This window comes from Biomphalaria glabrata, chromosome 10 (genome assembly GCF_947242115.1).
Source record: "Biomphalaria glabrata chromosome 10, xgBioGlab47.1, whole genome shotgun sequence".
NCBI classification, from domain to species: Eukaryota; Metazoa; Mollusca; class Gastropoda; family Planorbidae; genus Biomphalaria; species Biomphalaria glabrata.
In genome coordinates, this window is record NC_074720.1 from 1,349,223 (window position 1) to 1,415,479 (window position 66,257).

Sequence of the window (66,257 nt, forward strand, 5' to 3'; positions counted from 1 at the left end):
CCAGTAGGCCGATCAGTTTTGCTAAAAGCATGTGGTCAGAGCTTGGGAAAAGTACAGAACCTCAAAGAGCTATTGGAAACAAGAAAAAGATGCCAAGAAAAAAGCAGGGAAGTTTATATGGACACTATAACTGGATTATGCAAGAAATAATCAGCCCATTTGAGTAACTTCATGGTGTCGCGGATACCACGTTCTGCTGTCACAGATAAATAAATAACATACTGTAGACATTAATAATAACAATTAATACACAGAGACTTCGTGTTGTGATAAGTAGACATTGAAGACTCTCATTTTATTACGTCACATCCTTTCAAGTACTCTTTCACAATACATCCACAACAAACAATGACGTAATATAAACATATTAGCACATCCTTCCTAAAAATGAACTGTTGTTGCCATTGCAACTTGAGAATCCACAGATATTAATCAATATCTTATCTATACACTCCTGTCTTATCTTATCTTATATATGTGGTGGGTTTGGCACAGAACAAACTAAATGACATGACGGGGGCAACTCGTAGGACGATTCCAAACTGTTTATTACACATTAAAGACCTGCCAAAGGCAAACATAAAGCATAATTACACATGGGCATAAACTAAACATAATTAATAAGCCTAAATGGTTGTACACACAAAATCAGGTCTAAATACTACATCAACAAATAGAAAATCTAATAATGTAAGCCAATCATCTCTTATCAGAACATAAGGAGGGATATGATACATCAGAAACATTATAAAAATTAATGACAAAGTAATCCTCTGACAAGATTGACATTTAACATTCTATATATGATCTAATTCATATAGTATACTACAGGTACGCATTTCAATAAATAAATTCATCTACATGCTGGCTTCTAAAAATAAGAATAAGAATGAACAAAAACCGCGGTAGTGAAATTCTATATAAACTACTAATTAAAATTACAATCTAATATAAATAAATAATTACCTGCAGCCATCCATAAACACATGGTGTAGAACCAGGCACAAACAGGGAGTGGAGACAACGTAGGTCCAGTAACGTACGAACACTACAGCGACAAGAGATGCCGGTCGAATGGACAGTGCCCACGTTGGTTATGCGCGGACACAAGGTGCCATCTAGGGGGAAGGGTCACGTTGATATCGGGGTGGCCTGTGTTTTCTGAAAAGGTATCCACTCCACTACATATAATACAGACGTTACTTCAAAAAAGAAGATGATTACCTCCTACGCGTCATGCATCTAACCCGATGACTTAAATTCTGCCAAGTCACTGGTTTTCCTGGCTAGCTCAGTCAACCCGTTCCATGCTCTAATAGCGCTAGGGAAGATGGAGAATTTATGCAAATTCGTTTTCTTAGACTAGAGGATTTATTACAGAATATCGTCATCGTAATGCTTCTGACACTAGCGGTAAATGTGTTAAAGAGTGAGCAAATGTTTTCCAAACTAAATTTGATTAAAAATTATTTGCGATCAACGATGACTGTCAAATTAATTGCCTGACTAATTTGGCAATTTTGTTAACTGAAAAAGATTGGTATGGCAATTTGGGTAAACAGTTTGTTTCTAGCACATGATATATTTATGTATTTATTTTGTGGGAAGCGTGGTCGAGAGGCCAAGTGCGCTTGAACTTGGCTTGGCTTGGCTACCTAGAAGGCTCGAGGTTCGACACCCGACTCGGGCAGAGTTGGTGTTTACTGAGCGCCTAAAGGCAGCACGGAAAACCAACCTAGGGACCACTGGTCCACAAATGAGATTGGACTATAAGCATGAAAGTATATAAAAGCTATAATATATGTATGTTGGGGAGAGTTTGATTATGCTATTTGGGCAAACAAATCAGGCTGTCGAGGTCCGCTAACACAGTATGGCTTGCAACGGGGTCTGCGAACTAAAAAAGTTTTGAGAACCCCTGGTCTACAGACTACAACAACGTTTCTCAAAATGTTGATCGAACTTCTGAGAGGCGCAAAGTTGGTAATCTCTCAAGATGTACCAATCTCTCTCTTTTTTTGTCTTTTCTCTCTCCCAGTCTTTATCTCAATCTCTCGATCTTTAAATCTCTTTCTTCTCTGTCTCTTTCTCTCAATCTCTCTTTCTCTCAATCTCTCTTCTCTGTCTGTTTCTCTCGATCTCTAAATCTCTCTCTCTCTTCTCTGTCTGTTTCTCTCGATCTCTAAATCTCTCTCTCTCTTCTCTGTCTCTTTCTCTCAATCTCTCTTTCTCTCAATCTCTCTTCTCTGTCTGTTTCTCTCGATCTCTAAATCTCTCTCTCTCTTCTCTGTCACTTTCTCTCAATCTCTAAATCTCTCTCTCTCTCTTCTCTGTCTGTTTCTCTCGATCTCTAAATCTCTCTCTCTCTTCTCTGTCTCTTTCTCACAATCTCTCTTTCGCTCAATGTCTCTTTCTCTCTCTCTCTTCTCTGTCTCTTTCTCACAATCTCTCTTTCGCTCAATCTCTCTTTCTCTCAATCTCTCTTACTCTCAATCTCTCTTTCTCTAAATCTCTTTCTCTCTTTCTCTCTTTCTCTCAATCTCTCTTACTCTCAATCTCTTTCTCTTAATCTCTCTTTCTCTCAATCTCTCTTCTCTCAATCTCTTTTTTCTCGCAATCTCTTTGTTCTCGCAATCTCTCAGTAATACGAACAATGTTACAATAAGGCTTCGGTAGTCAACAATGAGCCAAACACCAGAAGCCGGTAGCACCTAGACAGCTTGTAGCTACATAGTGCTACATCCTCGTATACAGCTATGAATAGAGTAGCCACAAGGCAAGTTGCAAAGGGAAACGCTCGACTCTCCAGACGTAAAATATCACAGCTTACACAGGTCCTGAAAAATAAATGCAGCAATATGAACTATTATGCTACTATATCTATAAGAGGCGCGGTGGCTGAGCGGTAAAGCGCTTAGCTTCCGAACCGGGGACCGGGATTCGAATCCTGGTGAAGACTGGGATTTTTAGTTTCGGGATCTTCGGGCGCCCACCCAGCTCTAATGGGTACCTGACATTAGTTAGGGAAAAGTAAAGGCGGTTGGTCGTTGTGCTGGCCTCATGACACCCTTGTTAACCGTAGGCCACAGAAACATCATCATCTGCCCTATCTTATCTTATCTTATATAATACAGACGTTACTTCGAAAAAGAAGATGATTACGTCCTACGCGTCATGCATTTAGTCATGCATATTAACCAATGACTCAAGGTCTGAATGGGGAACTTTACTATCTATAAGAACCCAAATCAACAACTGTGTTTCCTCTTGTTCACCCGATGCAACCAATTTATGAATTAAAAGTTGAAAGCAACTCAACAGTGTGTCAGAAACAGATAAGATCTTTAATAGTTCATTCACGAAAATTCTATTTAAAAATCTCTTCGGGACTTTATCAGATAATATGAAAGAGAACATTGCCATCTGCTCATCGGAACATCATTTACGTCAAGGATACATTCTAAAATAGAAATTAAATTGAAGTTAGTTTAGAAATAATTGGTTTATCTTATATAACTTTGAGCAGATCGCGTGCCTTCGATAGATAATAAATGTAAAAATGGCAATTTAAAAAGTAAGATTACTAAATCTAACATCTAGCTCTGAAGCAAATGATTAATCTGAAACGAAATTCAATAATATGAAAATAAACTGCGAAGATGAAAGATTTGTCCTTTAAAGCACATTATTGAAACGCAATTATAACACACAGACACAAAATGAATTCCATTTTAACCCTATCCAACCGACATTTTCGTTTTGTATTCTCTTCTACTTTTGGTTATTACTCATGATGTCATCTTGAAACAAAAATTGATTTTCTCCTAACTCGGATATTTTTTTTTGTTTTCAAAACTCGGTGTATATTAGTTTTCTCTACACTAAAAAGAAAATGATTCCAAAGTTTAGCTTTGGTTAAATGTCTCCTCTCTCAGATTTGTTTCTTTGATAATATTAGTTTATTCATTGGGGGGGGGGGGCAGACTGGGCGTCAATATCGACTCTGACATTACCATAAGATCGGGCCAACAAATTGTGACATGACGAATCCATACGTACCGGCCCTCATACTATGCGAAATTTGATCATCCATCGAAAAGCTGTCATGGATATACATCACCTACTATATTTCGGGCTGGTAGAATATATATAATGGGCGGCGCCACCGTAATCTTTTTTAATTATAATAATGACAATGTCTTCGATTCTGAAGAGTAAGGATGAGTGCATTGTTTCACATGACTACTTAGACGCAGTTAAGACCTGCATGTTTTACCACATCTAACGCAGACGAAGCCTTTGTTCGCCGGGGGGGGGTGGTCTATTAAAGTATTCTTGACTTCCGATCTATGGGTTATGGTGGTCAGCACAATGACCATCTGCCTTTACTTCTCCAGCGTATGTCCAGGTACACATTAGAGTTTGGTGGACACGGCGGTGTCCTAAAAAGCCGGGGAATTCTATATGACATGAGACGAAATGAGATGCCTTATGTTGGTAGTTAAGCGATTAATAGATGTTATGCATAAAGCATTGTGTTGTGTATTTATATTTCTTGTGTGTTGTGAACTGATCTGTTCTAGTGTGTCAAAATGTCATGGTGTCCAGATCAGCTTGTGTGTGTGTGTGTGTACTGTGTTATTGTGAACAGTTTTGTCATTCTTGTTCAATAAAACCTAGCATCCAGACATGTCTTCATGTAGTATTTTATTAGGTCACTACACATGGAAGCTCACATAAGCACGGTATATGGATACAATCTATTAACCTATATTATAAAATTATAATGCAGAATGTGTTAGGTAATGTGAACTCCAGTTGTAGACGTTTATGTGCCTCTTTATTAAGAAGATATTATACAATACTTTAGCGCAGGTGTCTATCAAAGGGCGTTCAGCATTTCCAAGAGACCATTTCCACGTCAGCCTACTGACCTATATGGGTGCTTGCCTACCGGTTATCCGCCAAAATGCCCCATATAGCCAGTCCTCCCTTGAATGTAGTGTAGCAAGATGCCTACCTATAATTCTTCTTGTCTGATTTGCCTACCTATAGAGTTAGCCATTCAAGACCAAGGTAATGCGTTGCGTTTATACTAAAACCAAGACTCCTCAAGATAACAGGTATAATAACTAGGAGAAAGAGGTTGCTTAGAAGCACACATCGCTCGACGACCTGCCAAGAGGCTCGAGTTTGAATCCCGACTTGACCTGAGTTGTGTAAATTGTGTATATAAACTTTTCACATGTAAATTATGAGTGAGTCTAGTGTGAATGTGTATTTTGGTTTTATATAGCGTGGCCCAGAACACATTGAGCATGTTGAAGCATAAAAGACTAACTTAACAAAAACAATTTTTAACAAATCTATTTACTCTGTTAAATATCCAGTTGTATAGCCCTAAATGACAAACGCTAAAGAAATATGGGGTGGAAATAATAAGATAATATAATAAATAATAAATATAATAAATAAGATAATAAATTTAAGTTTTAGCAGATTCATGATACTGACGCTCACTTTTAATATAATCATCTATTCCAATGACACGGTTGCAATATTATGTGAGATTGCTTACAAGTGCAACTCTTCAAAAGGTTTTAACATCACTGTGATCTCTATATTACATTCCTATAATATATAAGAGGGCAAGAGAACAAAGACAGTTTTGCCTTATTCATAACGAATTAATCTATTAATTAACATTTTAGCTTTAATTAATTTTAATTAATATTACTGACTCAGAAACTACCCTCTAAGCCCACGAATTAAGGCTCTTAGTCAATTATCTTAAAGTAAAGTAAAGTTAAGTTTCCCTTTCAGACCTTGTGGTCTATAGGGCAGATGATGTAAAGGTCATCTGTTTCTGTTGCCTACGGTTAACAAGGGTGTCATGTGGCCAACCGCCTTTACTTTTCCCTAACTCAGAGGCAACCGAAGATCCCGAAATTAAAAATCCCAGTCTTCACCAGGATTCGAACCCCGGTCCCCGGTTCGGAAGCCAAGCGCTCAGCCACCGCGCCTCCTAGTCAATTATCTTAGCTCATTCATAAATGTTGTTCTTGTTCTCTTGACCACTGGCGCTTATTGTTTATACTCCATTGAGATTCCCTGCACGCGTATAATCCTATCTATCAATGACGTTACTTATTTACATATTGATTGCATCTCAGGATCCCATTATAAAAAGCCTGATATAAAGACAAGAAACTCATTGAAATGCAATGACATTTGTTTAATACTGGGAATAGAAGAACGTTTTCTTTTCACCAAGGTAAGTTTTATATATATATATGATAAGGATTTATTTTTTTTATATATGATGTTTATTGGATGCATTATTTAAAATGGACTTTCTATATCGAATCTTTCGTGCAAATGCATGCTTTTTATTTTCTAGAGTTGTGGGGAAAAGGGGATGGGTGGGAGGTGGCCATGTGTTCGTAAGAGAGTCCTGTACTCCGTGGATTCAATGCTTCTAGTTGTGCCGTGTTTCTCTAACTCTCGTGTACTGAAGTTTTTAATTGGGCCTTGATTCTACATTATATTTTACCTTTATCTTTACCTATCACTTAGTCTGTTGGACCGCTGGGGCACCAAACAAGACTTGTCGACCGTCTTTCTCCATTTCTCCCTGTCATTAGCCTTGTTTAAAACCCCTATCAATGGTAGGCCTGTCCATTCTTTTATGTTGTCCTCCCATCGCTTTCTCTGTCTGCCTCTTCTTCTTTTTCCTGGTACTGTTCCCTGAAGGAAGGTATTTGCGAGCCCCGTGGATCTTGTAATATGGCCATATATTTTAAGCTTGCGTTTCTTTATAATAGTTAGCAGGTCATCATGGGGTCCGATCGCTGCAGTAACCCTGTCTCTGATCTTTTGGTTTGTGATGCGGTCTTTGAATGTGATGCCTAGGATCCTTCTGTAGCATCTCAATTCCATTGCTAGGATCTTCCTCTCTAGCTCTGTAGTCAGCGTCCAAGACTCGCAAACATATAAAAATGTGGCCATGACCAGGGAGCGCATCAGTCTGATTTATCAGTCTACACAGTGCTATATCAACGAACCCAGAGTTACTCGCCTTTGCCCCTTCTCTGTTACCTTGTAGCTATATCCAATCATGGGAAAGGCTTCGGAAGTCAACCCTGAGGAAAAATCAGGAGCTGACGACCCTAAGGCAGTTTGCAGCACCCAGTGCAACACCCTGGCAGAACCTGCGACGCCGCTGACCCCAAACTGTATCGGCACTGCCGTTTCTTTGGATACATCAGCTGCGTGAAGGGAGGGGGGAACTGATGTGTGGTCGACATCGTTCCGACCACAGCTAATGCCCAGGCATTCATCTAATTTCCATGAGATGATCCATAGTCGCTTCGCTTCGCGAATGAAGGAGGCCAAAGTGTATCAATGAAATTATTATTATTATTATAAACTGTTTATTACAGACTTGTTATTTTATTTCAGAGAAATGCTTACGTATCTTCTTTTGTTATTGCCGGCGATGGCCTTCGCCCAGACTGTCAACTTGAAGCCTTACAATCTGACAGCTACTTACATGTTCATTGCCATTGATAAAGATTTGAATGGCCAAGTTGACAGACATGAGATTGACCTAAATTTCCTGGTATAAATTCATAATCTGCATTTTTGTTAGTACAAACATTATTATTTTTTTAAAAAATCTTTTACATTTGTGTATTTGGTCCATACCTAATTAGGATTCATTGGAGTGATAATTAAATCAAGAACATTTTATTTTGTGGAAAATGATTTTTTTTTTAGAAATGTCCAGCACACTTAGACATGTTAACACAAGCCTGTTCGGGTTTGTTTTCTAAACATTTAGTTAGGAACTCTTCTTTACCAAGAAAAGACATATTTTTTTTGAACCCCTGTTCATCCAATTATTTCAAGCAAAGTGTTAATCTGTTCAATATTTAGGAACTCGTTTTATATAGGTCCTTTAAAGTTTATGGGTCAATGATAGATCTATTATCGATGTGCGTAGCTTCATAAATCTTAAAAAAGAATTAAAATGTATATTTTACTATACAGTAAAAGGTGATATTGATATGACGCGAATTTAATCTATCTATCTATCTATCTATCTATCTATCTATTTATCTATCTATCTACCTATCTATCTATCTATCTATCTATCTATCTATCTATCTATCTATCTATCTATCTATCTATCTATCCATCCATCCATCCATCCATCCACCCACCCACCATCCATCCATCCATTCTATCTATCTATCTATCTATCTATCTATCTATCTATCTATCTATCTATCTATCTATCTATCTATCTATCTATCTATCTATCTATCTATCCATCCATCCATCCATCCATCCATCCATCCATCTATCCATCTATCCATCCATCTATCTATCTATCTATCTATCTATCTATCTATCTATCTATCTACCTATCTATCCATCCATCCATCCATCCATCCATCTATCTATCTATCTATCTATCTATCTATCTATCTATCTATCTATCTATCTATCTATCTATCTATCCATCCATCCATCCATCCATCCATCCATCCATCCATCTATCTATCTATCTATCTATCTATCTATCTATCTATCTATCTATCTATCTACCTATCTATCCATCTATCCATCCATCCATCTATCTATCTATCTATCTATCTATCTATCTATCTATCTATCTATCTATCTATCTATCTATCTATCTATCTATCTATCCATCCATCCATCCATCCATCCATCTATCTATCTATCTATCTATCTATCTATCTATCTATCTATCTATCTATCTATCTATCTATCTATCTATCTATCTATCTACCTATCTATCCATCCATCCATCCATCCATCCATCTATCTATCTATCTATCTATCTATCTATCTATCTATCTATCTATCTATCTATCTATCTATCTATCTATCTATCTATCTATCTATCTATCTATCTATCTATCTATCTATCAATCCATCCATCCATCTATCCATCCATCCATCTATCTATCTATTTATCTATCTATCTATCTATCTATCTATCTATCTATCTATCTATCTATCTATCTATCCATCCATCCATCCATCCATCCATCCATTCCTCTAACTATGTATCAATCATCTATCTATCAGTCCGTCAGTATGTCTGTCTGTCTAATAGATCTAACTATTTTTACTTATTTATGCATATAAGCTAAATGTCGTTGTCATGGACTATATATTCCTTACACGGGCATTTCCTTATATATATATTTCGTGTAGGATTTCGATGGTGACCGCAATGGACGGGTCAGCCGTACTGAATACATGAACTACGTCATGCTTCATGAGCCCCAACTCAATCTGCTGCACGACTCCCTGTTTGACCTTTATGACGTAGACAATGACCACATACTGGACAAACATGATTATGATAATTTCTATGCCTTGATGGACGGTGACGGAAACGGTTTGGTCAGCCATTTTGAATATGTCAGGTAAGCGCTTAGTGTGTTCTCCACAAAAAATGAAAAATAAATGTAGACACTTAATCCAGTAGTAAACTTAAAGGACGAGTTAATTATCTTATATAATAATGACGTTACTTCAAAAAAAGAAGATGATTACGTCATGCATTTAGTCATGCATATTAACCAATGACCTAAATTCTGCCAAGTCACTGGTTTTCCTGGCTAGCTCAGGCAACCCATTCCATGCTCTAATAGCACTAGGGAAGAAGGAGCATTTGATCATATAGGGCTTATTACTCCCAAAGAAATTGACAAGAATGCAAATGCTGGCCTTAAAAAAAGATCAGTTGGCTAAAAAATCTGGCCTATGTGCTTGTTATGCATTTTGTTCATTCAAGGCGCTGCTGGAAGAAGATGTCAAAGGTCTACAAGGATTACAACTGTTCACATTTGGTCTTCATGTTGACATGTGACTTTTTCATGTTGACATTTAACTTTTTCATGTTGACATTCGACTTCATGTTGACATTCGACTTCATGTTGACATTTAACTTCATGTTGACATTTGACTTCATTTCGACACTTGACTTTTTTATGTTGACATTTTAATTTTCATGTTGAATTATTTCCTTGATGACATTTTACTCCGCAAAACATCTTTTATTTACACGATTAAAATATTTTTTACCTAAGCGAAGCCAAAAAAACAACATCTTTTGGGAAGGAGTAAGTTGTTAAAATTATCTTATTTTATTTTCTTTAATTTTCTTATCTAATAATATACAGACGTTACTTCAAAAAAGAAGATGATTACGTATTTCGCGTGTCAACTTTAAGATATACAACCCAGAGCAAAACGTCAGATAAGGGGAGGTAAAAGAGGAACACGGACTAAGAGCAGAACTGAAGAACGGGCTTCTTCCTATCGTAGCATGGAAATGTAAGCACCCATATGAAAAGAAAGAAGAGCAGGTCGCTGTAATGACCTACAATACTTCCGAGAGTAACCTTTATGGGCTTTACTGAAACCTGGCTCAATGATACTATTTATAAATTAACTAACTCCACAGGTGACGTCATGGTGCGTGACTTCTATGGGTCATGTTTTGTTTTGTTTTACATGTTTCGGATGTTCCTTCAGAGTTGAAGATAGTTTACTTCCTAGTCCAAACCTCCCGCAGGACGACGGGGGATGGGAGCGGGCAGGGTTTGAACCCTCGACCGTCGATAAATCCGAACGACAGTCCAGCGCTAACCGCACGACCAGGCAGCCATGTGACAGGTCAGCGTGTGTTCTCATGCATGTATGTCTATAAACAAGACGTCGTTTAGATAGTTCGGGGTGTCACGTGATCTGTCTAAATGAAAACGCAGCACACGATGTGTGATTCTGTGATATTGTTCAAGCTTGTTTGGACCTTATATAAACCAGAGAGAAAGTATGCAAGCCAGTCTGTACAGTGAACTGGAGTCGTTACAGTCGTTACGGTGCGAGACAATAGAAGAGAGATGTGTACAACACAGTGCAAGTGAACTGAAGCGCTACAGCTTTGAGTCGGTAGAGTTGAGCTGACTCGGAACAGTTGAATAGGGCGAATACGGCTCGATACAGTTGAGAAGAGTGAAGCGCACAGACGTACAGTGAAGTGCACAGATGTTCAGTGAAGTGCACAGACGTCCAGTGAAGTGCACAGACGTACAGTGAAGTACACAGACGTACAGTAAAGTACATAGACGTACAGTGAAGTGCACAGACGAAAATGCACAGACGTACAGTAAAGTACACAGATGTACAGTGAAGTACACAGACGTACAGTGAAGTGCACAGACGTACAGTGAAGTGCACAGGCTTACAGCGAAGTGTACAGACGTACAGCGAAGTGCACAGACGTACAGTAAAGTGCACAGACGTACAGCGAAGTGCACAGACGTACAGCGAAGTGCACAGATGTACAGTGAAGTGCAACACTCTTCTACGCTACTTTTTCACAGTGACAACTCGCTAGTTTTTTGAATAGTTAATCAACTTATCGGAAACTCAAATAGTTGTCCAGTTCTTTGCATGATTTTATTTGGGTTTCAACAAGTACACCAATGACCTGACAGAGACGGTTAACTTATTCCTGTCATTCTTTGAGGCGCGAACAATTCCACAATACACGTTGATTGACAAAAAAACATCAAACTTATTTTTTTTAAATAAATTAAAGACCAATTACCGTAAGTTTGTAAAGCTAAAAAAAAAATAACACTGAAAAAAAAACTAATTGAGGGAAACATACCATAGAGCAGGGGTTCTCAGCCTGTGGGTCGCGACCCCCTTGAGGGGTCGATTGACGATTTGTCAGGGGTCGCCTAAGACGATCGAAAATATGAATTGTATTTAGTGTATTCTTCTATTGCTGTGTATGTTATGGGGGGGGGGGAGGGGGTCGCGGCAGAGTGGGGGATAGTAAAAAGGGGTCGCCGAGCTTAAAAGGTTGAGAACCGCTACCATAGAGGTAGAAAGAAAGAAAAACAATTTGAGAATTTCTTTCAAACAACAAATCAGTGGCATGCTGGGATGGAGAAAAGAAAATAGGTTGCGCCTCAAAACGAGATCGGCCATCAGTGGAGGTCGAGGGGAAATTGGACATGCAAACAGTTATTCTAAAACTCGAATTTATCTTATTAATAAGCGACAAAGCAAAACCTTTGTATGGAGATCTCTTGATGGCTTTTTAACACGTCACCCAAGCTGTTGACGGTCCTTTATAAGGAGCTGCAAAAACATAACGCTCGCTTTACTATAAGGGAATAAACTAGTTCTTAGCAAAGTTGTACAAATCTTAAAAGCAACCGCCCCCACTCCACCATAATTGCATCAAGTCGCCGAGAAAAGGGGGAGTCACTATTACAGCTTCATTTGCTTATAATTACAAGTAAAATATAAAAATGGTTTTTGAAAGCGAAGCTAAGGCCTATATTTAAGTGTAATTGTATCCATTATTTTGAATCAATCATGTAATTACTCTGTAATAGATCTACACTAACAATAATAAATCTCTGCGATTGGAAATATTTTTACCAATTGTTTTTGTTTAGCGTAATTTAATGCATTTAGCATTAGCAGTCACTTGTGTGGTCTAGTTGGGGGGGGGGGGGGAATCTGGGAGAAGGTTTTGCGTGATGGCGTTTTAATAATAAAAAAGCTCTTTCGACTTACATGGTAACTCAGGACCTAAACCTCCTCTAGTTGGCATATTAGCCACTGTTCAAGTTATCTAATGTTAGTTTAAAATTTTTAAGTGACGAACTAATTCTCTACACACAGCTTGTCTCCCCTATATTAAATGACATAGACCTAATTCACCAATCGTAAACAAACAACATTAAGCCACGTGATAATATTGATAAAACAACGGAAAAAAAAACTGTCACGTGACAGCCTGTGTGTATTACGTAATTTGTATAGATGAGATAGAGAATCACGTGGCTAAATGTTGTTTGTTTACGATTGGTGAATGAGGTCCATTCGTTAATTATAGTTATGTGTAGTTGATAAAATAATTAGTCAATTTTTCGATTGTTTCATGTTTTGTTAGGGGCAATGAATCATTGTGCAAAGGGTTCGATTTGATTCTAGAAAGGAGAGTGGAAGAAATAATGAGTACGTGATTCCAAAGACAGTGGGAGTTGATTTACGCTTTGCTAAAACGTGTTTGTTCCTTATCTTATATAATACAGACGTTACTTCAACTGCCAGAGTCAGACTGCATGAGCGCGACTCTTTTGACTAAGAAACTTGAACAAGATCAGAACGTCTGTGTCTGTGTGTAGTCACTGAACTTCTATGTGTGTTCTGTCGGTTCTCCTTTGTGCAATGTTGCTGTTGTTATTTAACCAAAAAAAAAAGTTTCCCCTTTCAGACCTTGCAATCTGTGGGGCAGATGATGTTAAGGTCATCTGTTTCTTTACCAACCGCCTTTGCTTTCCCCAACTAAAGTCAGGTACCCATTAGAGTTGAGTGGACTCAGGGGCGCCCTAAAAATCTCGAAATTCAAAAGCCCAGTCTTCACCGGGATTTGAACTCAGGACCCCAGGTTCGGAAGCCAAGCGCTTAACCATTCGACCACCGCGAACCCTAGTTGTTATTATAATTGAAAAAAAAAGGTCTTTCGACTTTCTTATCACAACAGATTTTCCAATAATATAGTCTTTATTTGTGTGTAGAGTTTGTATTACCTCTCTTTTCCTTGTATTTACAGATACTGGACTATTCTCCTGACAGATTTGGAACACTTGCATAATTTTGGAAAAAGTGCACAGGCTCCTGCTCAATAGAATCTGAGTCAAACTCATGCTCGTATCAAACCAATGTATTAAACACACACTGATATAGATGCTACTTTTTATATATGTGTTTTATATATGTATTGATACATTAAATATTGATACATTAAAGACGATGACATAAATGTGTATGTATATAAATAAGTGAATTATTGAAAATAATACTTTAGGTGTTCTATCTCGTGCAGGTATGCCAAATAAACGTATAACGCTTCATTCATCAAAATATTTAATCTGTTCTTAGAAAAAAAGATTTTTGTTTTTTTCCTCAATAAATTTGAAATTAATTTCCTAGCCCTAAGATATCTTTAAAAAAAAACCAGCGCTGTTCAGATTTTTAAATATTGCTTTTAGATAACCCAACCTCCACGCTTTTAGCGTGCTCAGGGCTAAATGGTCCAATCTCAGGTGTTAGCCATTGAGAGTAGGGGGTATCTCGGAGGTTTCCAGCTGCCGTTAGGCGCTCAGCAAACACAGCTAACTTCTACCCGGGATTCCACATCTCACATTGTGCGAATTATCTGCAGATTCTCAATGAATGTTTCATGATAGCCCCCACTATTAGCCAATACCTTAGTTGTATATAGTTATGGACCATGTTTCAAAGGTGAAGGGACATGTGATATTATATATTTGTAAGAAAAATACATACATATATATTCATTGGCCTCCTTCAGTCGTAGAACGACTATGGTTCATCTCAGAGCACACTTCCTCATGTGGCTGTGGAGCCCTATTTTGGAGAGACACTCCCGTCCACAGATAGCGCAGATTAAGGTGGCTTTTGCATCGGTGGTAGAGGAGCTGGCCGTTTTTCGGATTGTGCGTTTTTCTTCCTGGGCTGAGACCCATGTACTTTCACTGTCCATAGCTTTCTTGGTCACTGTCTCTCTCCACCTGTTGCGGTCTAGAGCTATGTCTTCCCAATTGTCAGTATTGATGTTCACTGATTTGAGGTCACGTTTTATTACATATATACTAAGTATTAAGTATTCTAACAAATTGTTTTGAACCAATTACAGCTTATTCTTCTCACACTTTAATGATTAAAAAAATCGCCTGCGTCTACACTCAAAAATTTTTGGCTTCGCATCATAACATGCCTGTTCAGAGACTGTGATTAGTGGTAAATGAACCAAGGACTAGCCCCAGATGATCTCATGCATATTCATTCGATGCCTCACACATATTCATACATTTAAAACACTCCATCAATAAAAATAACGATGGATCCGCTCCTGTCTCAAGAGGTCTTTTGTTGGCACTAAAGGACTGGCTCCTTCCCAACCTCCTGTTAGTTAACCTTAATTGATCTCCCAAACTGTCATAAGTTTTATAATTTTTGAACAATTTAATTTATTTTTCATTTTACTAGTTACAAAGAACCAAGCAGAGACATTATTGTATTTTAACATATAATAAACAAGTTGATATAAGTCTGTTATTAAATTTTATTTACATGTGCATATGGTCAATCCTTTACGATACGATATCAAAATAACAATTTGTGCCAGTATGAAACTGTCTTTTGGGGCACAGCTTTATGCATAAAAAAGTAAAATAAAAACTGATTTATTTCCCCTAGATGACTACCTTGATGTTTGAAAGAATATAGCGCCTACAACTCCTTGCATACATTTATCACCCGGATTTCGCCTCCCAGCCTCAAAGTGGCGCCCGGGTGGAAACGGTCGTTAGGGAAGACGACCAATAGGCCATTAGGGAAGCAAAACAAGACTCCCGTTGGGGGGCCTAAGAACCTTGTTCATTGCGCGGGATCGCAAGAGAACCCCCCAAGAGATTTGTCACGAACCACACGCCGTTCTTCATGAATCAGTTCCATGGCTGACATCCGCACAGCTACAGTGAACATTAAGCAAAACATTTTTTATACCTATTTTATTTTTTTCTTATGTCTTCTGGTCAATGTTACCTCCATGTGCTGAAGGGGGGCCCGATATTAAATGTTTGTTCTTCTCTTGGCCAAATGTTATTGGCTTGTCGTGGCAAATGTTGCCCTCTATGAGTAGATACAAACGTAGAAAGATGCGCTAAGACTAAGACTAAGAAAAACGGACAATGCGAAAATGGCCAGCTCCTATACCACCGAAGCAAAAAGCCGCCTTAACCTGCGATATTTGTGGACGCGAGTGTCTCTCCAAAATAGGGCTCACCAGCCACAAAAGATGAGAGATGAATAATAGTCGTTCTACGACTGAAGGAGGCCAATGAAGACTAAGACTTGCTTTATTGATCCTTAAGAAATTTGTTGTGATTACAAGGACTCTTTTCACATTCCAAATGATACTACATCAGACAGATTGACTAGATTATAAATGAAGTAAAGTGCCCTTTACAGACCTTGCGATCTATGGGGTAATTTCTATGGCCAGCACTACGACCAACCGACCTTACTCTTCCAACTAATGTCAGGTACTCATTAGAGTTGGGCCTAACTTGAAATTACTCAGGGGCGTCCTAAGAATCTCGAAATTCTAAAAATTCCAGTCTATATCGAGATTGGAGCGAGAGATCGCACCATTAGGAAGCCAAGCGCTGAGCCATTTTGTAAATGTAATATAAAATAACGCAAAAAAAAAGCAAGGAGAGTTATAAAAGACTAAAATGTATTGAACATATTCAACCAAAACATAACAAGGTATTTGTTATTTATTTGCGTCCATGTTGATGGGCAATGTCTGACAGGAGAACGGACCAGTAGCTGTGAAAGTATTGAATAAAATATCAGTATTTTAATGGTAAAAAAAAATAATTATGTAAATAATAATAACCAGTCTTAATCTTCACCCAAGTGGTATAACTGAGTTTTTTTTAAATTTGTACGCAGTGCCACACCACAGTACGGAAAGGTCACGTCCACTGTTTGTCGATAGTACGATCAGTCATGTGTGATGTGAATTTATTGTTTACTGTGATCTTGTTGAATAAGGCCAAGTATTTCGAGTCAAGTTCTTTTATTACAATCACATAAGCAAACTTCCGAATTCTAGAGTTTAGATAAGCCAAGCTATACTAGTAACACACGTCAAATATTCCTCACATATACTTTTCCCCAGCTTATGTCAGGTACCCATTAGAGGCGCCCTAAAGCTCCTGAAATAAATAAAAAATCCCAAGTCTTCACCAGGATTCAGAAGACAAGCGCTTTACCGCTCAGCCACCGCGCCTCCGTCATGGCTCAACTATTTGCAGAACTGTATTAGAATAGTGGTATTCCTTTTCTTTTCAAGCATGGTACACTGAAACATCTATGCTGCACAAAGTAAATCAACTACGAAACGTGCGGCAGAGAGGCGAAGTACGCTTAAACTTGGTTTGGCTACCCATCAAGGCTCGAGGTTTGACACCCGACTCGAGCAAGAGTCTGAGTTTACTGAGCACTTGGTTTGGCGACCCATCAAGGCTCGAGGTTTGACACCCGACTCGAGCAAGAGTCTGAGTTTACTGAGCACTTGGTTTGGCGACCCATCAAGGCTCGAGGTTTGACACCCGACTCGAGCAAGAGTCTGAGTTTACTGAGCACTTGGTTTGGCGACCCATCAAGGCTCGAGGTTTGACACCCGACTCGAGCAAGAGTCTTAGTTTACTGAGCACTTGGTTTGGCGACCCATCAAGGCTCGAGGTTTGACACCCGACTCGAGCAAGAGTCTGAGTTTACTGAGCACTTGGTTTGGCTACCCATCAAGGCTCGAGGTTTGACACCCGACTCGAGCAAGAGTCTGAGTTTACTGAGCACTTGGTTTGGCTACCTATCAAGGCTCGAGGTTTGACACCCGACTCGAGCAAGAGTCTGAGTTTACTGAGCACTTGGTTTGGCGACCCATCAAGGCTCGAGGTTTGACACCCGACTCGAGCAAGAGTCTGAGTTTACTGAGCACTTGGTTTGGCGACCCATCAAGGCTCGAGGTTTGACACCCGACTCGAGCAAGAGTCTGAGTTTACTGAGCACTTGGTTTGGCTACCTATCAAGGCTCGAGGTTTGACACCCGACTCGAGCAAGAGTCTGAGTTTACTGAGCACTTGGTTTGGCTACCTATCAAGGCTCGAGGTTTGACACCCGACTCGAGCAAGAGTCTAAGTTTACTGAGCACTTGGTTTGGCGACCTATCAAGGCTCGAGGTTTGACACCCGACTCGAGCAAGAGTCTAAGTTTACTGAGCACTTGGTTTGGCGACCTATCAAGGCTCGAGGTTTGACACCCGACTCGAGCAAGAGTCTGAGTTTACTGAGCACTTGGTTTGGCTACCTATCAAGGCTCGAGGTTTGACACCCGACTCCAGCAAGAGTCTGAGTTTACTGAGCACTTGGTTTGGCTACCTATCAAGGCTCGAGGTTTGACACCCGACTCCAGCAAGAGTCTGAGCTTACTGAGCACTTAAAGGCAGCACAGAAAACATTATCCCAGACACCCCATTCCCCCAACTGATCCACAAATGAGATTGGACCAAAGCGCTCTGAGCATGCTATAAGCATTAAAGCTGCGCTATATAATACAAAGGGCCTGATATTACCCGCGGCCTGCGGGCCTTAGTTTGGGTATTACTAATCTAGTGGAATTGGTTTTAGATCTATATCAAACTTGGCTAATGTTCCTTTCATTTTTTTTTTCTTTCGCCACGAAAATAAATTGTGAAAATGGGTTTACCCATTTAGCAGATATATTCATATCAAATATAAAATACTATGAAAACGGGTTTACCAGAGTTGTGATAAACTAAACCTCTATAATAGAGATGAATATAACCTTTTAAAAAAATGTTGGCCACCCCCCCCCCGGTTGTGGGAGGGACATAAAACATACACTACGGTCCCCCGCCATGATCCAAGGAACATTTATGACAAATTTTGTCAAGATTTGTCAAACGGTTTTGATTTCTATGCCGTACATACACACACACACATACATACATACATACATACATACATACAAACATATGCCTTACTTTCTGCTTTATATATTAAATATATATATTTTATATATATTCACAAAGTTTAAATTGTGAACAGAATGATCTAAATTTTTGGGCATGACAAACATAGCCTATAAATAGAAAAAGAGAGAGAGAGAGATAGAGATAGAGAGAGAGAGAGAGAGAGAGAGAGAGAGAGAGATGGAATGTAGGTAGAATAGCAAGAAAGCTTATTTGTAAGAAGAATGGAAGGAAAGAGTTTTCATTATAAGAATAAATCTCTCAGGTGTCAGAGGCTTGTGGGTTATTTAGGGGGATGGTATATATATATGTATGTTAAAGTGGAACAGATGTTTAATTTTAGAGAAACACATTTCTAAAAAACTTTAGGGTTCCTAGAATAAATGTAGATTTAAATCGAAAACTTCTAGCAACTTACCGAACAAACTCCTCCTCGGTCACTACTCCGTTGGCGTTGCCGTCCAGCAGGGTGTAGAAGTTGTCGAAGTCGTGTTTGTCCAGGTGGTGGTCACCGTCTACGTCATAGCGATCGTACAGAGAATTGGCGATGTTGATCAGCAGTTGGTCATCGGTGTGGCTAGTGGTGAAGGTCACAAACTCGTGTCTTGAAATGCGGCCATCATTGTTAGCGTCTTGTCCCTAAAGAGTTAACGTTGCAATTTGTGAATTTAGTTTCGCTATGCATTGAGCTATTAACCCATATTCTGCTAGTGTCATTTCTTTAAGGAAATTAATAAGATTGTGAATATGATTGATTTCAAATATGTTTATATACATCTACCAGATTTTTACCCATGTTAATACGTATTATTATTATTATTTACATTAGTTGAAATAACTGATTTTTCTCTACAATGAAAAAAACATGGCCCCTCCTGGCAATGTTCAGTTCTATAATTAGAATCTAATATAATGATCTGCTGGGGGAAAGCCTGGGCGGTAAATTTGCGAGTGCTGGGCTGCCCACACGTCAGCACACGCCTCTCTTCCATACTGACCGGGTCCAAAGGGATGGCGAGCCATCACAATTTGGGGACAGGTGGCTGCAGGAGTTTGCCAGAGAGCAGTAGTCTTACTACTGTCCCCCCGCCTACGGGGCTCCAGGACCGGATTTTCTGTCAGGGTTTACTCCCTAAGCCTTAGACCTTACACACACACAAGGCAGTGCAGCTATTGACCTATAGCTAGGGGTTTGGTTTGTGGGCTACAGGGCGTGTCCGCACGCCGATGGGTCATGCCTGCCTCACATCTTGGGGCCAAACCTCCTCCGACACCCTTGCAGTTTAGCCTCCATCTGCCACCACGAGGAGGTACTGCATAGGACTTGCTGGGGAGAGGCTATGTACTGGCAAGAGAGACTTACAAAATTGTTCCCCTTTCACAGATGCTAGCCAGCGGTGGCAACAAGTCAAGCTACCACACTAGACGCTTCACACAGCCATTGGACAGATCAAAGTTGCAAAGGGAAAAGATCGTCTCTCGAGACGTAAAATGCCACAGAATATAATGATCTAAATTGCTTTGTTCACAGCGCCTACGCATGAACACGCAGAACCAGAGTGTAACAGGTAAATAAGACAGAAGGAACATACGTGGAAAGTTGCGTCGATCTCTGGTCTATCAATGATACCATCTTTATTGACGTCTGACTCCAAGAAGAGGGAATGAGCCATCTGGTGAAATTGGTCTTGAGTCTGTGCCAGAGCCAACACAGGCAAGGCGATAAGAACGACGTTGAGGAGGAACATTTTCTGAAAAAACAATAACAAAATGTATCTTATAAAAATACAGACGTTACTTCAAAAAAATTAAATAAATTAGGCTACGTCCTACGGGTCATGCATCTAGTCATGCTTGTTAACCAATGTTTTAAATTCTGCTAAGTCAATGGTTTTCATTGCTGGCTCAGGAAACCCATTCGATGCTCTAATAGCACGATCTCTGGTTAATTTGATCTTCTTGGAGATTATGACATTTTGTTTTTTCAAAGTTCGGGTTACTGAGTAGGTCACTGTCTTCAGTTGGATGTCATTTTAAAACATATAACGTTAAGAGTGCAGCCATTGCAATAAAATGAAAGTAGTTTTTACAAAACAAATAGAACAAGAGATCATTGGCTTTGAATAGTAAACCAAACTTAAACAGATTTGACAACGCATCTTACAATGAATAACAAGATTGTTGATAATGGAGAACAATTAAAAATGTATATCTTAATTTATAGATCGATAACCTATCAATAAAATAAAGAAATCATTTATGAAGTTGAAGCGCTTACTCAAAAAAATTATTAAAACTACCTGTGATTTGTTCAATAGTAAGTCTTTTAAAAAGTAACTGTTAGTGGTAGCTGGGGCCTTAATATATAGGCTAGTAGTTGCAAATAGATACAGTACCTTACTAAAAGTATGACAACGCTAGAAGTTTGGTCACGATTTCCGTTGTACTAGATTTAATGCTATCTCTGAGCATTTAAAAAAAAAACAACAGAAATAACGAAAAAATCAGTGAGACTATAGACTACATCTGAATGTCGAGATAAACTACTTGTCACGTTTGGAAGACATGACTGGATCTACATGGGTAAAAAGAAAAAACAAAATCGAAGATTAAAAAAATAATCTGAACTCAAAGTTATAAAACACAAAACAAAAACATGAACAAAACTTATAAAGCCACAAAAATATAGCGAACGCGTTTGTGTCTGTAACCTTACTAAATGTATTCTAGTGAAGAAATTGAAAAGATTTTACTAGAGAAATCAATAACATCTTTAAAAATACGATATGGGTCTAAATTTAAAAAGAAAATGCACATGAGTGAAAATATTAATGAAATAATAAGGCTTGTCTTCAAGTCCGAAGATTAATGAGGAATGGAGTATTTCAGTGGCTACGTAGCTCCAGCTGCGACCTACATAATTTGCCGCATTCAGCGCAGACATAACCATTCTCTGCCCGTAAAGTATAATCATTTTTTTTTTAAAGAGGAATAGTTATCTAACTTTACAAACAACATCGCATTATTGTTTTAATGTAAATTTGTTAAAATCACAAAATTTTAAAACGATTCTCGTTCTAGACAATAAATCTAAATATTACTGTAATCTAAGAGATTCTCTGTAACTAAAACAAGAATCTGTAATTTGTGCAGGGAAACATAAGCCACTACTCATTGTATTCTTAGTCCTCACAACTGTGTCCTCGACTTTCTCGTGGTGGGGCAGGTCTGCAGCAGTACCACCCTCTGACCAGTCAAAAGAGTCATTCGTTGAAAATGTTGGTGAGGTCGTCACCACGCATTCGACTGTTGTCGTTTGTTTTGACAATAAAATTTCTATTCTTAATTAAGTGCGAATGGAAATAATATTTACATTTTTTTTTCTGGTTTTGCAACTAGTTTTCTAGTTTTCGCATATATTTTCTTTGGTGTTCACATTATTAAGTTGAAGTGTTCCGATAACCTACATTTGAAATGAACTTCGCAGAGTTTTCAGGTCAGGCTGCTCTCCGTAAACTTTGTCTTCTAAGTGAGCCAGTACCTTGTTTTGGCTTCTTGATAAAATACGCATTTTAGAAGAACGTGATCAGCATGTTCCGGACACGCGCCATAATTATTCGTTGATCGTGTTGGTATAACTTACAATATGCAAATTTTTTCTTGAAGTTTTGTGAGAATTGATACGTCTACTCTCTATTTTCTAGAGGGATGTTTTTCTCTTCTACTCCTTGTTCATGCTCCCATTCTTGGCTAGTACGTCACGTCTTTCAGTTACTTTATCGTCTGCTAGAATACACTGGAATATTTTGTTTTCTTGCTTTTATTGTTGAGATTTTGCATTTTTGTTTTGTAAGCTTTGGAAATTCCTTTAGAAATGAAAATGATCACATAGAAGCCTAAACCTTTGCGAGACGGCAGGGTACGGCACGGGTTGGCAGGGTACTTATCTTATCTTATATAATACAGACGTTACTTCAAAAAAGAAGATGATTACGTCCTACTCGTCATGCATTCAGTCAATGACATAAATTCTGCCAAGTCTCTGGTTTTTCTGGCTAGCTCAGGCAACCCATTTCATGCTATAATAGGACTAGGGAAGAAGGAGTATTTGTACAAATTTGTCCTGGCATATGGGATGAGGAATGTGCCTTTATCTTTGTGTCTTTCTGACCATATCACGGCAGGGGTTGGCAGATGACAAGGCTCGAACTCGAGACCATCAGACCACAGTCCGAAGTGCCTACCACAAGATCAGCTCGTGCGCATCTGAGGGCATTGTCTACCCTGTGCGAACTTACTGGCACATACAGCACCAGGAAGTTTTGGTTTAGATGTTGTTATTAATTTTTTAGAAGCTGAGCCTCTTTCATACGGTTTCTTGTCGATGTTCCCTCGATATTATTAGGCTCTGGTTCTAAAATGTTAAGTGCCCCTTTCAGACCAGGCAGCCATCGTGTCACTTAGGCTCTGGTTCTGAAATGTAAAGTGCCCCTTTCAGACCAGGCAGTCATTGTGTCACTTAGGCTCTGGTTCTGAAATGTAAAGTGCCCCTTTCAGACCAGGCAGTCATCGTGTCACTTAGGCTCTGGTTCTGAAATGTAAAGTGCCCCTTTCAGACCAGGCAGCCATCGTGTCACTTAGGCTCTGGTTCTGAAATGTAAAGTGCCCCTTTCAGACCAGGCAGTCATTGTGTCACTTAGGCTCTGGTTCTGAAATGTAAAGTACCCCTTTCAGACCAGGCAGCCATCGTGTCACTTAGGCTCTGGTTCTGAAATGTAAAGTGCCCCTTTCAGACCAGGCAGCCATCGTGTCACTTAGGCTCTGGTTCTGAAATGTAAAGTGCCCCTTTCAGACCAGGCAGCCATCGTGTCACTTAGACTCTGGTTCTAAAATGTAAAGTACCCCTTTCAGACCAGGCAGCCATCGTGTCACTTAGGCTCTGGTTCTGAAATGTAAAGTGCCCCTTTCAGACCAGGCAGCCATCGTGTCACTTAGGCTCTGGTTCTGAAATGTAAAGTGCCCCTTTCAGACCAGGCAGCCATCGTGTCACTTAGGCTCTGGTTCTGAAATGTAAAGTGCCCCTTTCAGACCAGGCAGCCATCGTGTCACTTAGGCTCTGGTTCTGAAATGTAAAGTGCCCCTTTCAGACCAGGCAGCCATCGTGTCACTTAGGCTCTGGTTCTGAAATGTAAAGTGCCCCTTTCAGACCAGGCAGCCATCGTGTCACTTAGGCTCTGGTTCTGAAATGTAAAGTGCCCCTTTCAGACCAGGCAGTCATTGTGTCACTAAGGCTGTGGTTCTGAAATGTAAAGTGCCCCTTTCAGACCAGGCAGTCATTGTGTCACTTAGGGTTTGAACGACGACCCCCCATTATCCCACTGGTTTAATGCTAGAGTGATAGAGTTATACATCTATAGTGCGCTCTTTTATTAATAATTACTTTGTCCTTTTTTTTCTACAGTTTCATCAATGTTTATACCTTTTTCTTTTTATGTTTTCTGGTTAATATTTAAATATAAGTGCTAAAGGTTATAAGAGTAAAGTTCCCCTTTCAGACCTTGTGGTCTATAGGGCAGATGATGTAAAGGTCATCCGATTCTGTGGACTGCGGTTAACGAGGGTGTCATGTGGCCAGCACAACGACCAACCGCCTTTACTTTTCCCCAACTAATGTCAGGTACCCATTAGAGCTGGGTGGACTCAGAGGCGCCTAGGGATTCCGAAATAAAAATCCCAGTCTTCATCGGGATTCGAACCCGGGACCCCCGGTGCTAAAAGGTGGTCGATATTAAATTTTTTTAAAGTGTAATCAACCTGTGCTTGTTATCTGCTTGTCAACCCCCCCCCCCCCCAAATTGAGCAGAAAGATAATGCGAATTATAAAGGAAACTACAGCAGACAGAATGAATACAGGAAATGTAAAATGACACAAATCGCAATGAGAATTATAAAGGCCTAAATTTATTGAGCATATACAAGTAAAAAGTAACAAGAGTTTGTTATCTATTTGCGTCCGTGTTGGTTAGCAAGGTCTGACAGAAAGATGGACCAGTATCTGTGAAAATATTGAATAAAATAATAATTTTTCAAATTGGAAAATACAATATTAATTAAAATACAATATTAATTGTGTATAGACCCATAATTATTATAACATAGACCCATAATTATTATAACCATTAGTCTTGTAATTCTAGTGTGTGCGATCAACCGACAGACACATGTGACACAGGCTCGTACAGGTCAGCGTGTCAATGGACAAGGAACATTACTAGTGTGAACATTACACGCAAATATGACCCGTGATATGGTCATGTGATCGAAAGCCTTCGGGGACCAGAAATAGAGTATGTAAAAGAGGCCAGCAGAGTTCAGAGAGAGAGAGGCTCATTCCGTGACTTTTGGTGAGTCGTAAGCAGTACGAGTCCATGATTAGACAGTAGGGTTTAGTACGGCAATACGTTGATGTACAGTAAAGCATTTGTCGACAGTATATCGTGTGGTCAAATGTGTAATATTGGCTGTGTTGTATTATGTATTAAAGTAACACACTATTTTTGTAACTCTTGTTGTGAAGTGAACATCAATACATAGCTCTAGACCGCAACAGATGGAGAGAGACAGTGACCAAGAAAGCTATGGACAGTGAAAGTACATGGGTCTCAGCTCAGGAAGAAAAACGTACAATCCGAAAAACGGCCAGCTCCTCTACCACCGAAACAAAAGCCACCTTAACCTGCGCTATCTGTGGACGGGAGTGTCTCTCCAAAATAGGGCTCCACAGCCACATGAGGAAGTGTGCTCTGAGATGAACCATAGTCGTTCTACGACTGAAGGAGATCAATGATGTGAAGTCATTAAGATGTTTATGTGTTTGCAGAGAACCCGATGATAAGAATCGTAACAAATCTTAATCACAAAAGCTATCTTTCGGCTTCTAATAATGCTTTAATTAATAACACACTTCACATTGATGACAATAGCCTCAAAAACAATATTAATGATTAAGAAGAATCGTGCTACCTAGCTGATATTAAGTGTAGTGGTTACATTAACGTCTCACTGCAGGGAACTTACCGAACAAACTCCTCCTCGGTCACTACTCCATTGGCGTTGCCGTCCAGCAGGGTGTAGAAGTTGTCGAAGTCGTGTTTGTCCAGGTGGTGGTCACCGTCTACGTCATAGCGATCGTAAAGAGAATTGGCGATGTTGATCAGCAGTTGGTCATCGGTGTGGCTAGTGGTGTAGGTCACAAACTCGTGTCTTGAAATGCGGCCATCATTGTTAGCGTCTTGTCCCTAAAGATTTAATGTTAACATTTAGTTTCGCTTTGCATTGCGCTGTTAACCCATATTCTGCTAGTGTCATTTTTTTTAAGGATAGGAGGCGCGCTGGCTGAGCTTAAAGCGCTTGGCTTCCGGACCGGGGGTCCTGTGTCGAATTCTGATGCAGACTGGGATTTTAATTTCGGGATCTTTGGGCGCCTCTGAGTTCACCCAGCTCTACTGGGTACCTGACATTAGTTGGGGAAAAGTAAAGGCGGTAGGTCGTTGTGCTGGCCACATTGTACCCTCATTAACCGTGGGCCACATTGACATCATATAACCTGCAGAGCGCAAGGTCTGAAAAGGAAACTTACTTATTTTTTTTTTAAAGAATGTTTGTTTGTTTGTTTGTAAAATGTTTGACATGTTTCGGATGTTCCTTCAGAGTTGAAGATAGTTTACTTAGCTAGTCCAAACCTCCCGCAGGACGACGGGGGATGGGAGCGGCAGGGTTTTAACCTATTATCCTATTATATTATATTATATTATATATATACTTTGACATTTGACAGCAACGCGTTTATTCTTTGTCTAGATTAGGATATATGATTATACTATTATTTTGCTTTATAAGATTAGTAGGACTGAATAACTAATTTACCAGTAAGTTATTCTTTTAAAAATTTGTTGTTAAAAGTAGTGTTTTTTTAAATATTGTCACATTGATATGTATGATCCGCGTTGGACTTGTAACCGACCACTATCTAAAATGACATGGATGTATTATCGGGCATAGTGTTATTTTAGGCCAACTATTTTTATCATAAGCTATAATCGAAAGATATAATTCTAAAGATGTAGGGCATCTAGTTCTATTAATAATTACAATTGTGGGAAGCGTGGTCAAGAACTTGGCTTGTCTTGGCTACCTATCAAGGGGGCTCGAGGTTCCACACCCGACTCGGGCGCAGAGTTGTGTTTACTGAGCGCCTAAAGGCAGCACCAACTCCTAGATACCCCCTCCCCCCCCCCCCAATTGGTCCACAAATGAGATTGGACCAAAGCGCTCTGAGCATGCTATAAGCATGAAAGTAGCGCTATATAAAAGCTATAAATATATATACAATAGTAATCACTATGTCTTCGATTCCGAAGATTAAGGATGAGAGCATATTTTTCCACATCTGATGCAAACAAAGACGTTATTCTCAGTTGTCCATGTAAGTTTTTTATTAACGTCTTATGCACCTGCCTTTTACAAGGGCTTTTCTTTTTGGGCCTCAAATGTGTGTCCAGCGGCCTTTCGGAGAGCTCATCAAAAGTAAATATTTCAGTATTATATACATTATCGAAAGAACTACATTTCCTTTAGAATGAAGGACACATAGCCTCTTATTGCAATGAAATGTTCAGTTCTAAATAGATCTTAATAGAACTGATGCCCACTTTTTACACCAACAACTAGATCTAGAGCAGTGCAGGGAAAGGAGACAAAAAGGAGCTTACGTTGAAATTGGCGTCGATCTCCGATCTATCAATGATACCATCTTTATTGGCGTCTGACTCCAAGAAAAGGGAATGAGCCATCTGTTGATATTGGTCTTGTGTCTGAGCCAGTGCCAACACAGGCAAGACAATAAGAAAAACTTGGAGCAAAAACATTTTCTGAAAGAAAAAATAGATTTGAGTTTGTTCTTTGATGTTCTTTGAGATCATGACATAATTTAAAGTTCGGAGTAATTAAGTCCCAATGTGCATTGCGATAGCACTTTACAAATAGGCCTATAACTTGGCTATCGGTTGTATATAGATGTAAACTCATGTGTAAACTATTTTTAAAAAATTGACTGTAAAGGGATGTTGACTTTACAAGAATTATTAGGCCTCTTAAACTAAAGAAATCTGGCAAATAAAAAAAATGAAAACATTTATTTAATTCATTATCGGGCTAATTGATAAACTTAAACATACATGGCAACAAACACACAACAAAATCTCTTATAATGAACAGATTCTTGAAAAGAAAAATTGAAATTCTAAATTTTCGGATTATAGATTTTAAAGTCTATATCTAAATAAAACAACAAAAAAAAAAATGAATGAAGCACTAATTCAAGGAAGACATTTTACCTTGTTATTTGTTCAATAGATGTTTGTAAGATGTAACTGCCATGGCAGCAAGGGCCTTATTATATAGTTGCAACTAAATACAGCATCTTACTGAAAGTACTGACTTCTGGATAAATTTGGTCACGATTTCCGTTGTACTAGAATCATGCTTTCTTTAAAAAAGTTTTTTTTAAAATACGAAATAATAATAAAAATTCTGTGAGAATGTAACCACATCGGAATGTCACGTTCGGGAGACATGACAGAATCTACATGATAAAAAAAAAACAATTATGCGAAATTATGCTTGGAAGTAACAAACAGAAAGCAAAACAAATTACGAAACCACATGAATACATAGAGTTAACGCTTTTAATTATCATAATCTACGTCCATCGTAAATGAAATAGATGACCTTTCCATCATCTGCCCTGTAGACCACAAGGTATGAAAGGGGAACTTTACTTTTACACTCATATAGACTATTCCATTGAAGAAATGGAAATGATTTTATCAAAGGAGAATAAATAATATGCCTTTATATAAAATTACGATATGGATCCAAATGTAAAATTGAATACTGATTGACAGCATAAATGAAATAAAGTAAAAAAAAAATAATTATGGAATAACCATCTACCCTTTAAAACATCGCATAATTGTTTTATTATCTTATCTTATCTTATCTTATATTCTCACAATAATAAGTAGGTCTCATGCTGAAATGTGAGCTTAGCTCAAAGATACTGTCACATTTATGTGGCACAGACAATTGAAATCAGAATTTTAAGAACGATTTGTACATTAAAAGGGAGAAAATGTACAAAGGAGTTTTTAACTATTGGGCAATGAGTCACATTCATAACTCATCCTATTGTCATCTTTGTAGTATTTTATGATTTAACACTTCACTGTTTTAATCAGACAATGAACCTTTAGCAAAAAAAAAAAAGCTTCAAAAACAAAACAAAGATTATTAATTACACAACTGAGACATCAGAAATAAATAGTGCTAAGTGTATACAACTGGATATTCGCAATGTACAGGTATACAATTGTGAATACATTATGCTGTAATATTCTGTTTTGGTAAAAAAAAAATTTAATCTTGCTAAATGTTAACTGTACCAATATCTATCAACCAATATACAAAAGGTTATGTTAATATAAGTTAAATTTGTATTTAGTTACATGTTAGTAGGTCAAACAAAATTGTTATACACAATAAACTGTTGATGCTTGTAATATCTGTCAAATTATATGCAAATAATTGAATAATTGTTTTTGAGTTACAACTTTTCAGAGCATTATTATTCTGACAATCAATCACTTGGTGGATAATGGAAAATAAATGACTCACAACTTCTTAACACATCATGATTATAAATGTCATTATTTTGAGCAAATAGATTTTTCATAGATTTGGCAAATTCCTGACACTTCTGACTAACTTTCATGCATGAAAACATAGGCAAATGTTTTACTCAGCATAAGAGAGGAAAGATGGAAAGATGCGGGTGTTTTGACTTCAAAGCAAGAACAATAGCTCACTATATATGTGATATACTATATCACTTATATGATACAGACGTTACTTCAAAAAGAAGATGATTACGTCCTACCCGTCATGCATTTAGTCATGCATATTAACCAATGACCCAAATTCTGCCAAGTCACTGGTTTTCCTGGCTAGCTCAGGTAACCCATTCCATGCTCTAATAGCACTAGGGAAGAAGGAGCATTTGTACAAATTTGTCCTAGCATATGGAACGAAGAGTGTACCTTTACCTTTGTGTCTTTCTGAGTATTTTTTTTTATTAAATTTCGTTTTTGTAGTTGAAGATTATGGTTCAGTGTTTTATGTGTAATTGCTACTTTACTTTTAAGTCTTCTATCCTGAAGGCTTTCTAAATTTAGAGATTTTACTAAAGGTGTTACTCTATAATCCAATGTGAATATTCGTTTGTTGTAAAATTGTTTACATCGAAAAATTGTTAAATAATTGTCATTCTGGACAGCATAGCTAAATATTATTGTAAAAATAGCAAATAGCCATTCTCTGAAAATTTCTTATTGGGGAATGTTTATAAGAAACTCAAATTTATGCTTGTCGCTGGTAAACGCACCAACAAAAACATTTATGCTTCTTGTTTTCTTTGGGTTTCCATAGAAACTAAAGACAGTTCCTTCCGAAAAAATCCCAATATCAAGGACTTTGTTCGTCTACAACACAGGACAATAGACAACCTAATGAGCGTCAAGTTTGAACAATTTCTGAACAATGATAACCATTAAATGTTGTGAAAACATTGAACTTACGGTTTTGTCTTATGTGTTTTTGGCAATGTAATCTTCTACTGAATAAAAAAAAAAGTATTTCTCTTGTGTTCTCTAAAGACCTTTCTCATGGTGCAGCAGGTGTGCAGCAGTACCACGCTGTGACAGGTCTTCATAGTCGATATTCAGGGCCTCAAAGATGCTTTTTAGGTAGTCACCACGCATTCGGTTGTTCTGACAATAGGATAAATATTGTTAATTCATATAATACTAATAATGCAATGTAAAAATAAATGTTGAAATGAATTTTGCATTAGCAGACTTCTTCGACGTTCTAATAATCGGGCCAGTATCTGAGATGAATATCGCACAGGTTTTCGGGTCAGGCAGCTCTCAATAAACTTTTATTTTATTTTAAACTCTTATTATAAAATATGAATGACGTGATCAGCATTCTCTGGAGACACGTCACAAAAGTATGACTCGCTAGTTTTGATTTTCAGCTTTCGGAAAATGTGTTGCTTCATTCTGTTGTGTGATGTATGGATACGAAAAATAAAAAAAATAATATGCATAATGTTTCTTAAGTTTTGAGAACTTTGTCATTTTCTTGGCTAGTATGTCCACTTTTTCATTTCCCTCTTTTAAATATGTGTTACAGCTTATTGGAAAACAAATTGTTTGCTTTTATTGTTGAGTTGTTCTTTTACTTTGTATACAAGTTTAGGACCTTACTTCAGATTATTACATTCTATACATTCTAAGCCCAATCCTTGTACAAGACGGTAGGGAGTGGCAGCCGGCAGGGATCAAGCACATGGCCGTCGTGACGACAGTCCGAAGTGCATACCACAACCTGGTTTATTAGTCCTGAATTGTTTATTGCATGAGGCGTTAGAGTTTTTCTGGGTGGAAAGACATGCTCCAAATTGATTCCCATTTCTGTAATTCATCTTATTCTCTTTGTAAAATGTCTGTGTCTTGTGTTGTTTTTATTGTTCTATATATTATGCTATCGTCTGCAAATAATCTGAATTTTGTTCCTGAACTAATGCAATTTGGTAAATCATTTATGTAAATTAAAAATAGTAGTTGACCTAAGGCTGTTCCTTGGGGTACACCGGAGTTTAGTGTTATTGGTGTTGATTTAGAGCCATTTATTATTACACTTTGTTCTCTCCCTATCAGAAAATCTTTAATCCACTGATGCAATGGACCATCAATGCCAAAATATTTTAATTTTTTAAGCGAACTATGGTGGTGAACTTTGTCAAAAGCCTTGGAAAAATCTAATTAGATTGCATCTATTTGCTCACTATCATCTAAACCTTTTTAGTTGTGGGATCAAACACGAGATCGTAGTTGTTAGGATCAGACATGTCACGCAGTGCTATTGATCAAACGTGTGACGTAGTAGTGGAATCAAACGTGTGACGTAGTATTGGAATCAAACGTGTGACGTAGTATTGGAATCAAACGTGTGACGTAGTATTGAAATCAAACGTGTGACGTAGTATTGGAATCAAATTGTGACGTAGTATTGGAATCAAACGAGTGACGTAGTATTGGAATCAAACGTGTGACGTAGTATTGAAATCAAACATGTGACGTAGTATTGGAATCAAACGAGTGACGTAGTATTGGAATCAAACGTGTGACGTAGTATTGAAATCAAACATGTGACGTAGTATTGAAATCAAACGAGTGACGTAGTTGTGCGAATAAAACGTGTGACGCTATGCCTGTTGTTTCCATTTTCTATGACCATAGGTTTTGTTATCTTTAGATATTACATTGTTTATGTATTCACTCTGCAGCTGTCTACTTACTTTTTTGGGTTAGGTGTTTAATTTTTATATACTTTTTATAAACTCTTTCTGCCTTAGTTTCTTTAAATTTTCTATATAGGTTTTCCTTCTGTTTACAAAGCTTCTTTAAGCTATTATTAAACCAGGAAGACAGGCGTAGGTGAAAGAGAGCCTAAAACAACCACCGGCAGACAATGGTTACGTCAGTGTTGGATGTGGCAAAATATTGTTACGATCTTCTCAATCAGGCTTTCTGCAAACACTACTTAACAGCACAACAGCACATCTAACTCAAGAACTTGACAACAAGAGCTTCAAGTAACAAAAGTGGCGATTTAATTAAAAATACATCGACAGCCAATTCAACACAATTGGCTACATCAAATTCAAATGCTTTCTTGAACTTAACAGAACTGCCTAACTAAACATTAATAGTCTCTCTAGCTCGTACAGCTATATTTTCGAGGACTCAAAGGTACCGGAAGTCCTTACTTCCTTGCTGTTCTGGACTCAACTGTCTTTTTAAACACACTGTCTCTCGACCGTGAAGGCTCTTGATCACATGACCACAACACAGGTCATACTTGCGGTTATTAGCAGTACTGTCCCTTGTCTATAGACAGCCGTTGACCCGTTGACCTGTGTGATTGGCCTGAGTCGTGTGTATCAGTAGGACGCACACACATTAACCCTTTCAGTCCGCCACTGGAGTTACAACAATATGTAGGTCACAGCCAGGACCTCTTTGCCGCCTGACTGCACTTCTCTTTGTTCTTTGGACACGGACACAAGCCTTATGATTATTAATAGATAACTCAAATATGTTTTAGAAATGTAGGCAGCGTGTCTCAGTTCTGAATATAGGCTACAAACAAAATTGAGGGGGAAAAAATGTTTTATTACTCAACAGATTGAACACAGTTCCAATATTATTATTATAGCTTCTATATAGCGCTACTTTCATGCTTATAGCATGCTCAGAGCGCTTTTGGTCCAATCTCATTAGTGGACCAGTTGGGGGGGGGGGGGAAGGGGGGTATCTAGGAGTTGGTTTTCCGTGCTGCCTTTAGGCGCTCAGTAAACACAACTCTGCCCGAGTCGGGTGTCGAACCTCGAGCCCAGCCAAGCCAAGTTCAAGCGCACTTGGCCTCTCGACCACGCTTCCCACCGAGACCATACCTGTTAATACTTGATATATGTAAGTTATAGCAATTAGTTAGTATGAGTTATGCGTCTTTTGTTGTGAACAACAACAAGATGGCGCCCAATGACGATTGAATAAAAGTGTACGGCCCAACATCGACATTCGTTGCCCTGATTCTTTAACACCTTGTTTAACAATTAACAATACAGAACCATTTGTAAAATGTTTTGTTTTACATGTTTCGGATGTTCCTTCAGAGTTGAAGATAATTACTTCCTAGTCCAAACCTCCCGCAGGACGACGGGGGATGGGAGCGGGCAGGGTTTGAACCCTGGACCCTCGATGAATCTGAACGACAGTCCAGCGCGCAAACCGCACGACCAGGCAGCCATCCATTGTAACAAAATGTTAATAACCTTCCAATCACTTTAACCGTTTGAGAAAAAACATCTTCATAAAATGTATTAGTAAAATTGCTAATTCTAGATAATTTAATCGAAGAGTATAAAAAAAACAGTGGCGTAGCTGGGGGGGGGGGGGGGAGGGGAGAATTTGAAAATCCCCCGGTCACCCGTTTGAGTGGGTTTTTTTTTTAAATAAAAAATTAAACATTACGCAAAATGCAGGGGATCCCTAAGAGGTTAGGCCCCCAAAACGACGGAAAATTTCTAGCTACGCCCCTGAGTAAAAACATGTTTGTGAAGGTAGTCTCTCAGACGTAAATAATCACATGTTAAGTTTCGTGATACAACTTTGAAAACTTGATCCTATCATCTGGTAGCGTTCCCAGCAATAGATTGTGCTGTTGATAGCCCTTAGACCAGGGGGTTCTCAACCTATGGGTCGCGACCCATCGATTGACGATTTGCCAGGGGTCGCCTAAGACCATCGAAAATATGGATTGTTATTGTCTACTCTTCTATTGCTGTGTGTGTGTAAGGGGCGAGGGTCCCCCGGAGGGGTCGCGGCAAAGTGAGGAATCGTAAAAAGGGGTCGCCGAGCTTAAAAGGTTGAGAACCGCTGCCTTAGACTAAAGACAGAAAACGAAAGAACAAGCACGATTCGACATACGAGGCATGTGTCTATCAGTAGGTTCCGATTGGTCTAGAAACTTTTTTTATTTTTAGACAAAGTGAAAGACATGTCCTCCAACAAAATGAACTACCCCTACCAAGAGTCGCGATGACACGGAGGCCCATTCGAGGAAAGCGCGAACATAGAACCATAATCTTCAAATACAGAATTTAATAAAAATACTCAGAAAGACACAAAGAAAAACGCACATTCCTCGTCCCATATGCTAGGACAAATTTGTACAAATACTCCTTCTTCCCTAGGGCTATTAGAGAATGGAATGGGTTGCCTGAGCTAGCCATGAAAAACCAGTGACTTGGCAGAATTTAAGTCATTGGTTAATATGCATGACTAAATGCATGACGCGTAGGACGTAATCATCTTCTTTTTTGAAGTGACGTCTGTATTATATAAGATAAGATAAGAACAAGGACAGCCTCGTATAACTTGGCGCCACACTTTCATGGAGGACCCCAGAGCGGTAGATACCTGGTGGGAAGAGGCTTCAGACATGGCCAGTGACAGATCTTTGCGAAGACAGCTAACCGTCCAATGCAACGAACGGCGCGGGAGGATCTAATTCTAAGTAAGTGTAAGACTTTACTGAAAAGAGCAGTACCAAAGAATAAAAGGAAAGGCAGACAAAAATAACAGCGGAGACAGCATAAAGCAAAGACAAGCCTAAAATTAAGAGAGACTCTAATCCTGGCAAGACGAAAGCTTAAAACCTATGACCACATTACAGGATCTACGGGTGCTCGCAAAGACCTTTCTTCAGGGAACAGTGCCAGGGGAGAGAACACAGACAGAAAAAGCGATGGGAGGACAACATTAAAGAATGGACGGACCTGCCATTGAAAGAGGTTCTAAACAAGGCCAAAAAAAGGGAGGAACGGAGAAAGACGGTCGACAAGTCTTGCCTGGTGCCCCAACAGACTAAGGGATAGGTAAAGGTAAAAAAAAAAAAAAAATCCTGGCAAAAGAGACAACTTAGGCGGTCAATAGGTCATGCGTGGTGCACCAACGGTCAAACAGACTAGGGGACAGGTACAACTTTAAGCTGCAGAGATTCTGGAGTCAAATATTTTTCATCTTAGTTAAAAGAATGCAGATAAAAATGGAGATGGGGCAGTATTGATATATTAACTGTTTGGTATTGAATGTGTAAATAAATTGTCATAGTTTCTATTGTTTAGGAAATAATGGATTTGATCACATTTATGTAGAGTTCATGCCAGGGGACCATGTCTTGTATGATAGTTATATGTAAAAACACCACTATAACTTTAATATTCATATTCAGGAGTAAACTCAACCATTACATTTTTTGTTTAGATTTAAGTTTTGATAAGTTTTTTTTTTTTTGTGTGTATGATAAATATATCACTTCACTATAGCTAATATTGTAACTGACACAAACTTTTAAAAAAATGATTAAGAAACAATAAGACAAGCTTAAATATTTATTGCACAATAAGGCACATAGTCCAACAAAACAGAAAATATTTCAATGGTTTCTTATTTTTGTAATCCATAATACTGTAGAATAGTACATTAAATTCGAGAATAGTTTGAATAGTGTTACTGAGTGGCATTAGGACTGATAACTAGATCCATATTATAATGTACAGTATATGAAAATAGATGAGTTCTGCTGATCTAGATGCCAAAAATAAAATTCACCGGATGTTGTAAAAATTGATCATGATAAAGTAAAAATTAAACATCTAGAGAAAGTAGAAAGCATCTCATCACAATGTATTATTTTGAAAAGATTAGAACTTTGAAAGAGATGTATTTGTGTCTTTGATGAGCTTATGCACATTGTAAAATGTTTTACATGTTTCGGATGTTCCTTCAGAGTTGAAGATAGTTTACTTCCTAGTCCAAACCTCCCACAGGACGACGGGAGATGGCAGGGTTTGAACCCTCAACGGTCGATAAATCCGAACGACAGTCCAGCGCACAAACCGCACGACCAGGCAGTAAGAGGGACAGTCTTTTCTCCTTTTGTCTTTACACAATTAGACAAAATATTTCTCTCTTTTTTTTATTCCATTTTTATATTTCTACTACAGTGAAAAAAGTGTTAAAAGAATGCTATTAAAATTAGGACCCAGGCAGAACTTCTTGTTAAAATCAATCTAACTTTAAGATTCTTAATTTTCTAATAGAATATTTGATAATCTGCAGTGATTTGTTACCCCCTCCCCCCCACTGGTCCATAAATGAGATTGGACCAAAAGCGCTCTGAGCATGCTATAAGCATGAAAGTAGCGCTATATAAAAGCTATAATAATAATAATACGTTTCACTATAAACATGTTGACCAATCGTAAAATGACTGCGGTAACAACCTCTTAAATAGAGCTTTCATACTTTTAGTTGATTTTTGTGTGTACACAAGCCTAACATTAAAAAAAAACTTGCTTTGTCATTGTAAAAGGTAAAAAAGAGATGTGATTGACAGATCCTGGGTGGTGCCCCAACATACTAAGGAATAGGCGAAGGTGAAAATTAAAAAAAAAGATAAAATTAAGATACATCTGTAGACAAAGTCATAGGTCAACTAAATAGAAGATGTAATTAAATTATTTTTGACAAGTGCAAAAGGTTATTAACATCTCGATGAAATAAACTTCCAGACAAGAGAAAGCAACCAAATGATATAAAAATTTTAATCAGAGTTCGAAAGCTGTTTAGTGTCTATAGCATTGAAGTAGACATCCTTCAGAGATGATGGAGATGGATAGGCCACACCCTAACCCTAACATGGAACCCACAAGGAAAGAGGAAGAGGGGACAGCCCAGGAATATGTGGCGCCATGATTTGGAAGCAGATGCCAAGCAGATGGGCAAAAGTGGGGACAGTTAGATACTCACCCAGACAGGACCACAGGCAGAGATGAGAATTGAAATCAAATGAAGAAGACATTGCATATTTTAGCCCACTTCAAAAACTATCATGATATAACCTAGCCTAAAAATCAGGTGGCAATGGCCTGTCAATCATGTAAACAGCATCATAGCAATTGTGGGGAAACCTGGCCTCTATTTAAAGCTTCAGCTTGTCCAGGCAAGCAATTAATAAACTACTGACATTCATAGTGTAAAAAAAACTGTGATGCTAAAAAACAAATAGTCAATCGATTACAAAAATAAAATCATAATATTTCCGCATGACGCTTATCTCTCCTTTCACATCGAAGGCATGTCAGCTTTTTAGCAGCACAATGTCTGGGGATGATAAGAAACAGTTTTTGTTAATGCTTGACTATCCAACATTGTAAAATGTCTTTTTATCATTAAAATATAGTTTGAACAGATTTCGGTGTGTTACATATTTAAAAAAATAATTTTCCATTAACGAACAGCAAAATACTTCAAACTCTTCAGTAATGTTGGTAAAGTTTCTATGAGGAATATTACAACCTAGTTAAATAGTGGTGGTCATAGACATGGCTGTCAGGGAGAGGTATGGCGAGAATGAATGTTAGTTTGATATTTTGGTATGATTGTTATATCCCCTTGTTATGAATGCAAAGTGTTGCACATGTTGTGAACTGAGTGATTAAATCTTCGTTGAATGTGCGAGAGAGTGTGTTAGTCAGTAAGGTCTTTCTCCCGGTCCTGGAAGGTTGGATAGTCGCTTCCTGGACTGGTGTTTGTTTAGTAATATTTATTGTGCAATATTTGAGCTATTTTGGATATTAAAATATCATTGTTATATTCTTGGAGATCTAGAGTTGGAGTTGGTGTGTATCTAGTGGTAACTGTTCTTATTTGAGTAACTAAGCAAGTATTAAGTAATTGTAATTGAGTATTGAAGAATCAAGTAATATTTGTTCTTATAAGTGAAACCCCTAGAGAGCCAAGTTAAGAAACACAAAAACAAGAGACAAGCAGAAGTATATGTAATAAGGAACCTCTGACAATGGCCTAGTTAATGCTCAACTTCAAGTCCTTACCTGTGAGTTACACAGCTACAATTTGGACAGACCACGGCAATATTATCAAAGGGAAACAATATTTCTGGACTATTACACAGCTCACAGCAAAATCCATGACCTTGACACAGCTAAAGGGAAATGTAGAGATTGACATATTATAATATTACATTGGGTGCACAGCAACTAACTGATCTAACATTCAAATACTAAAGTTTGGAAAGTATGAAACAGATTTCTGCAAGTTTTCTTGAAACCACCAACAATAATAATTAAGGTGGTCTGCGTAACAAAGGTGCCTGCCCCTAGAAATGCTTGAAAGACCAGCGGTTGTTTGAGACAGACATCTATAGGGGAGCTAACGGGATCTTTGAGGTGGAGAGTCGCCCTTTGTGTCGGGATTTTGTGATTTTTCCGTCGCAGAGGGGGGGGGGGGGGTGGTGCAGGACATTGATGGCGGGGACGGACGGACACAAACACTCTTTTGTTCCCCTGGCAATCAGGTCATTGAATGGGGGCAATCCGATATAAACTTTATCACATGTAAATTATGAGTGCATCTGGTGTGAATGTACACTTTGGTTTCTTAATAGTTATAATGTTTTTTGTTTGGTCTAATGTACAAATTGTAAGACAAATTTCCATACGAACAATAAAGATTATTATTATTATTATTATTAAGGCACCAACTTGCTTTAACTGACATAGAGAGCACCTGGCAGCAGGCGGCTTTCAAATGCAACAGCTGAAGTTTTATTACAAAAGACGAAAGGAAATCCACTGTTGAGGATAGCAGACAGCAAAAAGAGAACCCAAGTCAACTGGACAACGGTTATGTCTGTGCTGAATGTGGCAAAATATGTAGGTCCCAGTAGGGACTGCATAGCCATGTGAAATACTGCACTCCTCATTTATCATCAGACTCAAAGACAAGCTTGTTAAGGGTACTACAATGAAATGTTTCCCTTTAACAAAGTTCCACCCTGACAGTGCCCCTGAATGAAAATGAATTCAATTTTCATTTCAATAATAATAATAATAAATGAAAAATGTAAAAGGTTTAGTTAAAAAAAAAATTGACGCCATATTTTTTTTTCTGGAGCATGAACAAGATTTTATCCCCTAGATGTCTAGACTGGCTAAATTTACCTCCAATGAAGAGTGCACATGCTGAACAGAATAGTCAAAAAGTTACACCAAAGGTCTACTTCACATTAAACTTGGATAAATGACCTTCTGATTAATCTCCATATTGAGGAGTTGGAAGTATTGGTGATGTTTCCAGCTAGAGACTGCTGGATGGCTGCCTGGTTGCGCAGTTTGGGGACTGTCGTTCGGACTTATCGATGGTCCTGGGTTCAAACCCTGCCCGCTCCAATCCCCAGTCGTCCTAAGGGAGGTAGAGTACAGGGAATAACAGGGCTAAAAGAAAGGCAAAGAATCTCAATACTAATGCAAACCAAGTTGAATCAGGTCCAACTAACTAATGCCCCAAAGGCAAAGGTTAAACCTCACAACTCCCTTTGTGAACAAATAAAAAGAGATGGTAGAAATACAAGTATCTGAATTCTAGTAGATGAGAGAAGATAAAACTGGTATACACTGTGATTCACTTAGTTTAGTAACAAGTTATTAAACTGGTATACACTGCGATTCACTTAGTTTAGTAACAAGTTATTAAACTGGTATACACTGCGATTCACTTAGTTTAGTAACAGTTATTAAACTGGTATACACTGCGATTCACTTAGTTTAGTAACAAGTTATTAAACTGGTATACACTGCGATTCACTTAGTTTAGTAACAAGTTATTAAACTGGTATACACTGCGATTCACTTAGTTTAGTAACAAGTTATTAAACTGGTATACACTGCGATTCACTTAGTTTAGTAACAAGTTATTAAACTGGTATACACTGCGATTCACTTAGTTTAGTAACAAGTTATTAAACTGGTATACACTGCGATTCACTTAGTTTAGTAACAAGTTATTAAACTGGTATACACTGCGATTCACTTAGTTTAGTAACAAGTTATTAAACTGGTATACACTGCGATTCACTTAGTTTAGTAACAAGTTATTAAACTGGTATACACTGCGATTCACTTAGTTTAGTAACAAGTTATTAAACTGGTATACACTGCGATTCACTTAGTTTAGTAACAAGTTATTAAACTGGTATACACTGCGATTCACTTAGTTTAGTAACAAGTTATTAAACTGGTATACACTGCGATTCACTTAGTTTAGTAACAAGTTATTAAACTGGTATACACTGCGATTCACTTAGTTTAGTAACAAGTTATTAAACTGGTATACACTGCGATTCACTTAGTTTAGTAACAAGTTATTAAACTGGTATACACTGCGATTCACTTAGTTTAGTAACAAGTTATTAAACTGGTATACACTGTGATTCACTTAGTTTAGTAACAAGTTATTAAACTGGTATACACTGTGATTCACTTAGTTTAGTAACAAGTTATTAAACTGGTATACACTGTGATTCACTTAGTTTAGTAACAAGTTATTACTTTGTCCGTTCCGCCAAATGTATCATGTTTAAATCAATTTTAATTTTTTACATTTCATTTTAATTTAAGCACTAGCATTGTCTAGCAGGAACATTCTACTAAGAGTTTACCATACACTAATCATTTTGTCACCAACCCTAATAAAAATTTGTTCATATTACGAAAAACAATTTTCGATGCATATTTTTTCTTAAGCTAGCACTTGGGACATAAAATTCATGATTAATTATTGTTATTGAAAACAAATTCTGCCTGAAAATATAATTACAACATACAAGGCATTAAGTATATATATATATTTATAGCTTTTATATAGAGCTACTTTCATGCTTATAGCATGCTCAGAGCGCTTTTGGTCCAATCTCATTTGTGGACCAGTGGGGGGGAGGGGGTATCTAGGAGTTGGTTTTCTGTGCTGCCTTTAGGCGCTCAGTAAACACAACTCTGCCCGAGTCGGGTGTCGAACTTCGAGCCCCCTTCTAGGTAGCCAAGCCAAGTATTTGGCCTCTCGACCACGCTTTAAAAATATATGAATAATAATGATAGAAGGCTGTTGTTGTTTTTTTCACTTTATAAATTATTTAAAAATAATGTTTACTCTAACCATTTAACTTCTGTGGCTTACACATTTTGCTTTTTAGCCTCTTCATTGAGAAGAGCTGGTTTAAATCTGAGCAATGACAAAGAATGTAAGACTCAATTGTAGTGATTGAATATTGTATGAATGACATGCTTCATTCTAAAACACAATTTTTACATCTTATCTTATATAATACAGACGTTACTTCAAAAAAGAAGATGATTACGTCCTACGCGTCATGCATTTAGTCATGCATATTAACCAATGACTTAAATTCTGCCAAGTCACTGGTTTTCCTGGCTAGCTCAGGCAACCCATTCCATGCTCTAATAGCACTAGGGAAGAAGGAGTATTTGTACAAATTTGTCCTAGCATATGGGACGAGGAATGTGCCTTTATCTTTGTGTCTTTCAGAGTATTTTATTAAATTTTGTTTTTGTATTTGAAGATTATGGTTCAGTGTTTTATGTATGATTGCTACTTTACTTTTGAGCCTTCTGTCCTGAAGGCTTTCTAAATTTAGTGATTTTACTAAAGGTGTTACTCTAGTCAAATGTGAATATTCGTTTGTTATGAATCTCACTGCTCTATTTTGTGTCTGTTCCAGTTTCTTAATGTTTTCTTGAGTTGAGGGGTCCCAAACGGAGGATGCATATTCTATTATTGGCCTAACCAAGGTTAAGTAACATTTTAGTTTTATGTTCTTATTTGATTTATAGAAATTTCTTTTAATAAATCCTAATGCTTTGTTTGATTTTTTTGTAGTTTCATCAATATGTGGATTCCATGATAGTTTTTCATTTATTATAACACCTAGGTATTTTGCGTTTTTAGTCTGTGATACTGGTTTGCCATGAATAAGATAAGTGGAATTAATTTGTTTTAGTTTTTTTGTTACTCTTAACAACTGACATTTTTCTGGGTGGAAAGACATGCTCCAATTTGATTCCCATTTCTGTAATTCATCTAATTCTCTTTGTAAAATATCTGTGTCTTGTGTTGTTTTTATTGTTCTATATATTATGCAATCGTCTGCAAATAATCTGACTTTTGTTCCTGAACTAATGCAATTTGGTAAATCATTTATGTAAATTAAAAATAGTAGTGGACCCAAGACTGTACCTTGAGGTACACCTGAGTTTACTGTTATCGGTGTTGATTTAGAGCCATTTATTATTACAGTTTGTTCTCTCCCTATCAGAAAGTCTTTAATCCACTGATGCAGTGGACCGTTAATGCCGAAATATTTTAATTTTTTAAGCAAACTATGGTGGTGAACTTTGTCAAAAGCCTTAGAAAAATCTAGTAAGATAGCATCTATTTGTTCACTATTATCTAAACCTTTTGAAAAATCATCAATTAGTCCTATTAGTTGTGTTTCACATGATCTATATTTCCTAAAGCCATGTTGGTATGGTGTGAGGACATTATGTTTGTCTAAGTGGTTTATGATGTTGCTACATATTATGTGTTCTAGGATTTTACATGTGATGCTGGTAAGTGATACTGGTCTGTAGTTCCCTGGGTCAGATTTTTCTCCTTTTTTAAATAGGGGGGTGACATTAGCTTCTTTCCAGTCCTTTGGTACTCTGCCCTGGTTAAGTGAAGCCTGAAAGAGTATTTTGAACACTGGGGCTAGCTCATTACTTAGTTCTTTGAGTAATCTAGCTGGAATACCATCAGGTCCAGAAGCTTTATTTGGTTTGGTGTTGGCTAATAGTTTTTGAATTCCATTTTCTTGTACTACTATATCTTCTATGTTGTCTACTTGGTTCAAATTCAGTAATATGTCTTTGTCTCCTGGGGCTGAGAATGCTGATGCAAAGTATTTGTTTAGAATGTTTGCTTTAGTTTCATTATCATTATGTATTATGTTATGTTCATCTTTTAATGGCGCTACGCCTGTTGTTTCCATTTTCTTAGACTTAATGTATGACCATAGGTTTTTGTTGTTATCTTTAGATATTACATTGTTTATGTATTCACTCTGCAGCTGTCTGCTTACTTTTTGGGTTAAGTGTTTAATTTTTATATACTTTTTGTAAACTCTTTCTGCATTAGTTCCTTTAAATTTTCTATAGAGGTTTTCCTTCTGTTTACAAAGCTTCTTTAGTCTATTATTAAACCAGCATTTATTTATTTTGTTTGATGTGTATTTAGTTGGTATATGATTTTCTATAATGCTTTTAAGATGGTTTTTAATGAAATTCCAGAGGTCATCGACTGGTTGGTTCATGTCTTTTTCTAATAAGAATGTTTGTTGAAAGTTTAGTGCAGCTTGGTGTAGTTGTGTTAGGTTACATTTATTCCAGAGTAAGATTTTTCTTTTGGGTTTTGTATTGGCTACTGCTTTTATCTGACTGTATATTTTTATGATCTCATGGTCTGATAGACCAGGGATAATTTCATAATCAACTACTAATCCAGGTCTGTTGGTTAAGAAGAGATCTAATGTGTTGTTTAATCTAGTTGGCTTTTTAATGATTTGATCTAAACTTAGGTTGTGTAAAGTTTCTATGAAAAGCTCATTTATGTCCTTAAGGTTTTGGTGTTTATCTATGGTTAGTGTTTTCCAATTTATATCAGGTAGGTTGAAATCACCCATAATCCAAAAAACTGCATTTTTATTTGTCTCTTTAAGTGTAGTAATCTGATTACATAGTTCCTGCATGTATTCTAAACTAGAATTTGGTGGTCTGTAAATGCTGCCTATTATTAGGGATGTTGAGGTGGTATTAATTTTACAAAATGTTGATTCTACATTTTTTGAGTTAGGTAAGGTAATTTCTTCTGCTATAAGAGTGTTTTTTATTGCTAAAAGAACTCCTCCATGATTATCAGCCCTATCTTTTCTAAAAATTTCATAATTACTAATTTGGTCACATAGAGGTTTTTAGATTCGGAGTCAAAGCTGAATACAAAATTATAACTAGATCTATGAATTGGCAATCTCCATAAAAAATCTTATTAAAGTAAATGAATGTCTTAAAAATGTGTTATTGATATAAGTAAATAAAACAACATATTAACCCTAAACCTTGTTGAACTCTTTAACAATTTATCCTACTTTTGCATTCTGTACTATTCCCAATGCAATGAAGACAATTACTTTTTTGAAACAAATAAATTGGGCTATCCATAGTGGATGATGTCACATGACATGTTCAGCTAGTTGTCTGCTCAACTTATAAACAACTCAACAAATTATTTGTTGTCCACTTACCTGACAATCCACTTTAATGTGCTGAGCCCAGGTACTGTGAATTCGGACTAGTTCTGGAAGAAGGATTTCTTCAGAGTCCAGCAAGTCCTGAATCATTGCAAAACATATTTAGTGTACAGACAATAAAAATGAAGACTATTTTCACTAACAGTCTGACTATTTATTCAGTTATGGTTTAGACTTCTATACACTATTAACTACTTTGTTTTCTAATGGACTGTTTTGAAGATTCTAAACTTTGAGTTTCTAATAATATAAAGAGTTGACATGTTAATTATTTTTAATTTTTTTTGGTAGTCCAAATTTTATTTTCTTTCACTAATGGATCAAGTCTAACTTTTTATGATTTATTTGCAAATCCAGCATAGAGGATTTCCTTAGGAATTCTTCCATCTGGCATGCAAATGACATGTATTGGCCAATGAAGTCTTCTCTGTGCTAAAAGAGCATAAATACTGTGCTGTAAAAGACAAGGTCCCTCCAGGAGATGCACATTATGCATCACAGTGTAAGTGAAAACTATTTAAGCTGTGCTCTTAATGCATTATGTTGACCAGCTCTCACAACCATAAAGAAGCATGCTCACTATAAAGAGTTGTAAACTAGCATGTTGGTTGCTAGACATATTTGGAGGGTTTAGCCATTGCTTCATTAGCCTTTCCACTTCTTTTGGTCATATCAATTTCTAAAGTTTAGAAAGCTGGCGATTGTTGTAGGTAAATTCCTGCGCCTGTGATCTCCAGTACTTATCTCAGGTATTTCTGTGACGTCTTGTGCTAGAATTTTAGTCTTTGGTGAGGCTAAACTCCTGACATGAGGCAGCCAAAGCATTTGTATTGCTTCTTGGCAATGGGTGTTGAGAGTTGCATCATCATGAACAGCAGTTCACTAATCAAGATTTGCTGTCTTTTCCTTTTGGCTTTAAGTTGAGCCATGTTAAAATAAAAAAGCTTTCCATCAAATCTACTGTGGATATATATACACCATCTTCCAGGGATTTAAAGGCACTGGTGAGTGACTAGAAGATACTGATTAGTGTTGGAGCCAAAACACATCCTTGTTGTACTCCACTCTTAATGGAGAATGGCAGAGATGCAGAATTATCAAACTGTAAAGTGCCCTGCATCATGAAAAGCTAACACTAGTTTCCATAGCTAATTTGGACAGCCAATATTCTCTAGTATGGCAAACAAGCTACTTCTTGGTAATATCGATAAAAGCTATGAAGTGGAACTCTTTATGTCTCTTTTCCTGAAACTGCTGTAAGGTGGTTTTGAAAACCATCTGTTGTAGATTTACCTGCCCTAAAGCCACAATGTGACTCAGGATAAACATTCTGACAAGATCTGCTTCCGTTCTAGTAGTCCCTTGCATACCCTTCCAACTATGCTTAGCAGTGAGATGCCCCTATCACTATTACAGAGTGATCAACTTTGTTTTAATAAATTGTAACAAGGTTTGCATCGTTTAAATCTGGGGGTACCATTTCTTGTTCCTAACACAAGCTTAGCAGTTAGTGGATCGGCTTAATCAGGGCTTACGTTTCAGCCTAAACGGCTTCTGCTAGAATATCGTCTCCTCCGGGTGCTTTCCAGTGTACAAATATTTGGATAACTGCAATCAGTTCCTTTTCCTGGGGGATTTCCTCTAATTCATTCAAAACTGGAAGTGTTGGGAAAGAAGTTGGCAAGATGGCATTTTCAACCTGGTAGAGTTCTGCATAATGCTCCAACAATCATTCCATTAGTAGCAAACAATCATGATGAGTATGCACTTGCTGGTGTCAGGTCCTCATATAATCCTCTAATCTTACCACAGTCTGCACAAAACTGGATGTTTTAAAACAAATCCAGCCAGTATTAGTTAGAACACTCTTCATTGGGTGTTATTCTGTGTAGATCTAAGCACTTGTTAGTTCCTTGTTCCTTGGGGTGAGCTCCTTCTTGTAGTTTAGCATGGCTAAAGTTGATAAAAACTTTTTCCAATTTGTTAGTGAATTTGATGCAAAGATCAGGATTGGCTATGTGGTTTTCTTTTTCCCTTTGATGTGTGGGTCTTACTAGGCAGCAGTCTTATCTGGCTGTGTGATCAGTATCAGAGTCCGTGCTTTTGGCCAGTATCATGTCCAGACCTAGAAGATATGGGACACAAGGCTTTAGTTTTGTCCTGAAGTATGTGTTAGTAGTGAAGAGTTTACGGTAAAAAGCAGAATTCAAGCAGTCTTTAATCTTTCTCATTCATCTTCCTGATTCTGAAAAATCCCAAGGCCTTCTGGGCAGGAAGTGTGATTTGAGCTAACTCTCGCATTGAAGTTTGCTAGAAGGATCAGGTGTTCGTTTTGAGGAATGTTTGCAATAACTTCCTTGAGGTCTTCGTAGAACTTTTTTTTGTCCATCTGAAGCAAACGTAGTGTGAGGCCATAGGCACTGATGAGAGTTATTAGAGTGACTTTTCTTGATGTTATCCTGCCAATGCTTAGTATCTGTTCTGGGCCACCAACCAGAGGGACTATCATGCTTAGTGTCTGTTCTGGGCCACCAACCAGAGGGACTATCATGCTTAGTATCTGTTCTGGGCCACCAACCCAAGGGACTATCATGCTTAGTATCTTCTGGGCCACCAACCAAAGGGACTATCATGGGAAGTAGGCTGTTCTTGACAGTAAAGCCCATATCATGTAGTAGCATCTCATCCTGTGCTTTTCCCTTACAAAAAAGGAGTGTAATTTGCCTCATGGAGCATGTGGCAGTTCAGCAACTAACTGACTGGGGGGCTGCCAAAATTTTCTAAATAACCACATTTTTGAGATGCTATAGTATATTTTTTAAATTTTTTAATGAAAATATTAAATTTAACTCTTTCTCTCCATATTTATTTTCCTCGTTCAGATAGAATTATTCATTTTTCTTATTTGTATTTCACTATCCTGTTATGATTAAACTTCAATAACATTTTTGTTTGCTATCATAAAATGTTAGATTGGTATTGAATTATAGGGAAATGCATGCTCTTATTACACAACATAAATTAAAGTTTTTAAATCCAAAAATCAATTAAGTTTAATGGCATCGCCAATTAGGAGAGAAAGAGTTAAGAAATAAGAAAAATGTCAGTAACCTGCATTGAATATCTATCGGAAGATTCAACAAAATGTTGCCGACTTTCTAGCAATAAAAGTAGCTTGGCTGACATTGCTGATGCACAAGACAAAATGTATTTTTTCATCACCATCATTTCCTCTCTAAGTTTCTGTGAATGAAATCAACATTGAGCATTGATGTTAATAGAGGAAATTATAAAAGGTTTTATATTGCAGTACTAGATGATTCTAATAGATTTTAAAACTCAGGACATTCAAAACATTTGTTGTACTTGTTATATTCATATTGCATGAAATTTATATCACTGATCTTCAGACTTTCAAAATTTAAAATTTATGCTAACTTACGAGATGTCACTTATAATTTTTGTAACAATAAAAAAGGTTGGCAAAACCTTTTCTTTAAAATGATAAGCAAAAATATAAAAAATACTGTTTAAAAACAAAGTATTTAATAGCACATTTTCCCACAATACTGCCAGATTTTTTTCCCTATCTACATAAAACAGAATTAACTAATCAACTAATAGGTGAATATTTTGATAGACAATGATTAATTATACAAAGCTTGATCCAAGAAAGAGAAAAAAAAAACTTGTAAAAGAGTCTTAAAAGACAGATGGAGTCAATATAAGCTTTGTAATATAAAGCTTTAGAGTGAAAGAAAGGTTTACAAAAAGAACATTATTTGCATAAAATATTTTTAACATAGTTTTGGTCCAAATGTCTAAATAACCTAAAGCACTGTTATTGAATTATGTTTGATAAAAGTGTTTGTTTTTATCTACATGGAGAATAAAGCTAATTAGAGCTGTTTAAGAGAATGTTAGCTATGTTTGTTTTTTACGCAAATCAAAACTGTTGTCATCCCATTTAAAAAAAAACCTTGACTACATATTTCATCATAGAAATTAAAATGTAAAACTACTGAGAATTTGGCTTTCCCTTTGAAATGAAACAGTCAATAACAGAATGAAGAGAGTTGCTTCTACACCTCGAAATGTTAAAGAAAACTGACAAATCTTACTTTGATTTCATTGAGCTGGTCAATGTACACAAACAGCATTGGGTTCACATCAAGTATTCTTATCACAGCTTTCTTCTGCATCAATTTTAAAAACTGTTTGGACGCTCTACAAACCTGTTTGAAAACAGAATCAAATGTTTTCTTTCATATAAAGATCATGTTTAATATATCCCTAAATGTGGTATTATATTTCTAGTAGGGACCAAACGTATTAGACTGTACCTTACAAATACATTTTTGTGAATGGGAGCTAGAAGTGAATTTATATGTCACACTAGGTTGCATCCACTGATGAACTAAATGTACTTGTACATATATGAAACTTGTACATATGAAACTATTCTAGATGTTTGCTTAGGCTTTTTGTGTGTCTGACTGAAATTTAATTCTAAACTATTTAGTCCATGGTTATACAATTACCAATCTCTTTGATGGAGTAGCAGTTTATAACATACTTGGAAAAAGTAAGATGGTCAACAGATCACACAGATTTGCCAGAACAACGATAACTAGTTTTTTTTAAATATCTTTACGATAACTAGTTTTTTTTAAATATCTCTTACAAACAATAAGACATTTTAGCCATATTTATTTATTAACAAGGTCATCTAGTGGAGATTTGGGATGGGATGTAATAATTTTCGATTCCGAAGGAACATCTGAAACAGGTCTTAACAATAAAATAAACATCACATTGCAATTCATTTACAAGTAATATAACAGGAAACAGCCACAAGTTTAGAGCTGGTGTTAAAACTAAAACAAAAATCAATTATATTTCCAAGCACGTGTGAGCCATCAACATGTTAAAAACTTTCAAACCCTAATTCCTTCATTTTATATTTTTTCAGCCTAAAGTTTGAGTACTCTTTTTATTTGTCGTAGAGCTCAACTAAATTTTAGAATGGTTAGGAGAGGGAGAAGACTTTGAGAGCAGGTCTAAATGTCAACAATCACACTATAGCATACTTAGTTTAGTTTAGAATATACCATGTGCTTGAAGTCAAAGCCTTAACAGCACTACTACACAATAAGTAATTTAAAAAAAAAAGGATTGAATTGGGGATTGACCAAGGAATAGGTGACCAGGAGTCGTATAAATATCCAGAACAAAAGAGTTAGTAGTCATTATGATGATTACAATATTAACAAAGGGGGGGCGCAGTGGTCAAATAGTTAAGCGCTCACCGTCCAAACCTGAGGTCCTGGGTTCGAATCCCATGTGAAGACTGGGATTTTGAATTTCATGATTTTTAGGGCGTTCCTGAGTCCACCCAACTCTAATGGGTACCTGACTTTAGTTCGGGAAAGTAAAGGTGGTTGGTCATTGTGCTGGCCACATAACACCCTGCTCGTTAACCATTGGCCAAAGAAACAGATGACCATAACATCATTTGTCCCATAGATCGCAAGGTCTGAATGGGGAAACTTTACTTTTACTACTTTAATATTAACAAACAAAATTTAAACAAGACTCTGTGTTACTAATAAATGTACTTGAGGATAAGCTGTTTTATCCACCTTGACGGTTGGAACCAAAACATTTGGTAAAAAGTAGCTTTACTTAAAATTGTTGACAGTATTTTTTTTTTGCTGGTTTGCATTTCTAACTATAAAAAATGAATGCAACCTTCACTTTTTGCAAGAAAAAAAAAAAGCTTAATTCAAAACTTGAAAATGTAACTTCCTAAGTAATAGACCTTTCATTATAGATGGTAAAAGTGTTTTGAATGTTTATTATAAAATGACTATGGCTTTGGCTGCCTGGTCATGTGATATGCACTCTGAACTGTCATTCAGTGGTCTTGATGGTCTTGGGTTCAGACCCTGCCCACTGCTATCTCCCAACATCCTGTAGAAAGTTAGGGCTAGGATGTAATTCTCTTCATATTAGAAGGGACATCTGAATTTTACAAACCAAGCACACCATGTTAACTTGTTAGATGTTGAAATATTTTTTTTATGTCATTTTTAAACATATCTGGTAAAAAAAAGTTTATTATTTTGTAAGTGTTTTATTTTGAATGAGATTTAAATTAAGGATGATTTTTTAGCGAAAAAGTCATAAATCAATTTTTGGATTTGTTTGTAATAAGACAGTGGTAAAACCAAGAAAAAAAAAGTCATGGATGTAACTTCAGACCTTCTGAGGTGTAAAGTCCCAGTTGTGTAAAACTCTGGCAGGTATGATGAATGTATCATTCCAGTGACATAGTTCGCAATAGTAACGACCATTGTAGTCACAGAGTCTAGGTTCAGTGCTTCCAGTTTCTAAAGTCAATTTAGACAAAACATTTTTATTAATTGCATATTTTTTGGGTATTGTTATTAGATATAAAACATTTTTCTTCGGTTATATTTATAAAAATATTGTATTAATAGGAAAAAGGAACTTTTCTGAACTTACTGAAGGAGACAGGAGAACGACATTCCCAGCATCTGTAGTTTTGTGCCATTAAACCATGTGGATCTTTTGGAGCAATATCCATTATCAGCGTTGGGTCATCTAGAACCTATAATGGAAATAATAAATACCATTGTCTCAGCTTCAGAGCTAGCACTAATATGTGGTATAGTTGTAACCCCTAACCTCATCCCTTTAAATTTAAGGTCTAGTCCTCCACTGAATTTTCAAGTTCTTGTTAAAGATACTATTCAGTTTTAGGCTTAGATTGTAGTAACTTTCCTTTAATCAAGGTCAAGGTTGCAAGTCTTTACCTTACTTAATCCTTAGCATAGATTTTTCCAAATTTGATGAACAGATAGGCATACACAAAAACCTAATTCAGTCTCTACTGAGGTGGGTAAGACCATGTCTGCTGAATGAATGATGGCTAATGTATCCCAAAAAAGTTCCCTTACATCAAGATAACAAGAGAAAGCTCAAGTTGGACAAAGGTAACGATTTAAGGAAACCCTCGAAGCATCCTAAGAAGCTTTTAACATAGACTGCTTCTTGAGAGACTTGAACAAATGACAGATCACCACTGTACAGCATTGGTAGAACAAGGCACCAAAACTCACTGAGGACAACAAAACAACTATGCAAAAGAAAAATATCTTTTAAAACTATAAGTAAAAAAGGGGGGGGGGGAGTGCGGTTAACAACATTGTTTATCTAAATAATGTGCCCTGCTGCTACACAATAGTGTTCTAAGATTATAAGGGTCATGCTTGTAAGTCAAACTAGCATTCATACTGATAGTGGCTGCACCAGAACTATTTGATTTGATTTCAGATAATAAAAACAATCCAAAAATAAACCATGGAAAGACATGATGAGCAGAAAACCTTAGCAATAGTAACAAGCCAATCTGGCACAAGATTATTATGTGAAATTAAATTCACCTTAGCATAAGCACATGTCCTTAGAATCTGCTGTAGACATTTCTCATGACACCTGTAACCACATTCTGTAATCAACATATTAGAGACAATTTGAAGATTTGACAAAAATTAGGTCAACATTTCAACTTATTGTGAATCGATCTAATAAATAGGTATAAATAATAGATCAAAATATTATAAAGACTAGAATAGGTAAACAGATTATGCATTATGAAACATTATAATGAAATTGGAGAAGTACATCACTTTAATACATCAGGATATTTTAGGTGGAGATGCTTGGCTTCGGAACAGAGAGGGGGTCCAGGTTCGAATCCTGGTGAAAACTGACTTTTTATTTCAGGATCTTTAGGGCACCTTTGGAGTCCACTCAGCTTTAATTGGTTTCTGACATTAGTTGGAGAAAGTAAAAGCTGTTGGTTGTTGTGCTGGCCACATGACATCCTCATTAACCATGTTCCACAGAAACAGATGACCTTTACATCATCTGCCCTATAGATCGCAAGGTCTGAAAGGGGTACTTTACTAACACTTTAAGAAAAAATATGAATGAGTGGCTATTAAACACTTGAAAGTGATAGTCAAACTTTTCTTAATTTTAACTTCAAGAGACAACTTCCTGAAGAGTTAGCATAAACAATATTAGTGTTCTTGCAAGCCTGCAAGCTGTGCTAGGAAATTTTCTTTCAAATGTTTAAATGCAAAAAGTCATGCATTGTACATATTTGAAAAAGCAGTCAGATATTTTAAAACTAATAAAGTATTTCTTCAGGGTTACCAAAGCCTTGAAAATTATTTTTTTTTAGGATATATGAATTTCAGATTTTGAAAAAAAAAAAAAAAAGCTTATACTAAACTAATAAATAAATTTAAAAAAAACATGTTTAAAAAAACATTCTCATCTTAACTTGTATAAATGTTTTATTATTCAATACAGTATACAAAATATTGCACTAGTGCCTATTACCTTTCTTATCTTAGAAGGAAAATGCCTAATTATTATTCATTTTTCAATGGAAGTTCTACTTCTACCAAGGAGTGTCATTTTTGCATAAAGCATTGCACATATTTTTTGAAAATTGTAATTCTTTAAATATTCATATTTTACAGGACCTTTTCCATCTATTTAATTTTTTTTATAACATTTCAACTATTTATCCAAAAGATCAGATCTACTTTTATAATAACTTATGAATGAGTAAGTAGACCTACGAGTACATCTGTACCACGCTTGAATCATCCCCCATATAACTCCATTACATTTCTCACAATAGTATTTACTGCTGCGACCTTTCTTCATCATCATTTTGTGAGACAAAATAACCTTGACATTCTCTGGAACTGGCTCGGGTCCTTCCTGCAAGCAAACAAAAAAGTAATGGTTTAAACACATGAGTAACAAGGACAAGGATTAAGCCCAACTAAATTTTGTAATTTACCAGATTAGTAACAAAGACAAGGGTTAAGCCCAACAAAATGTACTGGTTTAACACATTAGTAACAAGGACAAGCGTTAAGCCCAGCTAAATGTAGTAGTTTAACAGATTAGTAACAAAGACAAGGGTTGAGCCCAACAAAATGTACTGGTTTAACACATTAGTAACAAAAAAGAACTAAGTAAATGATCTAGTCCTTAAGTTTCAGTTTACCTTGACCTCATGAAGTTTAATTCTAAGTTGGACTAGTTTCATGATTAAGTTCTTTTGTTTATCCGAGCCTGGAGTAACATCTCGTATCATTTCCTTACAATTGTCGATAGCCAGTTCCAACTCTTCAGAGCAACTCAAACCAAATAGACCCTATAAAACAACAGTAAAAGCTCTTATGAAAACTACTTGTACTCACACATTTTGTTATTTAAAAAAAATTAGGACTATAAAAATGGATAATATTACTTTAAGAAATGGAGATTCTAATCTGATTGTAATTTATTAAGATTAAAAAGGCATTAGAATCTCACAATAAGAAGGACAATGATAGAAAGAAAAAGGTAAGGAAATGGTAATCTCCTATTCCTAGACATTCAAACACCTTTCTTTCTTTATTCCTCTTTTAAACCTTTGCGGCAAAGCTTGCCTACAAGTCACATTTACATGAGTGCTGTCCTCAATGAGCTGATTTATTCTATTTGACACATAATTTTAGATGCATCCCCCAAAAATTTTACATTTAAATAATCTTTAAATAATCTTTAAAAATTTAAGTCATCATATAACCAGAGCTGATAATTCAATGTCATAATAACAACTCAACTAGTCATATTCTAATTTAAAAGGTGCTAAAGTGAGAATATTCAACATTGTTAATTGTGTATTGACACAATAATCTAGAACCAAAATAGTTGTTTAGATCAGAGACTGTTAAGACAGTGATGTGAATCTATATCATTGCACTTAAAAATCATAGCAACTGTAGGAGTAGGTCTAGAAATAGACTTACCTGTGGGTGAGAGAAATGATCTTCAGACAAACCAAGCTCAGCATATGAAACATTTTCCTCTTGAGTGTAACCTTTACAAGCTAAACAAAAATGAACAGAAACACATAATTAGTAAGAACAAGATGTAAAAAAGGACCAGGTGTGTTTGTTGTCGGTTTTACATGTTTCGGGTGTTACCTCAGATTTGAAGGTGAATCCTATCCAAAACCTCCCAAAAGACAGCAAAGGAGAGCTTCTGGCAGAGTTCGGACCCAGACCACCAATATGACAACCCAAAGCACATACTACACAACCTGGAACCATCCAGCTAGTTTAAATTCTCACACTACCATCTATAATTTCAAGTTTAAGAAATATTTCCTAACATTACTGTTAACTGATCTGGATATGTCACTTAAAGATCATGTGGCCAAATGTCCTCTACAAATTCTTTACCCACAAACAGGGTCAACATGAGAGGTCTCTAAAAGAGGAAGACCCTGCTACATTATAACCATGATAAATTAAAAAAAAAAAAGATCTACAGGTTAACATGTCACCTGACTATCAAGATTCTCAATATTATTATTTTATTATTATAGCATTTATATAGCTCTACTTTCATGCTTATAGCATGATCGAGCCCCCTTCATAGGTAGTCAAGCCAAGCCAAGTTCAAGCTTACTTAGCCACAATATTTCCAATCAATATTATTAACTGACTATGCAGTGACATGATTGAAAACAATGGGGAAGGGAAAAGTCTACCTTATTTTAAATGTGTGTTTGGTACTAAACAAACAAAATCTTAAGTTTGTTAGCATAAAAAAATAAGATTGGACTATAATAACCGAGACGGGTTTGAACTAGCCTGAATGTTCTATTTCCTTACATAATAAGCAATCTACTTATGAAATACTTCCAGGTTACTTACATGATAGTACACTGCTACTGGAATGATGATCTGTTTTGAAAAAATTTTCTTGTGAATCTGAGAAATAATCCTCATCTACATTGAGGTCACTATATTTATTAAACGGATTTATTCGATTTGTCCCTCGTTTGTCTGTGCTAGGTGAAATGGCTCCCTTATCAGTGCTGGGTGAATTATTTCCCTTATCTGTGCCAGATGAATTATCTCCATCAGGACTAGAAGAATAGCTTGCTCTGTTTAGTTTCGATGTAATATTCTGTAATTTAAATAAAGCAAAGGAAAATTATACACCATACAGACATTTAAATAAAAATGTTTTCATAAGAAGTTTTCATAAAATACGATTCCAAATGATATCTAACGGAATTATTCATTTTGCTCATTTGTATTTCGCTACTCTGTTACTTCAATAACTTTTCTGTTTGTTATCAGAAAATGTTATATTTGGTATTTAATTAAAAGGGAATACATACCCTTTTTATAATGATTATAAAGCCAAAACTTAATTTAATTTTGGATAGTGAAATTTTACATACAGTAGAAAACACCTATTAGATCTAGATTTCAGACAATATCTACGTTAAATTTTATGATTCAAATTGAAATGAAAGTATTTTTTTATAATCTAATAGATACTCCTATTTTCACAAAAATTATACACATCTAAAACATATAACATTATTGTCTTGATCTCATTATGATTATCCCGTGTCACTACCATCCAGGAAATAATAAAAAGAGCCTTTTTAGACCCCATTCTTTAAAAACGTTATTTCTTGTAAAAACATTGAAAATGAACACAAATGTGAATGTTTTACAAAGGAAAACTATTCAAGATGAAATTTTAAGCAATTGAAAACGTTTTGGAAGGAAGGAAAACAAAATATTTGACTTTTTAAGCATTGACAGTAATATCTGATTGGACTAAAAGCATGGAGTTAATGTAAAGTATTTAAGATAAGATTTATTAATTTAATTTAAAGATAATGATCTGATTAATAGAAAAAAATTCATTATGTACTGTTTGCAATATCATTTGAATTCCCTGCACTGACCTCTATCTAATTTTGTGATAAAAAATACACCAAGTGTCTATGCACGACTGACACAAAGAAAATAGTTATGTTTTTTTTACCGAACCCCAACCCTCATCGGAACACTCTTCTCACTGCTCATCCACCTTGAACTTGACCAATCTACCAAAGGCCTCTATCTCCATTCCATAGGATGGCTGCCTGGTCGTGGGGTTTGCTCGCTGGACTGTTGTTCGGATTTATCGATGGTTGAGGGTTCAAATCCTGTCCGCTCCCATCCCCCGTCATCCTGCGGGAGGTTTGGACTAGGAAGTAAACTATCTTCAACTCTGAAGGAACATCCGAAACATGTAAAACATTTTTTACATTCCAGATGTGATGGCAAACTTTTGAATATTGCCAGAATGAGGGCAAAAACAAAGATTATAACCACCTTTGGAAGAGATATGCTCTTCGCAGATGACACAGTGGTTGTGGCACACACGCAGGAGAAACTCCAGTTACAAATGATGTCCCATTTCTCTCAAGCTTGCAAAGAGTATGACATGAACTAATTATTATCACAAATAAAGCAAAACATGATGGGGCCACCTGCTACAACACCATCCTCCATCCTGATTGATAAAAACAAGTTAGATGTCATGAATTTCATTACTTGTAAGCTGTCTCAATAAGGATTTGTTACTGGCAATGTCTCAAGCCTCTTCCCACCTGGTGTACACTGCTCTGAGGTCCTCCATGAAAGTGTGGCACCAAGTAACATGAGGATGCCCCTGTTTACACTTTCCTCATCATGGCCTCCACAATAGTGATTTAAGAGAAATATTTTTTTTTGTACACTGAACAGGGATATTTCTAAAGTATAAAGATTAATCTATTCTATATATATGGTACATGTTTATTTTATGACTTAATGCAAGACTTACATGATGATTGTGATGTAAATTCTGTCTAGGTGTAAATTTATTAGCCTGAATAGATATATTTGAGAACCCTGAATTTATAGAGTCATATTCGCCGTCTTTGGATGATGAACTGTCGGGCTGAAAGTTTGAAGAGTTATTAGGTTGGGACCAGTAATGCCCTTTAGGAATGTACACATGTTTGTGTTGATGAGAATTCAAATGTTCATTTTCAGAAGTATTCAACGTATTGCCAGCGTTGGGGACATTCATGACATATGCCTCATGTCTATTAGATCTAGTATGAGCTAAAGTATTTCCTTTGACCTGTAAATTATTACTATCTATTGGGGTTCTAGATGTAGATCTACTTTCTGTTTCTGTGTTGAGATCGTCATCATCTGTACTAGATCTTGATCTGTTGGAATGACAAGAATCTAAATCTAGATTTATCGATTTGTTTTTGTTTACAAATCCATTGTTACCACTGTCATTGTTGAAGGTGTTAATATTTGTGTTTTTTATGCCCAGTATATTGTTATTTTCTATGTGAGCACTGGTAGACACGCTAGAAACATTGCTAATTGATCTAAATCTAGTAGATCTAGGTCTAGATAATGTTTCAGAATGAATGTCTTGCTGTTCATATTCAGGCTCCGAATCCTCAGACTCAGAATCTGTGTGTAACGATGTATCAACAAAAGGAACACCACCAGACATCTTTACGGTGGCAGTACTAGTTTCAACGAATTTAATAGCGCCTTCTCGTTCCATTTTTTTGTAGGAAATTTTAAAAACCTGTTGTTGATGATGTCTAAAAAAAATAAATAAATTTTAGATTCTCAGATAAAGTCATGAAACAGGTCGAGTTTAATTTGTAAACAACACAATTAGATCTAATGAAAGTCAGCTGCCATTGTGGGAAAAGTAAAATTTCGAAATAGGTCAGTAGGATAAAATTAGAACTGAAACAAACAATTCAACAGAGTTTTGCGAAAAGGAATATATAGGTCTGTGGGAATGACATGTCTTAGTGGAGAAAATGGATGATTAATATTATTTTTAAGCTGATTGATTATTTTTTTTTAAATATTGATAGATCTAGTTTACCCAACCTTTTTTTTTAAATCTTTATTATACTATTAGCCAATACTTTATTTTTGTATTTTGTACACAATTTAATAAAATACTCAGAAAGACACAAAGATAAACGCACATTCCTCATCACATATGCTAGGACAAATTATTTGTACAAATACTCCTTCTTCCCTAGTGCTATTAGAGAATGGAATGGGTTGCCTGAGCTAACCTGGAAAACTAGTGACTTGGCAGAATTTAAGTCATTGGTTAATATGCATGACTGAATGCATGACGCGTAGGACGTAATCATCTTCTTTTTTTAAGTAACGTCTGTATTATATAAGATAAGATAAGTTAAACCAGGTTAAACCTTAAAAAATTGTCAGTCAAAAGAAAGTATAACATTTATTAAAAGCCTTGTTCAGAAGACGACTTAAGTCACTAGATTTTCATTTTCAAAAAGTTAAAAGAAGCACAACAGAAAGCTAAAGCTTGAAATCATGTTTGGTTGACATCTTGAGTAGTGAATAAGATTTATACATACTGCTTATAGAAGGAATCAGGGACTCGTTTGTCAGATATACATTGTTTGTGGAAATGCCACTGCTGTCCATAGCTGTCAATGATTGGGTGAGTCCACAACTTGTGACAAATCGAAGGTAAACATCCAGTTGCTGGTGAAAATGGTAGATCCTGGGTCTATTAAGACTTGATCGACTGCTCTTCGAAAGTATATTAAAAATTGTTTAGAACATATATATATATAAATAAATATATATAATATAATATATATAATAAAATATAATATATATAAATATATATATATATATATATATATATATATATATATGGGGCTATATTTGCCAATCATCTTTTTTGAAGTAACGTCTGTATTATATAAGATATAGACCTTGCTTACATTGTAAAAAGATTTTTCGATTAATGAGAGAGCTATTATAGGTATGTCAATTCTTTTACGCTATCCAGCTTTTCTATGGACGACTCTTTTTTTTTTTCCCGCGCTCCCTCCACTGTCTAGGCCTACCTTAAAGAATGACTTCTGACAGTGATTCATGTATTGCAATATGACCGAACCAGCTTAGCTTTAGTCTCCTCACAGTATTGAAGAGTTCTTCCTTTTTGCCAGCCAGAGTGTTGACTTGTTAAAGTAAAAATTCATTTGTCATTTTTTCCAAGTATTTGGTACCCAGCATATTGTTTCTGTAGCACGCTTTTGTTCCCCACTTGGTAGTGGCCATTAGCTTTACTTACTATGTTAAGGTATTCTGATATTTTTTTCTTACTGCCGCACATCTTATTTTAACTTCTTATCTTATAACATACAGACGTTACTTCAAAAAAGATGATTACGTCCTACGCGTGTTCCTAGGTCAATCTAGTCATGCTTGTTAAAGTTCCCCTATCAGACCTTGTGGTCTATACGGCAGAAGATAAGCACCAATATAAAACGTAATTCGTGCTTCACAACCAATACATGTCACTGGCCTATCAAACAATGATGTGACATGTATAAATCCAGTTTAGCTGAAGAAGTAGGCCTACTAATACGACCAGACAGCGGAACATAGACTACATTTGAGATGTACGATTTTCCTCTACCGCCAAACACCAAGCAAAAGGAATGAATTGTCAAATATTCAAGAGTTTCGTCCTGAGCTTCAGAAATTCATCAATCTAGCGTAAACGATCCACCTTTTCTCCTAGAAAGAAGTTCAGGTCAACAAAGGTTGTATTAAATAGGACAGTCTCTTGGCAGTCCAGGAAACGATCTTGCAACGCTTCCACAGATCTCCACAAACGATGTAGAGCAAGTCATAAACAGCCCAAGAACTTGACAACTCAGGGATACGAATAATAAGTAAAAATTAAGATTTTGTAGTAGAAAATAAATTCGTCTATTCATTCTTTTTATTCATTCATACTAAGTAAAAATCACGATCAAATTAACTTTACTTTACGAGCCTTGCGTAGGCCTTTATTATGCCGTAGAATTGGCGTTTTCCATATTGAATGACATCCCAAAATGGCAAATTTGTCTATATTTCAGGAGATTGCCAGGACTTTTTTTTCGTATATTTTGCAATATCAGGAAATTTTCAGGAGCTCCTGGTAAATCAACAGACCGGGGGAAATCTGTTGTAAGTTATAAAATGGTTTAATTTAATTTAATAATTTACACCTAGAATTATTGCGTATAGGACGTAATCATTTTTTTTTGAAGTAACGTCTCTATTTTATAAGATAAGATAAAATAAGATAAGATGTTTCCCTTTCAGACCTTGCTATCTATGAGGCATATGACGTTGGGGTCATCTGTTTCTTTGTTCAACGGCTTACAAGCAGGGTGTGGCCAGCACAACGACCAGCAACCTTTACTTTCTTCAACTAAAGTCAGGTACCCATCCGTCTGACGTCAGAGTTGAGTGGACTAGTCGAAAAGTCACATGATCATATCCCGACGATATAATAATAATAATAATTTTATTTATAAAGCGCTGTTAACACACAAACACAAACACAAGAGCTAAAATGACAAACTAATCTAAAAAAGTTTTAAACAGATAGGTCTTAATGTTCTTGAAAGTGGTGAATTGTTAATATCAGCACTTTTCTGAGGTCATTTCCTCGTCCCTTGACACAGGTGACTGATCGCAGCTTGCTGGCCTGTGTCAATGTGCTAGCGAAACGCACACACGGCTATCTCTACCCGCAACGTCACTTCCGTTATAACAATGTAAGTCTAATTTCTGCTGTCACAGGTTGGGCATCTGTAAGGTGACCAGATATTAGGGGGAGAGAAAGCGGGTCACGTGTCGACCATGGGACTAGACAGAACAGGATTAGGCATTTCGAGAAATATTACTTATAACTTTGAACAACTTAGACGTTATAACAAATACATCAAAATGTATACACACTTTACACACGATGTAGGGTTTTCAACGAAGCTTTTGATAAGGTGGTACACTTCTCTTGTGAAAAGAAATAGGATTTCAAAGCAGGATATAATTTATATAGTCTATCCACCGAAGGCTTCAGAACTAACCACTTGGTCTTTAGATAGTCCGAAATTCCACTATACTCTAAATAGAGAAATTTAAAGCGTTCGACTCTTATCTTCTATATTACAGACGTTACTTCACAAAAAAAAAAAAAAAAAAAAAAAAAAAGAAGACAAGTACACAGAAAACTAGCATCGTAAACCGATGAGGATGTTCATTTTTCTTGCCTTCTTTATAAACGGGAATACTGTCTGTAGGTGCCTTATGATCTTGCCTTCTTTATAAACGGGAACTCTGTCTGTAGGTGCCTTATGATCTTGCCTTCTTTATAAACGGGAACTCTGTCTGTAGGTGCCTTATGATCTTGCCTTCTTTATAAACGGGAACTCTGTCTGTAGGTGCCTTATGATCTTGCCTTCTTTATAAACGGTAACTCTGCCTGTAGGTGCCTTATGATCTTGCCATCTTTAGAACAGAGAACTCTGCCTGTAGGTGCCTTATGATCTTGCCATCCTTAGAACAGGGAACTCTGCCTGTAGGTGCCTTATGATCTTGCCTTCTTTATAAACGGGAACTCTGCCTGTAGGTGCCTTATGATCTTGCCATCCTTAGAACAGGGAACTCTGCCTGTAGGTGCCTTATGATCTTGCCTTCTTTATAAACGGGAACTCTGCCTGTAGGTGCCTTATGATCTTGCCATCCTTAGAACAGGGAACTCTGCCTGTAGGTGCCTTATGATCTTGCCTTCTTTATAAACGAGAACTCTGCCTGTAGGTGCCTTATGATCTTGCCATCCTTAGAACAGGGAACTCTGCCTGTAGGTGCCCTATGATCTTGCCTTCTTTATAAACGGTAACTCTGCCTGTAGGTGCCTTATGATCTTGCCTTCTTTATAAACTGGAACTCTGCCTGTAGGTGCCTTATGATCTTGCCATCCTTAGAACAGGGAACTCTGCCTGTAGGTGCCTTATGATCTTGCCTTCTTTATAAACGGTAACTCTGCCTGTAGGTGCCTTATGATCTTGCCTTCTTTATAAACGAGAACTCTGCCTGTAGGTGCCTTATGATCTTGCCATCCTTAGAACAGGGAACTCTGCCTGTAGGTGCCTTATGAACTTCGATGTTCGATTTGTCTACGACATTTCTTACCCTGTCATCGACTTGAATAAAAAGGAAAGCGAAGCCAAGGAATACTGGAATGGATTAAACAGAATCAGCGAGAAACATGCGGAACGACAACTCGCCAAAAGTCGACAGGAAACGTGCTGACGTCAGTTTCTGAGAAGAATGCAGTATGCTGCAAAGTAAAAACATCACCCGTTTCTTTAACACAGGAGTCTGCTAAGAAGTGAACATGAAATAAGGATTAAGAAGAAAACACCAAAGCGCGGTACTTTTATTAAATCAAAATGTTAAGAAAGATTTGAAAATAAAATCGTGACATTGATCGACTATTTTATGAAAGCGGGACATTTGCTGTCCCGCCAGGACATTTTATGAAAAGCGTAAAAGACGGTCTAAATCGGGACTGTCTGGAGGTCTGGGTCACCTTAGCATCTGTAATCACCAGGCGCAGTTTCACTGTCCCCCTTCTTTCTACTTGTGGTGTGTAAGCCATCTACAATCTAGGACCCTTCCTTTATGCTTGCTTAATAAAGATCATAGTAGAATAACAAGAAGATCAAATAGCTTGTAAAAGTCACGTGACGAAGTAAAATGAAGATAGTAGATGACATGGAATTAGATCAAATAGTAAGATGTGAAGCCCCGTTGTGTTTTAGACAGCCGACCGGAGAGCTGATTAAAGTTAGGTCCACGCATTTGCGCTGGATAGGATAAAAGACAATATTAATTTGTTACTCATGAAAACCCAATAGAATAGGAGTCAGCCTATACATCTGGGGTTCATAACCACTAACTTCTTTGGTTTACAAAGAAAGGGAGATTACCAGAACTACAATAGGATTGGTAAGTCCCATATCTGATCCTAAATGTAATTTTATGTAATACCTGATGGTATATGCCTATATGGGATTAAAAGAAGGTTCATCTGGCCAAATTCATAATGCACATGGATTGTTTGTGACTGTAGCGCAAAGAGACGAAAAAGACCGAGTTCTGGGCGAGCCGACCTGGGAGACAGCTGTGTTGTAAACATGCTATATCCCAAAGATCTACACATAACTTCACCTTTTCTTTTACTGACCAATTACGGATGGGTCAGCGGGATTTTTTTTTTCTTTAGCGTGTGTGTGAATAACTCGTGCAGGCCAATACTTGGAGTGTGTAGACTAGAGATTCGACAAAAGAAACACAGTGTTAAGAGAATTGAGGACTTAGTCTACTGAAGTGAATTCATTGGATTATTGTTTTCTTTCTTTCTAAATAACTCAATCGGATTATTAATGCACTACATCTGACTGGATTGTGCATCCATTGAAAGCGGTGAGGTTCAAAGAAAGAGCGGCTACCGGATAATTAGTGAGTTACTTACAATCCTAAACGTAGCATTGTTATTGTTATTCTAGATAACAGCTGAACAAATAAATGCCTTTATTTAGTACCGAGACCAGTTTTTTTTTTTATCATACTTGTTTCCACCAATGTATATATAGTTCGTCCATCGTGGTTCGATGATGACCACTTTTGTCATCCAGGGGGGTGTGGGCTTTGCACTGGGGTTTTGTGAGACCTATGCCCGAGTACGCTATTCTGCCTCAACGTGGCACTCGGGTGGAAACGATCGCTAGAGGAAGTGATAAGGCTAAATGCATAGCAAAACATAACTCCTGTGGGAGTGTTCAAGAGAATGCGAGAGCTTTCCCATTGCACGGTGCGGAGTTAAAAGAGAGCTTTCATGCCCCTGTCGATAATCCATGCGCTGTTCCTCAAGGGACAGTTACACAAATGGCAAGTCCTGCATGGTTACCTTGGTACAACATAGGAAAATGGCGGAAGTTCCCGGTGTACTCGGCCTTCGGCCATGCATTGTAGTCCATGTGACCGGATTGCCAGATATATCGGAAATAGCAATGTTTTACATAGGCATTGACTTGGACCTCTTCCTTACAGAACGGTTTGTCAAAGCAGGCTTACACGCCTAGAGTTAGAAGAGCCTTCGGCTCAACTCTTTTGACAATCACACGGTGAGACCTATGTGAGCCCGGAATGTTCGGCTGTACTATGGGCAGGTTATTCCAGCTGAAGCTAGTGTCATTGGCCTTGCTTACACGCCTAGAGCTGGAAGAGCCTTCGGCTCAACTCTTTTGACAATCACACGGTGAGACCTATGTGAGCCCGGAATGTTCGGCTGTACTACGGGCAGGTTATTCCAGCTGGAGCTAATGTCATTGGCCTTGCTTTTCTTCTCTGGCGCTTTTCTTCTGCCAGCGCTGTTCTCTTTTCCTCAGCAATTTGTGCGCCAGATTTCACAGCGAGGACGCCATGATGCTCTGTCGTGTGCTTCTGTCTCCCAGGTGGCTGGGTTTATACCGAACGCTTTCATTGAAGCTTTGAGGGTGTCCCTGAAGCGTTTTCATTGTCTGAGCGCTTTCTTTCCCTTAATTAGCCATACAGGAGTCGTTTAGGGATGAGGCGGTCTTCCATTCTACAAACGTGTAACAAATGTTACATACCTTTTGCATGACAAATACATTCATTGCCTTTACAGAACTATCCATAAAATATTAGAAATTCAATTCTGTTGTCAAAATATTCCATCCGAAAAGACACATTGAACAATTCAAAAACAAAATATTTTTTTGAACAATATATTTGCGAAATCAATAATTACTAAATTAATACTGCGAGCTGAATACGAAACGCATGATGCTTTCAATCCAATATTTGCCCTCTTAAATCCAGTTATAGCTTTTAAATTGTTACTTGTAAATAAAAAGTATTTTTTTTATTACAATTCCTCCTACCAGCTTGCACTCTCCTAATTGGTGAGTGGAAGGAAAATTGGAAGGCAAAAAAAACTTTTGTATTTCAAAACAGGCCCTAACGATTTTCTTAAAAAAATGTAAACATTTATTTATATCTTTGGGGACAAAAATCACAAGTTAATTGGCCACGCTGTCACAAGTCTGATTTGACCGTTATAACTTTTCCTAAATATTTAATCATCTTAGAATTAAATTTGGCTTACGTCTTTTATCAATGAAATTGTTCCAATGACGTCAAAAAATATAAATAAATGTATGACACTTGACGTCACACGGCTTAATCTGGAATACTCCTTGTAACATTGAAGCCTAACGAGAAATATATAGAATGAGAAATGATAGGCCAGGATCAGCTTCGTAAATATAGGACTGGATTGAGAAAGTATTTTTTTTTATATATTAATATATTGTTTTAAATTAAACTAATATTTCTGGAAAAAAATTATCCTCAAATAACTTTATGACCACCCCCAAAATTAGGCAATGTTTTGTTGGTTTGTAAAATGTTTTACGTGTTTCGGATGTTCCTTCAGAGTTGATATTTTACTTCCTAGTCCAAACCTCCCGCAGGACGACGGGGGATGGGAGCGGGCAGGGTTTGAACCCGGGACCATCGATAAATCCAAACGACAGTCCAGCGCGCAAACCGCACGACCAGGCAGCCATCCAATACATAATACATTGCGGCGGCCTTGTATACATAATAATAATAATATTTCCATTCCATACCTTGCGATCTTTAGGGGAGATGATTTAAAG

At 37.0% G+C, this 66,257-nt stretch overlaps 4 protein-coding genes across 6 annotated transcripts; 1 reads left to right on the top strand and 3 right to left on the bottom strand.

The window, feature by feature from the left end:
• The first annotated feature begins 6,156 nt into the window (after nucleotides 1–6,156).
• Nucleotides 6,157–13,901, top strand: LOC106079443 (uncharacterized). Its single transcript, XM_056044121.1, has 4 exons — nucleotides 6,157–6,274; nucleotides 7,462–7,621; nucleotides 9,253–9,467; nucleotides 13,688–13,901. Exons 2-4 carry the CDS (start codon nucleotides 7,466–7,468, stop codon nucleotides 13,761–13,763), a joined length of 447 nt encoding a protein of 148 aa, XP_055900096.1. The 5' UTR covers nucleotides 6,157–6,274; nucleotides 7,462–7,465; the 3' UTR covers nucleotides 13,764–13,901.
• Nucleotides 13,902–16,377: 2,476 nt separating this feature from the next.
• Nucleotides 16,378–21,182, bottom strand: LOC106077690 (uncharacterized). 2 transcript variants are annotated; one of them, XM_056044122.1, is made up of 4 exons: nucleotides 21,025–21,182; nucleotides 20,317–20,475; nucleotides 19,143–19,363; nucleotides 16,378–16,494 (listed from the first exon to the last, which is right to left on the bottom strand). In XM_056044122.1, exons 2-4 carry the CDS (start codon nucleotides 20,470–20,472, stop codon nucleotides 16,443–16,445), a joined length of 429 nt encoding a protein of 142 aa, XP_055900097.1. In that variant the 5' UTR covers nucleotides 20,473–20,475; nucleotides 21,025–21,182; the 3' UTR covers nucleotides 16,378–16,442. The 2 variants fall into 2 exon arrangements, with proteins under 2 accessions (XP_055900097.1, XP_055900098.1); XM_056044123.1 differs by having other exon boundaries at nucleotides 21,003–21,103.
• Nucleotides 21,183–24,664: 3,482 nt separating this feature from the next.
• LOC106079696 (uncharacterized) lies at nucleotides 24,665–27,654 on the bottom strand. The gene is made up of 3 exons (XM_056044548.1): nucleotides 27,496–27,654; nucleotides 25,802–26,022; nucleotides 24,665–24,779 (listed from the first exon to the last, which is right to left on the bottom strand). Exons 1-3 carry the CDS (start codon nucleotides 27,649–27,651, stop codon nucleotides 24,728–24,730), a joined length of 429 nt encoding a protein of 142 aa, XP_055900523.1. The 5' UTR covers nucleotides 27,652–27,654; the 3' UTR covers nucleotides 24,665–24,727.
• An 8,197-nt stretch (nucleotides 27,655–35,851) lies between these two features.
• LOC106079703 (differentially expressed in FDCP 8 homolog) lies at nucleotides 35,852–58,383 on the bottom strand. Of its 2 annotated transcripts, XR_008780233.1 has the most exons (14): nucleotides 57,473–58,383; nucleotides 55,513–55,768; nucleotides 54,601–54,680; nucleotides 53,811–53,960; nucleotides 53,374–53,518; nucleotides 52,162–52,226; nucleotides 51,221–51,326; nucleotides 50,957–51,084; nucleotides 48,814–48,927; nucleotides 47,804–47,935; nucleotides 44,687–44,773; nucleotides 38,370–38,479; nucleotides 36,225–37,638; nucleotides 35,852–35,940 (listed from the first exon to the last, which is right to left on the bottom strand). XR_008780233.1 is itself a non-coding variant. In XM_056044564.1 (13 exons), the coding sequence occupies exons 1-13, from the start codon at nucleotides 58,220–58,222 to the stop codon at nucleotides 37,566–37,568; spliced, it is 2,196 nt and encodes a 731-aa protein (XP_055900539.1). In that variant the 5' UTR covers nucleotides 58,223–58,383; the 3' UTR covers nucleotides 35,852–37,565. The 2 variants fall into 2 exon arrangements, 1 of the variants encoding a protein (XP_055900539.1); XM_056044564.1 differs by having other exon boundaries at nucleotides 35,852–37,638.
• Nucleotides 58,384–66,257: the final 7,874 nt, after the last annotated feature.

Coding starts and splice junctions, on each gene's coding strand:
- LOC106079443 (XM_056044121.1), top strand. CDS start 7,466: ATGCTTACGTATCTTCTTTTGTTATTGCCGGCGATGGCCTTCGCCCAG. Junction 7,622..9,252: donor AGATTGACCTAAATTTCCTG/GTATAAATTCAT, acceptor TATTTCGTGTAG/GATTTCGATGGTGACCGCAA. Junction 9,468..13,687: donor AGCCATTTTGAATATGTCAG/GTAAGCGCTTAG, acceptor TTGTATTTACAG/ATACTGGACTATTCTCCTGA.
- LOC106077690 (XM_056044122.1), bottom strand. CDS start 20,472: ATGTTCCTCCTCAACGTCGTTCTTATCGCCTTGCCTGTGTTGGCTCTG. Junction 19,364..20,316: donor AGATCGACGCAACTTTCCAC/GTATGTTCCTTC, acceptor TTAACTCTTTAG/GGACAAGACGCTAACAATGA. Junction 16,495..19,142: donor ACCGAGGAGGAGTTTGTTCG/GTAAGTTGCTAG, acceptor ATACTTTCACAG/CTACTGGTCCGTTCTCCTGT.
- LOC106079696 (XM_056044548.1), bottom strand. CDS start 27,651: ATGTTTTTGCTCCAAGTTTTTCTTATTGTCTTGCCTGTGTTGGCACTG. Junction 26,023..27,495: donor AGATCGACGCCAATTTCAAC/GTAAGCTCCTTT, acceptor TTAAATCTTTAG/GGACAAGACGCTAACAATGA. Junction 24,780..25,801: donor ACCGAGGAGGAGTTTGTTCG/GTAAGTTCCCTG, acceptor ATATTTTCACAG/ATACTGGTCCATCTTTCTGT.
- LOC106079703 (XM_056044564.1), bottom strand. CDS start 58,222: ATGGAACGAGAAGGCGCTATTAAATTCGTTGAAACTAGTACTGCCACC. Junction 51,327..52,161: donor GGACATGTGCTTATGCTAAG/GTGAATTTAATT, acceptor TTTCCATTATAG/GTTCTAGATGACCCAACGCT. Junction 38,480..44,686: donor ACATTAAAGTGGATTGTCAG/GTAAGTGGACAA, acceptor ATTTCCCTTTAG/CTGTGTCAAGGTCATGGATT.